This window comes from Homalodisca vitripennis, chromosome X (genome assembly GCF_021130785.1).
Source record: "Homalodisca vitripennis isolate AUS2020 chromosome X, UT_GWSS_2.1, whole genome shotgun sequence".
Taxonomy (NCBI): domain Eukaryota; kingdom Metazoa; phylum Arthropoda; class Insecta; order Hemiptera; family Cicadellidae; genus Homalodisca; species Homalodisca vitripennis.
In genome coordinates, this window is record NC_060215.1 from 69,184,421 (window position 1) to 69,245,368 (window position 60,948).

Below are 60,948 nucleotides of genomic sequence, written 5' to 3' on the forward strand. Positions count from 1 at the left end.
TTATAAGAAGTAAGTTTAAAAGCCTCTACCCCAAGTTCACATTTGAGTTGAATCCACATGTTGACCTGCAGGAATCAGACTCAAACTTTTAGTCCAAAGCTAGGATGACTTAAATTTACAGAGAATAACAAAATTACACTCTGAATAAAACAGTATAACCGACGAAGCTTAAGTAAAACATTTTCTTTCGACTTAATTTAGTACAATGAAATTAAACAGTGCGATGCCGTACTTGTCTATTTGGAACATACAGTGTGTCTACAAAGATCATGTCACACTTTTAATTGTTTATAGCTACTCTATTATTTAATCACATGACTATGAATCATATGTTAGTTAAAACAGCTGATTATAAAGTTTTATTTTCATTACTTGAGCTAAACTCTTTACGAAAACATCATCAGTCATAATGACAACTTTGTAAAGAAAAGTTCAATGTGTTTTGTGGCTAGCAAAGTTTAATTCTATAATTTCAGAACAACCTTAGGATCATCGAGTGTTTCATGAAAATCCCACTGACAGACGTATTTATCGATGGGATAAGAGGTTTAAGAAAGGACAAAAAGCGGACTAGTAGGAAATCTTAAATAGGAGCATAGGTCAACACGCACATCATTTTAAAGGGCTCATCTAGCAGAGTTTAATGCCGCAAACCGCACTCAAAAAGATTGATCCCGTACAAAATGGCGGCTGTTCAAAGTGTGTGTGTGTGGTGTGTGTGTGTGTGTGTGTGAGTGTGTGTGTGTGTGTGTGTGTGTGTGTGTGTGTGTGTGTGTGTAGTGTGTGTGTGTGTGTGTGTGTGTTGTGTGTGTGTGTGTGTGTGTGTGTGTGTGTGTGTGTGTGTGTGTGTGTGTGTGTGTGTGTGTGTGTGTGTGTGTGTGTGTGTGTGTGTGTGTGTGTGTGTGTGTGTGTGTGTGTGTGTGTGTGTGTGTGTGTGTGTGTGTGTGTGTGTGAGTGTGTGTGTGTGTGTGTGTGTGTGTGTGTGTGTGTGTGTGTGTGTGTGTGTGTGTGTGTGTGTGTGTGTGTGTGTGTGTGTGTGTGTGTGTGTGTGTGTGTGTGTGTGTGTGTGTGTGTGTGTGTGTGTGTGTGTGTGTGTGTGTGTGTGTGTGTGTTGTGTGTGCGTGTGTGCGTGCGTGCGTGCGTGCGTGCGTGCGTGCGTGCGTGCGTGCGTGCGTGCGTGCGTGCGTGCGTGCGTGCGTGCGTGCGTGCGTGCGTGCGTGCGTGCGTGCGTGCGTGCGTGCGTGCGTGCGTGCGTGCGTGCGTGCGTGCGTGCGTGCGTGCGTGCGTGCGTGCGTGCGTGCGTGCGTGCGTGCGTGCGTGCGTGCGTGCGTGCGTGCGTGCGTGCGTGCGTGCGTGCGTGCGTTGCGTGCGTGCGTGCGTGCGTGCCGTGCGTGGCGTGCGTGCGTGCGTGCGTGCGTGCGTGCGTGCGTGCGTGCGTGCGTGCGTGCGTGCGTGCGTGCGTGCGTGCGTGCGTGCGTGCGTGCGTGCGTGCGTGCGTGCGTGCGTGCGTGCGTGCGTGCGTGCGTGCGTGCGTGCGTGCGTGCGTGCGTGCGTGCGTGCGTGCGTGCGTGCGTGCGTGCGTGCGTGCGTGCGTGCGTGCGTGCGTGCGTGCGTGCGTGCGTGCGTGCGTGCGTGCGTGCGTGCGTGCGTGCGTTGCGTGCGTGCGTGCGTGCGTGCGTGCGTGCGTGCGTGCGTGCGTGCGTGCGTGCGTGCGTGCGTGCGTGCGTGCGTGCGTGCGTGCGTGCGTGCGTGCGTGCGTGCGTGCGTGCGTGCGTGCGTGCGTGCGTGCGTGCGTGCGTGCGTGCGTGCGTGCGTGCGTGCGTGGCGTGCGTGCGTGCGTGCGTGCGTGCGTGCGTGCGTGCGTGCGTGCGTGCGTGCGTGCGTGCGTGCGTGCGTGCGTGCGTGCGTGCGTGCGTGCGTGCGTGCGTGCGTGCGTGCGTGCGTGCGTGCGTGCGTGCGTGCGTGCGTGCGTGCGTGCGTGCGTGCGTGCGTGCGTGCGTGCGTGGTGCGTGCGTTGCGTGCGTGCGTGCGTGCGTGCGTGCGTGCGTGCGTGCGTGCGTGCGTGCGTTGCGTGCGTGCGTGCGTGCGTGCGTTGCGTGCGTGCGTGCGTGCGTGCGTGCGTGCGTGCGTTGCGTGCGTGCGTGCGTGCGTGCGTGCGTGCGTGCGTGCGTGCGTGCGTGCGTGCGTGCGTGCGTGCGTGCGTGCGTGCGTGCGTGCGTGCGTGCGTGCGTGCGTGCGTGCGTGCGTGCGAGCGTGCGTGCGTGCGTGCGTGCGTGCGTGCGTGCGTGCGTGCCGTGCGTGCGTGCGTGCGTGCGTGCGTGCGTGCGTGCGTGCGTGCGTGCGTGCGTGCGTGCGTGCGTGCGTGCGTTGCGTGCGTGCGTGCGTGCGGTGCGTGCGTGCGTGCGTGCGTGCGTGCGTGCGTGCGTGCGTGCGTGCGTGCGTGCGTGCGTGCGTGCGTGCGTGCGTGCGTGCGTGCGTGCGTGCGTGCGTGCGTGCGTGCGTGCGTGCGTGCGTGCGTGCGTGCGTGCGTGCGTGCGTGCGTGCGTGCGTGCGTGCGTGCGTGCGTGCGTGCGTGCGTGCGTGCGTGCGTGCGTGCGTGCGTGCGTGCGTGCGTGCGTGCGTGCGTGCGTGCGTGCGTGCGTGCGTGCGTGCGTGCTGTGCGTGCGTGCGTGCGTGCGTGCGTGCGTGCGTGCGTTGCGTGCGTGCGTGCGTGCGTGCGTGCGTGCGTGCGTGCGTGCGTGCGTGCGTGCGTGCGTGCGTGCGTGCGTGCGTGCGTGCGTGCGTGCGTGCGTGCGTGCGTGCGTGCGTGCGTGCGTGCGTGCGTGCGTGCGTGCGTGCGTGCGTGCGTGCGTGCGTGCGTGCGTGCGTGCGTGCGTGCGTGCGTGCGTGCGTGCGTGCGTGCGTGCGTGCGTGCGTGCGTGCGTGCGTGCGTGCGTGCGTGCGTGCGTGCGTGCGTGCGTGCGTGCGTGCGTGTGTGTGTGTGTGTGTGTGTGTGTGTGTGTGTGTGTGTGTGTGTGTGTGTGTGTGTGTGTGTGTGTGTGTGTGTGTGTGTGTGTGTGTGTGTGTGTGTGTGTGTGTGTGTGTGTGTGTGTGTGTGTGTGTGTGTGTGTGTGTGTGGTGTGTGTGTGTGTGTGTGTGTGAAGAGAGAGAGAGAGAGAGAGAGAGATCCCATATTTAAGATCGTTCGCTTCGACGTCTGCAGAGCGAATCATGATGGAGCTCAAATAAATTGATGTAAAACCTTTAAAAGACTCTTTAATGCTATGTTAATCTCGTTCTTGGGGTGTATATACTTTTGTAGATACAAAACATACTATTTGCCAAAACAGCTGACGCCTCTCAACTGATAACAATGTTTGTTGCTCCCGGCTTGTGTAAGCATGCATTTAAAATTGTCGTGCTCGCTTTCGTTAAAAAGATATGTTATATAAATGCAAATAGTTGGTATCTTGTAAGTGTTTTTTATAACTATACTGGTATTTTTGTCATTGGACTTTAAACATTTGTCAATCTTGAAGCAAATAACACATTTATTTTAGTTTCCCTCTTATTTGTTTAAACCTATGTGCCAGTTTTTTATCTGTAGCTTCACTAGATCCACTTTTATTAAAAAATACAAAATGGCAGCTAGCGGCTAAATGACATATATCTCTACCTAAGTTTACAGAATATTATTTGTTTGAAATCACTAGTACTGTCAGCCACATAAGTTTTGATACCCTTTTTTGACATCCTCTATATAGAAGACAATTAAATGGTTTCAATATACTTTAGTTTTATCCAAAAGAAAGAAATAACCTGATGCCTGATTGGTTTAATAATAAATTATTGTAATTAAATTGATTTATTACGGTAGTTATCATTCGTAGATTTACACAACTGTACTACCTTCTAAGGTTTACATGATAACTACACGAGTTATGATATTTGTTGGATTGAAACAAGTAATATGTCTTCTGTGACGAATTCGATACGACATAAATTATTAGATTAATTGTTAATTTTATTGAATGGATATTTTTACTTAATGGTTTTTAATTAAATATTACTTCAGTGAATTACCGTACACCACATTAAATGGTTGTTTGTTGTAGGTACTATTTTTGTACTTGATCTGAACTCGGTCTAAATCAATTGAAATTCATATTCTGCGAATATTCTCATTAATTGTTTTGATACAACTAGTTTTTTTGTGAAACCGGACAGAGGGCACGCAGTTACTGTTCAAGCGACCCAGATGCGAGCTAGTCTTGACTAAACATGTGCCTAACCGCATCTCCTAGATGGGAGGAGCTGGAAACTACGCTGAGCGTAGTAATAGATTAATCTGATTGAACGTGGTTTGGTTTTAAGTTAATCATCAGAGAAAAAGTTGATGCGCAATGTTGAGCCAAGGCGGTGTTGACTTATCCACAAGACTTTCTTTTATAATTCGGTTCTGTTGATCGTGGATGAGTTCATTAACGATCTAGATACAGCCTTAATCTTTGATTCGAATCCCTCCACTGAGCCCTTCACCCCGAATTTACTTTTACCTTACTTCCATTATCATCTTCCTAACGAAATCAAATACTCTAAATGATATAGTGTTTAATTCTAAGTTTGGTCTAGGTATCAATTAGTAAAGAGCACATGCCGATGACGTAAATTAAGAAATTAGTTCGCTGGGAAATGCTAAGCTTTTATGGGCTCTCGAAAAAGAAGGCTCCATAAAAGGATTCTTTTTCATTATCCGACTAAACCTATAATAAATATTACAGACATCGTTGCTAGACACACACTTAATACGATTAGGAATGTTCGACATACCATTCTACTCGTTATAGAATTCTCGTCGAGGCAGCAGCTGAGGACTTGGCTGCGGTGGTATCTGTGACACATGTCGCACACGAAGTGGCTGATCATATGTCCTCTCTTTCGTCGTCCTATTATAATAGAATTCCTCTCTGGGCACAACTTTCCATTAGTCATTCCGATCCATATAGCATCCACCAATGTCAACTGATTGGAGTGCTATGTATAGAATCCTTGATGTACTATCTAGTTTTTCTTTCCATTAGTAGAAGCTATAAGTAGTTGGGACTTTTTCTTCTTGCGTCAACTACTCTGGAATATTCAGCATTTATACATTCGTTTGACGAAGAGAAGAGTGGAAGACTTCGTCCAGTGTGATTTCCTCTCGTTTACACTTGTGTCGGCCAGGGGGTGCGCTATTTTCGTAGCTAACCTCTCTAATAAGGTGCTAAGGATCTGTTTATAAGCCTTTTCCAAACTACAGAGGACAATGGACTGAGAAACTCCACTCTGACTTTAAGCATTCTTGGTTTGATGTGTTGCAGGTTGCAAAACTTGTAAAACTCATCTTTCCGTTATAGCAACTAATGATTGAGAAGTGAACGGTTTGAGCTTTGATTACATTTATTCCAGAGTGAGATTTGCCAGAAAGGTATCCGTCATTTATTACTATTTATTTAATTTTAAAATGTTTAAAATACAACCATGGTCATCTATAATAGTAGAACAAAACATGCAGTTTCCTGTTAGTTACTATTACTGAGCTATAATTTAAAGCGTAACTTTTCAATCTTTTAAACGGATTTATTTATATCCTTTGAAAGTTTTACTGTTTATAAGATATTTCTTTCTTCCTGATATCCCGTCCCTTGGCTACGTCACTGTCCATCGTCTTTGATAGTACATCACTTAAATCAGTCCTTTCCTCCCCCTCCCAAAGCAAGTTCGCCCGTCCCGCGGAGGCGTGGTTGTCCTTTCTGTGGAATCCTATGAACTGTAAGAAGGATTTGGTTCCTAAGAGTCTTCCCCAGTCTGCACTTGCATTTTATGACGTTATCCCTAGGAATACTGTACTGTTCCACAATCTGTTGTAGGCCTTGATGTTACCTTATTTTTGGACTCCATGATCGTCAGGCATATCCAAGAAGATCCATCCATCCTATCCATAAGATCCAAGCTCAGCGCCTTTGAGAGACGAACGTTTGAATCGGCGCAGCGTTACTTTGACAGTGACTGTGCTGAGACCATCGCCGTCTTCCATGTCTCGTTGTAGAATTGTGCTTATGCTTTATACGCTGCCAAGACGTATGACAATTTAAATTACTTACAAACTTTTTGGTTGAACTATGAGTACTTAATTTGTTTGGAGTGTACGTGACAATACTCTTTGTAAGTGGATTTGACTATGCCTAATCCTATGTCTGGGGTACGTGACTAGTGAATAGAGTAAGGCAGGGAGATCCATTATTTTCGATTTCACTTGGTCTTTAGTATGTTTTTGAGTGACATGTCTTATAAGAGTTGAGTTATGATATAAAAAGCTAGCCAGTCAATTCTTTGGGATTGTCTAACGATCTCAACTTTCTGAGAAAATAACGAGTCTTCAGACAACTGTTGATCGGATAAACTGTTGATCGGATAGAACGGGCGATATCAATGCAAGGGCGTGGGCCTGCCACCGCGGCCGGACGTGCATCGTCGCTAAGTTGTCTCACTTTGTACAGTGACTTCTTTGTTTGATATGTATTGATTGATGTGTGTTTTGTTTCATGTTATACACACGTTTTCTGTTAGGACTTCTGGCACCGTTCAATATCATGCTTACTGGTTTTTTACCTTATTTAACCTTTGACTGTATTTATGCCACAATGATTCGCACGAAGAACACAGAAACAAATTCTCGAAGCGACGCATTCTGCTTTCTGTACATTGAAACAATGGCATTCGTTCACGAACCTGTTCAAATCATTCATTTTAACGGAGTATGAATAACTATTTCAAACATGAAATAGGGTTTGAGGGTGAGATTGTGGTTTAGTAATAAGGCAGGAAAACCTTTTAATTCAAGTACCGATGCATAAAATATTCTGCCAATAGATTGTTTAAATCACTTTTTTAATTTTTAAGTACGTATAATAACGAATTGTCAGTTATACTATTTACAACATAATTAATAACGCACGCCTATATAGCATATCACTTTAAATGCAATAGGTTAGTTAAGTAGAACTCTATTTTACGTTTTACGTTTTAGTGCATGAAAATATGAGTAGCCTATTTAAAATGAGGGTATACTTCCTTCTCCTCTATTCTCTATTCCCACACTTATAAATAAATATATATATATATATATATATATATATATATATATATATATTTCCAATAACGATTAGGCTATTTATTAATAGTTTTGTTATTTTGTATATTTAAAACTTTACATATTATTTGAATTAAAAGATGTATGTTTTTAATCACAAGTGTTTTCGATGCACATTTTAAAAACTGTTAGTAAGAACTGTATAAACGAGTGCACTGTTAGCGCATTGCAATTCAACTGTCTAGCTAAGCGAAGTCCTCGATTAATTCTTAGAATTGTGGAAAACCGTTTATAAGAAATGTGTAAGTGGGTGTACTGACACCTGCCTTAGGGAAAGCATTCAAACACAGCTGTCTAGCTTGGCGGAGTCCTCGATGTAATTCTTAGAATTGTGGAAACCGTTTCTATGAAATGTGTAAGTGGGTGTACTGACACCTGCCTTAGGAAAAGCATTCAAACACAGCTGTCTAGCTAAGCGAAGTCCTCGATTAATTCTTAGAATTGTGGAAACCGTTTATAAGAAATGTGTAAGTGGGTGTACTGACACCTGCCTTAGGAAAAGCATTCAAACACAGCTGTCTAGCTAAGCGAAGTCCTCGATTAATTCTTAGAATTGTGGAAACCGTTTCTAAGAAAAGTGTAAGTGGGTGTACTGATACCAGAATTAGGGTAAGCATTCAAACACAGCTGTCTAGCTGGGCGGAGTCCTCGATGTAATTCTTAGAATCGTGGAAACCGTTTATAAGAAATGTGTAAGTGTGTGTACTGATACCTGCGTTAGGGGGAGCATTTAAATACAGCTGTCTAGCTAGGCGGATTTCTCGATGAGATTCTTAGAATTGTGGAAACTGCAAGAACTGTATAAGCGAGTGCACTGATAGCTGGGTGCAATATGCGCATTGAAACAGCTTTGTAATTAAGAGTCCTCGATGAGGAGCTGTGTAATAATGAGGGACTCGTAGGAAGTACGCATTGATGACCGAGTCTAGTGAAGCAACTGAGAGTGGTTCGTTGTGTATAGTCTGAGCGTGTTCGCGTTTGCATCGTCACTTTCTCGGAGGCCTCGGTGACTCATAGTGGCCTTGTGACTACTTTCAAAACCTGCCCAATGTCCGTAGCTCCTATGCCAGCCGTCACTAATTTACACCTTGGACTCACTCCGTAGTTAACAGCAGTGAACAAAGAGTCACAGTGAACCGTTCTGCATTACCCGTTAATTACTTAAGGTTTTCCAGGACTTACGGGTTTTCCATTAGTCACTGATTTAGGACGGCCAGGATTGCATCCAGACGGGAAAACCGAAGGGGTGCTACAATCAGTGAGGGTAGACCACTCAATTTTTATTAAGAAATTAAATTGTTTAGTAATAAATTCTACAAATTTAAAATGGTTTCAATCTTACCTTACTAACAGATTTCAATATAGAAATTCCTACGATATCCTTAAAAAATAAAATCTCGAGAGTATCCTCCAAACTTAAAAAAATAGTTTTTGAAGTTCCGCAACGATCAATTTTAGGACCATTGCTATTCTTGTGTTACTTGAAAGATATGCACCTTAGTTTAAAACACATTCCCCAGGAAAACCTTTGTTTATATGCAGATGATGCAAACCTCAAACTATCATCTAATTCAGTAGATTAGATAGAGAGGCTTTCATATTTGGAATTGAATGACATTAATTCTTTTTCAAATGAGAACAATTTAAAATTAAATATAAATAAAACAAATTATATACCTTTTAAAACACAACAAAAAAGAAAATAATTGAGCCAATGATCATAGTTAATAACCAACGAGTAAGAAAAAATCAGAGTATTAAATTCTTAGGTCTAACTATTGATGAAAATCTCAATTAGTATCAACACGTACAATTGTTGATTACAAAATTAAACTCGGGAATTTATGCTTTGACGAAGATGTCTTTTATCTGTAGCACTGATACATTGAGGACAATCTATTTCTCTTATATACACTCTTATATTGCATATGGCCTCTGTTTGTATGGTGCTACTAAAAAGTCAAATCTTGATGAAATTCTCCGGATACAGAAAAAATCTCTGAGAATTATGTTAGGACTCAAAATAAATGATTCTGTGAAAGAATATTTTAAGGAATTGAAAATTTTAACTGTCTACGGGCAATATATAATGGATACAAAATTATGTGTTCTAAAATTAAAAACTTAAATACTGGTAAATACTGAACGTAATTCATTTGTATAATACACGTAATAAAAATGATATTTTAATACCTCACCATAGGCTAAATTTGTTCTCAAAAAACCAACATACATTGGATGCAAATTTCTTAAATCCATTCCACTTGCTATCAAACAAGAAACAGAACATAAAATATTTAAAAGAAAACTTAAAGCATACTTGATGGACAAGGCTTTATATTCATTAGATGAATATTTTGATTTGCAAATCAGGTAGTTTTACTTTAGTTTTTATTATAGGCTTATTTTATATTAGTTTTTTAACTAGTTTAAACTGACTCTATTCAAATGTTACGTCATTGTAACTAAAATGAATAAAGATTTTTTTGACTTTAATCAACCACTCCTCCTAGTTTATTGTAACAAGGGCTTCTTATCCAACTGGGGATTAAAAGGAGTTGTTAATGATTTTTTAATTATAAAACCATTTTTACATAGAAAACCCAAAATACTTTAGTAGTTACAAATTTTTGTAAGTACTAATTTGTCTATATTATTACCTATAACCACTTTAAATTCAGTTATGTAAGGCTAATGATGTTTCCCTTTATCACAAAATACCTCATGAATATAAAATCTAATCACTGGATGGTTTTTATTTTTAAATTAATGTAGAATGGTATTTGTCTCTACAATCTATTTTCATTTACTATAATTGGATTTATTTATAAACCAACCAAAGTGATTGGAAGATTAGGCTCAGAAACTGTGTACTATTAGACTTCTTATTTGTATAAAAAACTATTGTGTTGAATACGAGTATAACATTAACTTTGCAAAAGAAAGTTCTTTTATGTTTACTTACATTTTAAATTGAAATATAATTTACTGTAAATATTGATTAGAAAGTTAACAATTAAAACTATTGTTCTTTATTCATTGAATTGGATCACAAATATATTGGAATCAGAGTTGGGAAAAGCTTTGCTTCATATGTTAATAACAAAACCCAGCATTCCATTTGTGTTTTGGGTTTTATTTTGTATTGTGCAAAATATTTAAGTGTGGAGAAAAGTTGTTTATCGCTGTTCCTGATTACCTTAGACTTTGTGTCCGTAATCTTTTAAACACATTCAGGATCATTCTACTTTGATTTAAAAGGTTACTTTGATGTAGAAACTATAAAGTGTTTTTATTACTGCCATGTTTGACAATTTGCAATATTCACTTTTTCAGACCTTTAAAGTTAAAGTATTACCGATTATTGGTTTTTACAGATTTATTAGGAGTATACAAGTAGGTACTGAAACTTACATGTATACAGAGTCACATTTAAATATTACATTCTTCCTAAAGTTTATGCATCTCTTCCAATATTTATAGACACCAACCCACTGCCAATCACTCATTATTGGAAAGTAAATATTTTAACATACAGCAGTTGACACTTCTGGCTGACATCTTAGAACTATTTTTGTTACACAGACAAAGTTGTCATCGTTACTTTTATTTATGTTTTTTCTCAAAGTGTTAAAAAATGACACCATGAAAACCTATTTCAAATTACTCTGTCTAAAATGGATATCAATTGGATAGAGATAAAATTATAATTTCCTCCACAATGCTATGTTTAGACTTAGAGTCTTATAGTTTACACCAATCTTCTTCTTTTGCCAAAACCTTTCAAATAAGGTGTGACACAATTGGATTACTATTAAAAAGCTTTATTGGGCATACAATATAGGGGATTGCTGGTGTAATTAAAAGATATTTAACAGAAACTCCATTGTGTGACTTCTTATTATAAAGTTGGTATAACAACTCCATGTGAATATTGAGTTTAGCTCCATTTCACCTTCCGCTTATTGAAGTGTGCGGCACTGGTCCTTGAATGTGGATTCCACGTCTTTCTGACCAATGAGACAATGAGATTACATCTTCACCTAGATTACATTGCATAGCTGCTGGGTAACCAGATAGCTCATTAATCGCCTGGGTGTCTCTGATGTTGAAGTCAGACGTGGACTCCAGGAGTCAATCTGTACCAATGTCAGATTTCGGATGCTGCACTAAGTGGAAGATGAAATGGAGCTAAGTTCAATATTCGCATTGAGTTGATCCTTCCCACTTTATTATGTGTAGAAATTATTAGCTAATATTGGTGAAAATTAGAAGTCTCTAAGTTGACTCGAGCTCACACAGTGTCCTGTTGAAACATTTTATCTTTTTCAAATGATTCCTATTTTTGACAGAGTGGACACACATAGTTGATCTCAGTAAGATTGTAAACTGCCAGAAAATGTAAACTGAAATTAGAGGAACACATGTACATTAAATTAACAGGTCAAAAACAAAGGAAAAAATTGTGACTGCCAGTTAAGACATGGTTAATCGTAAGTGAGTTTAAGTGTTTTGGAAAAATCCACAAATATCTCAGTAAGATTTTCTTCCATGTCAATTAAATCAATTATAAATTTAGGGGATTCTATCAATGCTGTTATTGTAGATTCATTTTTCTAAAACCCATTTTGCTGCTCATAAGAGAAATTTATTGTTTCTAGATAGTTGATTAGCCTATTATGTACTGCTTTTTCAAAGATCTTTAATTATTGATGGCAAGATTTATATTGGATGATAGTTTTTTCTGTTACATTATCTTTTTCTGTAAATTGGAATAATTTTTCTGATTTTTAGTTTTTAAGGAAACATTCCTGTGATGAAGAATTGATTAAATAAAGAAGTGGTTTGAACAGAAAGATTGTTTTTTATTGAATCAATAACTTTAATAATTCATCTTTACTCAAAACTTGGCACTGGAATTTTAACACAGTTTCTGGCTACTGTCAGTGTGTTCTAATTGTGTTGGGGAGAGTTCATTTACTACATTTACAAAATAACTATTATAGTGTAGTGTAGATATCACTAATACAGAATGGATCCTTAAATACTAAGCCCTCCATTTCTAAAAGATTGTCTACTTTTATATTTCAGCTTTTTTATTTCATTATTTGTAATTCGTCACATATTCTTACAGATTTTCACTGTATTTTAAATTTTATTATTGACCTTGTTTTTATATATTTGTGATCTTTTGTCTCTTGCTAATTTGCTACGCTAAATAATTTCACATTCTTCATCTTTTAACTCTTGAGTATTCCAATTACATCTCTTGTTATTGCGACTTATTAATACAAGAGGAAAACATAGATTGAAATAATAATAAAATATATTGCTAATGTAATTCAAAATTTATCGGTGAGCAAAAGACTAAGAACAAGTCCTCCTTTTCTAGTAACAATTTAAATAATATCATATTATCTGGTGAAAAGTTTCTAACAACAACAGTCAGTTTCTTTTACATTAAAATTGTATTTCATAAGATCCGGCATCTGCCCATCATGATCTATCTAGAAATTCTTATGTATAAAACTGTGGTGTCCAATATAGTGTTCCAAATTTTCTGCACACTGAAGGGATCTTGGAGACTACAAGAGATACAGCAAAGATTAAATGAACAAAGTTGTGTAATAACAAGACCAACAAATTAATGTGGTCGAATTAATTATTTTTTTATGTTGTTCACTCGGTGAGCTAAAAAAAACTGTCTTTTATCAACAATTTTCAACTGTCATAGCTTTTTTATTACTATTTATATTGAAACTTTTTTATATAAACTCTGCTTTAAATTTCTTCAAGTTTTTAAACATTATAATAAAAAATTTTTCAAGACCTTAAGCAGGAGGGGTTTGAGTATATTATTTTAAATGTAACGACCCATTTTTGCAAAAGAAAGTAAATGTTTTACAGATTTCAAAAAGACCATATATGTTATATTTTCCATGTGGTTTTCATCAAATAATTCATAAACACCCCTTTTTAATGGATGAGTATTCTAACTAAAACACCATAATATTTCGATGAAAGTTTTGGTACTTTTAAATGTTTTATTTAATTGGGACTATGGGACAGATTGGATACCCAAATTCAGATTTTTATTGCCATTAAGCAACAATGGTGCAATAGACATGGTAAAATTTTTACAATCAGGTTAATTATTACAAAATTATTACTAATACTCATACATCTAACAACATGGATTCAACAAAAACCGTCAACAAGCAGGTATAGTACAACATCATAACAAGATTAAAAGAAAAGATCAACAAATACACAGAAGTAAAATAAGGAATACTTAATACTAATTAAAATCTTAATTCACTAATATTACAGACAACGTACTCATCAATGCTGTAAAAAACACTTTTCTCTTAGCCATTTGCTTAGAATAATTTTAAACCTATTAACCCTTTGACTGATACGCAACGATATATCGTTGTGAGTGAATTTACCGAAAAGTGATACACAACGATATATCGTTGTTGCATCATAAATTTATTATAGTAAGTTTATAACTTATTATTAATAACTATACTATACTATAACTAACTTAATAACTTATTATTATAATATTTATAATAATAAGTTAAATACAACACAAGGCCAACTGAAGAGGGCTGAGTTCATGAAAGAAGTGATAGGAGATCTTTCTTCGGAATGGCTTGCAAGTAAGCAAATTCCGCAAAATCTCCGGGCTGGTGGTGATGGTCCATCAGTTGGTTTCGGACTCAGGAAATTACCTGAGAAGAAGGAAAAACTGTGCCGAACCTGTTCAGGTGACAATCATCCTGAAGGAAAGAAGCGGAGGTCTCGGACAGCGTGTGTAAGGTGTGGTCTTGGTGTACATGCTGAATGCTTCGGCAAGCATGTTTGCCACTAAAATTATAAAAACCAAAAAACTGTAAATATTGTAAATAATAACTTTTTTATTAGTGTTGTGTTTTGACAATAAAGTGTATTTTTAAGACAGGATTCACAAACAAATTTAATTAATATAGAACATTCAATGTGTTTGACTCCAGATTTCCAAACAGATTGCCTCAAATTCACGTAAGTAAATTTTTATTATTTTACCAATAAGTCATGCATTTTTTAACTTATATGCTTCAAATTTTCTGAAATTGGTGACAATAATACGTACTTTTAGAATAAATTACTGTCAATAAGAAATTTCAAAAAATTATTTTAGTTTACTACTGACAAAGTAAGAAAATTTTTTTTTATAAGTAAAAACAAACAAAAATAAAAAAATATTTTAAAGTAATTTTTTGGCTTTTTATATTTTTTCCTAATAGGACATTTAAATGTCTAAAGAACAAAACTACTTTCAAGTTTCTATTATATTACATAATAAAGCTACAAATTATCTAGTCAAACACTACAAAAAACCTAATTTTAGCCTGTCAATTAAGGGGATAACCCTGTTAAAAATCATATCAATTTTGGAAAAAAAATAAAAATTGTTGATCAGTCAAAGGGTTAATAGTAACTTCCCATGAACTTTCAGGCAACTTATTAAATAATATAATTTTCACGTATATATGTGGTTCATTTTTGTTTTCTGTAATGTTACACAAAAATTGGTCAATCATATATCTCTGCCTTATACTATATCTATGTACATCTTGATGGTTTTGATAATTACCTAAATTTTCTTTAACATTCAATACACAGTTATAAATATACATACAGTACATGGTAAGGTCATAATATTAAGTTCTTTAAAAAATGGTAAGCACAAATTCCTATCACTTACATATTTGATAACCCTTACAGCTTTCTTTTCTCGTATAAAAGCTCTTTGTGACTCACTACTGCCTCCCCAAAGTGTTATTCCATAGTTTGTTACTATGAAAAAATACACCCCCTACATAGTAGGCTGCTTGAGACTCTCTAAACTTACACAGTTTCTTAATTTACGGTGCAATAAAACCACTCTTGATAATTTTGTACAAAGCTGGTTGACATGACTTTACCAGCTAAAGGTACTATCCAAATATACACGAAGTAACTTTACTTAACTCAGACTCAGCTAGAGTCGACACTTCAGAAGAAGATGCCATATTGAGGATGACCACCAAAGAAGAGGGAGCAAAAGCTGAAAGGCCATTCCCAGAAATTCCTAAATTGAGTGGAGCCACCAAGAAACGTATGGCATGGTTTCATAAACGAGGGTAATCCCAAGATGAAGCTAGGGACTTGGCCTTAAAACCAATCTAAAAAGACAAAGATAGGGAAAACCAAAAAGACCTCACTCTCAGAAAGAACACAAGAAATGAAGAGGGACAGGGGTCAAGAAGGTGCAATCTGCACCTCCCCACAAACTATCTTACAAACAAGTAGCGAGGGTATAAGGGTAGGAATATTACATTCTGATTTTCCAGAAACACTGCTCTCATCTGAACAGATGGAAGAAATTCAGAACTTCATCCTTGAAGTGATCGTGGAAAAACAGGAGGTACCTAACTCACCAAGCTTGTATGGGATCAACAGGAGACAAGGAGTCCTTATTTTCACTTGTGAAAACAACAAAATTGCTGAATGGTTGAAAGGAAATCAATCAATCAATCAAAATGCTTTATTTACAATTTCATCAAGAAAATGTAATGGCGTCAAAATACAGAATTGTCTTCATGCTTCTTGCTTTACAAAATTAGTAGGTTTGTGTCATGGTGAAGAATTCCTCCAATGTGTATAGCGGTCGTTCCACCAGCCAGTCCTGTAGTTGTCTCTTCAGTTGTTGGGTGTTCAGGTTCTTCAGTGATTCTGGTAGTGCATTATACAGTTTACGTCCGATGTACGACGGCTTCTTGCTGTACTGTGTAGTGTGTGTGGTGTAGTGGTTGAAAGGAAATCAAGATTCCCTTAAGCCTGAGGATTGTTCCAGAGAGAGGAATTCATCGTTCAAGAATCGCAACTGCCTATTTTCCAAATTGCATAAACAAATCCAACAACAAGATAATGAAGTTCTTTAAAGCACAAAATAAAGAGCTATCAGTTGGTGAATGGAACGTTCTGTGCAAAAGCGACGAGGGAAAGCCAGTGCTGCTTACCCTGGCAGTCGACTGCGCCAAGTTTGAGAAAGAGGGTCCACGGATCAGCTAAAAGTTTGGGAAAATTCAGTTAAAACTGAAGAAAAACACCAGGGGAACACTGAGGAACCTAAAAAGGTGGGGGAGACTTCAGAAAAACAGCGTGACGGTGCAAAAAATAAACCAACTTGCTCCCTCTTACTGAAGAAGGGACCTACTCTGAAAGGAGCATGTGTTTCGGCTAGGGGAAGAAAAGGGGGCAATGTCCCCAAACTAAACACTCCAAGAGGATGGACAAGGAGGGAGGTGGAATAATGGCGTAAGTATGCGCCTCATACAGTTAAACCTTCACCATTCCAAGGGCTCAAACGACATCCTGAGTAAAAGGTTTATCACAACTGGCCTAATCCAGGAATCTTGGACCAACAGAGGTTACATCAGAGAATTATCGACTCAGATTGGTAATCTCATTTATGATCATTCAATTGATAATCAAAGAGCATGTGTTTTAACCTCAAAACATATAACTGCTTTCCCTGTTACAGATCTAATTACAAGGGGTATGGTGGCGGTGTCTGTGAACATAGCCTCACAACAAGGGAGTTAAGAGGTTATTATAGCCTCAGCCTACTTCCTCAACCTGTCAACAACACATTGCCCATCAGTTGAAATACACAGGCTACTGCAGCACTGCGGAGAAAGAGTGGTAGCCCTCATCTTCGGCTGTGACTGCAACATTCACCACACCTTCTGGGGAAGCACCAACATCAACCCAAGAGGTGAGGAGCTCCTGCATTTTTGTTCAAATGACTTAGTTCTAGAAAATAGAGGGTCTAGTCCCACATTCATTACTGAGCAAGATAAGAAGTTCTGGGTATAACTGTATCTAAAGGACTCAAAAACATAAACATAGAAAGGTGGAACGTTTCACAGGAAGTCTCACTATCGGATCACTGCCCCATTACGTTCGACATAGAGGCAGGAGTTGAGGTGAATGTGACCCACAGGGTTCCATAATCCACCAACTGGAGGTGATACTGAGTGTCCCTAGCCAAAGAATTGGAGGAAATACAACCCTACCAGAAAAATGAACTTGAATTAGAAAGGTCAGCTCAACTAGTTGAACAAGCTATCATAAAGGCCTATGAGAACAACTGCCCCCTCAAACAAAACAGGCTAAAGAAAGATATGCCTTAGTGCAGAGGTTCTCAAAGTGTGGGGCGTGACCCCCAAGGGAGGCGCAATAAAGGTTTCAGGGGGGCGCAATGGTGGTTCAGGGTTGGCCAATGCGTACTTGAAAAATTAATTTAATTTATTTACAAAAATAATAAAGCAAACATTTTTAAAAATTTCAACAAGTGTACGTATAATTTTTAGCCATCGTCGTAATAGTGCAGAATATTTATGTTTTCAGTACAGCGCTGGAGATGACTCGCGGTAGCGCCTGGTTGTTGTGGTTTCCCAATGCCTCGTGAAGCCCTACCGCTCAGTAGTGTTACTGATGTTTTGTATAAATGAACGATGGCAAGGGTCCAGAAAAATCCTGTTTCCCTTACAATCCATCCATCGTCAAAAACAACTTCAAACAAAGAGGTGTATATATTTACATCGAAATGAAAAGATTTCTTGTAACTGCAACAAGTGGTGGAAGTGGAGACGCATCCGTGAAGGCAGGTAAGAGTAGTATCGTCAGTGACAGTCAAGGTCAAAATGAGTACACGGCCGACACCGCAAGTGTAATCACTCTTTCTCTAAGTCCAAGTGTAGCCAAAGCGCGCAAGTATTACAACAGTTATTTATCACTAGGTTTTACAAAAACAGTCATAAATGGCCAAAAACGATCTGTTTAGCCATCCTGGCCTCTGACAGCATGAAACCTAATAAAATAAAAAGACAACTTTACACCAAACATGGAAATATCGCAAACAAACATAGAGAGTTTTTTTAACGAAATGTTAAATCTACAAAAAATGCTTTCTCCAACATTACCAGTGTACCTTCCAAGGCTTTGTTGGCATCTTATCAGATTTCTCACAGAATCACTCAGAAGAACAAACCGTACACAATTGGAGAAGACATAACATTACCAGCAGCAATTGATATGGTTTCAACTATGTTTAGAGAATCCATAGGTCAACAGTTGAAGGCCATACCAATGTCAAATGATACGGTATAAAGACGTGTAACTGACATTTCGGAAGATATTCACGCTCAATTGATAGTAAAAGTGGAAAATTCTCATTTTGCCATACAAGTTGATGAAGTTACCGGTCTTCATACAGTTCCTTTTTTAATATGTTATGTATGATTCGTCCATGGTGTTGCGATGCGGAATGGGTTGCTATATTGTGAGACTTTTTCAATAATAGATACATTCTACCTCTAGATACATATACATTTTTCAAATGATTGATACATTTATTGACATATCTTGGATCAAAATGTACCGGAATTTGCACATATGGAGCTCGGGCTATGTCAGGAAGGTACACTGGACTTCGAGGGTTGATCAAAATTATGATTGAAGAAATTGATCTCAAAACCATTTCAACAAACCCAAACAAATGCTTTCTTAAACACTTAGAAATCCTCAAATCTCGTTAAAAAAAATTTTTTTATGAGCCTTGGATGAGATTCAAAATCCGATCAAACCGTCTGTTGATGAGTGCTCCCTCAACATGATAGAAAAATAAAATCTTATTGACCTACAGAGTGACACTGAGCTTGAAAGTAAGTTTAACAAATCTTCTTTCACATCCTTCTGGATTTATGTACAAAATGAAGGATCCAATTTTGAGTAAAGAGGCATTAGCAATACTTTCTCCAATCCCCACCACTAATTATTGTGAAACTGGGTTTTCTCCTTTAGCTGCCATGGAGACAAAATATTGCTCAAGACTGGTTTTGACCAAGGAACTCAGAGCAGCGTTATCAGAACTGACACGGCGTTTCGAAAAACTATGCACGAAGAGAAAACAAGCACATCCTTCACATTGAAGCTCTTTTATTATTATTATTTTGAGTTATAAATAACAATTATTTACTGTAGTAGCTGAAATAAATAAATAATAAATTGTAATTTTTGTATATAATTTATTCTTCGATTACGATTCAACCTCTTGCCCCATTTGGCTCTAATGTAGTATGCATAAAATGTTAAAATAAAAGTTGACTGTACAATTTCAAAAGCGACTCACTTATATAGTACGCTTATATGAAGGGGGCCCGGCTACCAGCTGGATTATATGCAGGGGGGCTCGAAGTAAAAAGTTTGAGAACCGCTGCCTTAGTGGACTATGAGGTTAGACAGAAACACTTAAAAACTAAACCCGAAAATACTAAAATAGGCAAAAGGACAGATGACTGAATCCATTACACTGTCCTAAAGGAATATAAAAAAGAAATTAGGAAAATTAAAGAAGAACCTGGAAAACTTTTGCAAAAATATCAATAGCCTACCTGAGGTTACCAGGCTAGATACAATTCTCCAAACAGATTACTCTAACCCTCTGAGCTCACTAGTAAAGGAGGACTTACAGTGAACAAAAAGGAGACTAGAGCTGCTTTTGGATACACACTTTCCGGGCGGTCTTTTGACTCGAAATGAGGATCCTTATTCTCTAGTCAGGGAGAGATCTGATCAGGAGGTAGCTAAATCCAGACAGCAGTAAAAAAGAATTTTTACATCTGAAAGAATGAAATGGGCAATAAGATCCTTTAAGCCATTTAAATCTCCTGGGGCAGATGGAGTTTTTCCACCCCTTCTCCAAGAAGGATTGGACATCTTATTAAATACACTGATTACTTTGTTTAAAGGTAGCTATACCTTACGAAATATTCCAAAGAACTGGAGGACGGCACTTGTGGTGTTTCTGCAGAAAAAAGACAGAGATCCGACTCAACCCAATTCGTACATACCCATAAGCCTCTTTCATGGTAAAAACTATGAAAAAAATTAATAGACACATTAGGGATGAAACCTTACAGGTACACCCACTCAGTCTATTATCAACATGCGTATGTAGAAGGTAAGTCAACTACCACCGCTCTTCACAGCCTAGTAGAAGCGGTGGAGAACACCTTCAATGAAAAGGAAGTCCTAGTCAGTTTATTTATGGATATTGAGCTTTCGACCGTGTAGCATATCAATCCATGGAGGCAGCTCTGGAATGGTTTGGAGTTCCCCGGATGCTGTAAAGTGGATAGTAGTCCTCCTAAAAAGCAGACAAGTTAAAGCAAAGTTAGGGGACGAATCGGTCACTATCACGGCCCGAAAAGGCTGCCCCCAGGGGAGAATTCTGTCTCCCCTCCTGAGCGATGGTGGTCAATGACCTTCTAATTAAAGCAGAAAAGAGGGGAATGTCTACTATGTTATGCTGACGACCTACTGCTTATGGTCAAAGGGAAAAACAAAGGCACGCTGGAACACCTCATTCAAGAAGAAATAAATTTTATAAGCAACTGGTGTCATGGGGAAGGTCTTCGGATTAACCTATGAAAAACAAATATGATAACCTTTACCAGGAAAAATAAGTTCCAGCTAGTACAACCTGTCCTGGAAGGAATCAGGATCAAACATTCAAAAGAGGTCAAGTATCTAGGCGTAGTCCTCGTTACGGTTATGGTTCCAGAAATGGATCAAGCAATCTTCCAACAAGATGGTGCTCCTCCTCATTCCAAACATCCTGTCAAGCAATTACTAAATGACAACCATCATGGCCGTTGGATTGGTCATGGTCCAAGTGATTTTTTAGATTGGCCACCCTGATCCGCAGATTTAACCATGTGTGATTTCTTTCTATGGGGTCACTTAAAGGAACAAGTTTATACTCATAGCTTCAATAATGATGAGGAATTACAACAATCAATTCAAGGGAACTTCTCCGGATACCGCAGAATTTCTTTGTAAGAGCTTAAGATTTATTTGTTGAGCACTTTTATCAATGTGTTGTTGTGGTTGAATTACAGTTTGGATAATTGTGGACTGTAATTGTAGGATTTTAAGAGGCTATGTTCTAATTTTCTGATTGAAATGCTTTATTTCTCTGGAATATGACAATAAATAATTTTACAAAACCAAAAATACTGTTTTTTAGTGTTTTTAAAGTATAGTTTTTCAAAATGCCACCATTTTTTTAAAACCTATTTAATGAACTATGTAGAGTTTGAAAATGTTTGGTGCATAAATGGGCAAGTAATATAAAATCAAACGTTTAAAACTCTTCGTGGAACATCTGGTATATATATAGACACACACAGTCTTCTCACCTGCAGCTGAGATGGCATAGCCTAATCACATTGTGATTAAACAGTATGATACAGCAAGGCCGTACGGGGAGGTAGGCTATTATCTGGCACAGTTTTTGATGGGCCATGGCAGCTTCGAACTTACACTGCTTTGGACAGAAAGACAATCCACTGTGTCCAGTTTGCCAATCGGAACAGGAAGCTGATTCCGGAAACCATCATCGAGGAGATGCTTGAGAGAAGACCTGTCTGTAACTCTGTGGCTGATTTTGCGGCAGCGTTAACTCACAAGCTTAGGGAGGCGAATGGATAAAGTGAGCCCTCCGGGTGGCATGTAGGGAGGCACTCTTTGCGGCAAGAACGAAAGGTTTGTCCAGCAAGAGGAAAAAATGAAGAGACTGTAGCCAGTAGTATGATAGCTCAACGAATAACCGTGACTAAGGGGCGGCAGCCAACCTGAGTTCTATGCCAGTCATCACCTCATGAAGTAATGCTTGACGGAGTTTCCGTGTGGTGACTTTATCTAAAAAAGTGGAATGCTTTTGGTGGATATAGAGTCCCACACTCTGGGGAGTGACGGATCCTACCCCAGGTTTTCCATTAAGGATTTCCCCACCATTTGGCATCGCAAAAAAACACACACATTTCCTTATTATTTATTTATTTTGTTGATATAAAAGTTTATGTTTTGTTATTTCGCTGTTAAGATAATACGCAGCTTTCATTCCGAAATTTCATCCTGCTCTGAGCTGGTGGAATTTTCTGTATTGTTAAAATTATGGCTGTTAGTAATTCTTTCTCTTAAGCTAAGAGTACCTGTGTTACACATATTTGAGATATCTCCTTGTTCTCAATTTTATCATACGTATTTTTATATAATTATCAATTGTATTTCTCAAATCTTGTGTTGCTAATGGTGACATAAAAATCCTTAGCATATTATTTTCTTGGTTCATTTGTTTTGTCATCGGTTTTCTTCTTGTTTTTATGCTGAGGCCAACCCTAAAATATAAATCAAAAGCATTGTGGGCAGGCAACAAATAATGAAAGGAAACCATCTACTGACACAGATTACCGGTTAAACATCAAGCTAAACAGAAAATTAACCAATGACCCACACGAAATAGCAAACTCCTTCAATGTATACTTTGCAACAACACCTGAAAATACCCTCTGAACAATCAATAGCAACACTAATCTAATAATTCAGAAAATTGTCCTTGCAAGTCTTCTAAACCACCTTAAAGCACGACCTACTGACAAGCAAACAACATGGATTCCTTAGTGGTAGGCCAACAACAATGTTGATACAGCTGACAGAACACATTATAGACCAACTAGAGGAAAGCTGCTCAACAACTAGTCTATTTCTCGACTTCAGTAAAGCTTACAACTGCCTCAACTATGTTATATAAATCTAATCTGACAAACATACAATATGCTGTAAAACCGAATAACATGTACAAAACAATAAGAGTGATGACGCCTATCACCATTGATAGTTTTAAAAAACTACTTCTTGAAGTAGACTGGACTAGGCTTCAGTTTTTTTGTACATGTTATTTAAAAGAAGTTATAGTTAAAAATCCAAAAAGGCCAAATATTCAATGGTTTACGCCAAAACTTAAGAATTTTAGAACCTTTGTTATAGTTTGTTATGACAATGTAAAAAATCCATTTCTTCACTTCTTCATAATTAGATAACACACTGATATGGGATGTACATATACAAAATCGTCATATAAAACCATCTAGGATTACCTATTTGTTAATAAAAACAAACTCAGTGATAATGTTGATTAGTGCCTACCATGCCTTCTATCATTCCCAAATTGTATACAGTATTACATTATGGGGAAACAGTGCCTATAATGAACAAGTTTTGAAATGGCAGAAATATGCACTGTGAATTATAAAAAGATTAGGTAATCAGTAATCTTGGTCCCCTGTTTTCAAAGAACCGAAAATAATTACAACCCCAAGTATATATACATATATATATATATATATATATATATATATATATATATATATATATATACACTCACAAGGCAAGGATATCTTTACCACTTACCTCAAGAGTGAGTCTGGTGTTACGACGAGCTCCTGTAGCACACCAGAGCTTCTTACATTGGAGATGTTATGCAGCCTTCCTAGTCACTGCCTTTATGTGGAGGTCTATTGGTTGAAGATCCAACAGATAGTCCAGGGCAGCTTTAGGACTACTGCTAGGACTACCGCTAACAACACCTGTGATTAATAGACATGCAAGTTTTTGCAGACAGGCAAATTCTAAACATACCAGGCTGATCTTCGTTTGGGGCCACCACACTACAGCCCCATACATCACTACAAGTCTGACCACAGAGGTGTACAGCCACAGCAGCAGCTTAGGCCTCAGCTCTTGAAATACTTAACTGTGAACTCCTTCACATGTTCAACTCGACAGAGTCACAGATGGCACAACCTCAAAAATTCTGACACGTCAATTACCACCATTATAATGCAATTACCTGCTTAAAACTACAAAAGTACTTTCTTGTAGGAAAAACTTTCTAACAGGGATGTATTTTAAGATAGTTCCTTTTATATGTGAACAATATTTTTCCACACATGTAGAGGTTTCAAAACTCAAGACATGTTTTCATGTACTGTAAAAGACTTAGTGAAGAAATTACAATGTATTTAGACTGCTTTAGCACTTCATTATTTAGTATTTCACAAAATATTGTTGAAGTTGGGTTTTTATAAGTATCAAGTACACATGAAGTCCTTAAATTGAGAAAAAGTTAGGTTTTATGTCATACCTCTTACACACTATGTCTACATTAAAACCTCAATGTGCACCACCAGTGGAACTCTATAAAAACTTCTTTATATATAAAACCAAATGTGAATGTAAGGTAAGTGTGTAACTCCGGTTGCTCATGTCAAGATTTTAATGAGGAAAAATATTGATTTGTTAATTCCGTACTAGCTAAAATGTGAACTGATGTGACCCATATATTGTGACTCACTTCAGAATCTGTAAACTAACAGATCTAATTAATTACTACATATTTTTCCAGGTTATGTGACTCAGTAACTCCTCAACATACCTCAGTGAAACAGTTTAATTTTTCAGTAGGGGTAGCTATTAACCTATTTTAATTATAATTCTGGTTATTGACACAGATCGCATCCACCCTTTGGAATTTTATTAAAAGTTGATGTGGTTTTGACAAACTTCAGTACAAAAATTACCAAATAAGTTTTTCTTGATAACTAATTATGAACTATTTTTGATAATATTGAAAAAGCTTTCCTGAATAACAGAAGACAAAAAATTGTGAACCATTTGTAAATTTGAAATATTTACTTTAAATGCAATACACATTTGATATGAAATTCACAAGAGTAAATTTTGTATGTTTGAAGTCATGAGCGTCTTTATTAAACAAGAGATTTTGAACCTTTGAACCACTAATATAATTTAGATAACCAATCTGAAATGATAAGGCTTAAGTATCCTTATTTGTTTTGAGTTGGTTATCAATGACCATATTGACTACACAACACTGATTAGGATATTATTAGCAAGCTTAGTAAGAATAAATATCACATGAAATAAAGAACTTCTTTTGAAACTTTATGTTCACATAAGTAATAACCACAAAACCTCATAAAACCTTGTTGATAACATACTGAGTAGTATTTTATAATCATTATATTTCAATTTTATAAATTCACAGCAATTGCAACATGTTTGGGCACAGGACTCACAGCCTTATTAAGTATCATCAATCAAGTTCAATTGACATAAATAAATTTAACATGCCTACAATTTTACTGTAGTACATTACTTACATTTATTGAGTAATTTTATAGTATTAAAAGGTTTTTAATATGACAATTCATTTAATGAATGCTGTAGTATTAAGGAAGTAAAAATAAGGAATGGGCCATATATAAAATGGTATACTCCAGAGTTAAAAAAATTTAAAGAATATGTCACAACTTTTTATGATTGATATAAGAATAGCAAGGGCACGCCAAATGAACTAGTGTTTAAGCAAGATTATAGAGAAGTGAAAAGAAGGTACAAAAATAAAATTAGCTATTGTAAAAAAGTGGCAAATGAACAATATATAATGAATTCTTCTAATCAATGTAATGCCGGGTCCACACCAAACCAACAAAACAAAAACTCCAACAAATCAGCAACACAACAAAACTGCAAGTTTTCGAAAACAGGAACTAATTGTCAACTGCTGTCCACATTATGAAAACAAAAATCAGTCAACTTTGTGATCCCGATAGAAAATGTGGCGAGCTCGAAATTTGGGAATTACAAAGGAACAATGAATTATTTATTATGGCAGCTGGTTTTCTATTCCTAAACCAAAAAAAGAAAAAACGTTTTTTTGGGTTAGGCCGAGCTTGAAGAAGAAACCGACAAAAAAAACTATGTTGAGGAACTATTGGAAGATTTAAGAAAAGACGATAGAGGTATTAGTGGAGAAATGCGATGCAGCTTCAAAAACTTTTTAAGAATGACCAGTACTGATCTTGAAAATCTAATAGAAATCATTGGACCCTCGATACAGAAGAAAAATACAAATTTTCGAAATGCCATTAGTGTAACAGAACGTTTAGTGATTACTTTAAGATTTTTGGCAACTGGGGAGTATTACCAGAGTCTGATGTATCTTTTTCAAAGTATCCAAACAGGCAATATCAGTAATAATTCCAGAAACCTGCGATGCTCTCATAAGTGCCCTAAATACATATGTCAAGGTAAAATTTAACATTATTAATAGGTAGCTGTTAAAAAAAAAATAAACTGATTTTTTTAAAATAACTTTTATTTGGAATGTATCTGAAAATTACATGTATGACTGAGCTGATTCATTTGTTGTTATCCGCGTAGCTGGCCAGGATTCATCAATCTGGGTGGTATGTTGATTCGATGAGCAAGACGGACTAGTCAGTATCTCGTAGGTTTGAACGCTGGGTGGGTTTGAATAAGGTTGTATGCCGCCTGGATTTGAGTAGGTTCCAACGCTAAGGGTACTTGCGCAAGAACCGAATGCTATCTGGACTCATATAATTGTGGTTGTTTGTATCTGTAGAACTAGTGTGAACTGCAATTGGAGATCGAAAATGAAGGAACGGTGTCAATTGCTCTTGAGTTTCTGTGTTTTTTGGTTGGTCATATTCTCCTATTTCTGCTTTGTAGAGAAGATCATTGAATCAAATGCTGCACAGTAGCTTGCGCATAAGGCAGTACGAAGTTTTCGCACTTTTCTAGCAACTAGCTCACCAAATATATCAAAATCATCGGGTTGTACAGATGTTCCTTGCTGATTTTTTTTTATATACTTCTTGTGTAGCATTCCATTAAACTTCTGCATTTTGCTTCTCACTAGTGGTTAGAACTCTTTTCTTTGGGTGTGGTAGATTTTGCTTTTAAGCTTTTGGTTGTTTTTATCAGTAATTTCCTTTTGAGCCTGCAAATCTTCGTAGCTTTCTTGTAATTCTCCCATATTACTTGTACTCTGGCTGACGCTAGCGGTATCATCGTCATTTGTTTCGGATTCTTTTGCCTCTTCATCACTGTCTGAATCATCACTTTCCTGTAAAGTAAAGAATGTATGTTATTAAAAACTGCATAAAAATATATTAAAAAAATGTATATTAAAAAAAATATATATATTAAGAACTTTCAATTAAATTTTAATTTGTATTTTATTTCAGACTCCTAAAAGTGAAGAGGAATGGGAAAAAGTTAGCGATGATTTCAACAAGATTTGGCACTTTCCACATTGCATAGGCGCAATGGACGGAAAGCACATTGTAATCGAGGCACCTACATTCAGTGGCAGTGAATTTTTTAACTATAAAGGAACATTCAGTGTAGTTCTTTTTGCTGTTGTTGACGCAAATTATAATTTTCTGTATGCAAAACGTTGGTTGTCAAGGACGAATCTCTGACGGAGGTGTTTTTAAAAATACGCCATTTTACAAAACTATTGGTTGAAGGAAAAACTAAATTTGCCACACAAAAACGTGTTCTTCTTGGAAGGGACAAAGAAAGTCCTTATGTTTTAGTCGCAGATGATGCTTTCCCCCTTAAACCATGCATTATGAAACCATATAGCGGCATCAAGATAAGGGGTCAATAGAACGTGTCTTCAATTACCGAATTTCACGTGCTCGAAGAATAGTTGAAAATGTGTTTGGCATTTTAGCGTCTGTGTTTCGAGTGTTTCAGCAAAACCAATGCTGTTACAACCAGAAAAAGGTAGAAAAAGTGACTTTGGCATGCATTTGTTTGCATAATTATCTAAGGTGTGTCTTGTCGAAAAAATAAATATAATCCACCAAACAGCTTTGATGTAGAAACATATTGATAGTGGTACACTAGAAGATGGCGCATGGAGAGAAAAGATCAACAAACTTTACAGTCGTTTTTTTAATCTACAACAGACTGCAAGAAAATCATCTGTAGAAGCTATGGAAAATAAGAAAAAGAATTTTGCTGAATATTTTATGTCTGAGCAAGGTCAAGTTCCATGGCAGTTAAAATTTTGTTAATCTATTGGAGCAAAAGTACTGATTTTTTAGGGGAAAAATGATTTTTTTTAATTGATTTAATGATTTATTATTCTAATTATTAATAACTAAATAACAAGTTCCATGGCAGTTAAAATTTTGTTAATCTATTGAGCAAAAGTACTGATTTTTAAGGATAAAATGATAGAATGTATAATGAATAAATATAAGTAAATAAAATAATGCATAAATATATGTAAATTTTATATCTAATAAATAAAAATAAATAAATAATTATCTACCTGTGTATTCGATAATCCGCCTATATTCCCACTTGGTCTTGGCTTGTTTTTATCTTTTAAGAAACTTAATAGTGAATAACCAAACCACTTCGAAACGAAAGTTTTACCAGCTCCGGATTTTTTCAATAACTGATAATTTCTGTATTCTCTTTGGTACTGGGTATTGATGTTTTTTATCTTTCTGTCTACTTCCTCTGAAGAAACATTACACAATATTCCTATTTCCTTTAAGGCGTCTGCCTTTTTATAACGATTTTTTATAATCAGGGTGTCGGGCATCCCATAACAATTTACTTTCTCTATAAAGTTCGATTAATTTACATGTATTTTCAACACTCCATTTTTATTGCTTTTCCCGATGAAGTCATTTTGCACACAGCACGAGACAAACTGAAACCACAAATTTTAAGTTTTGTTTTCTTCCTGTGGAAAGCGTTACACACTAGACCAACAAAGTTGCCAGAAACACAAACAAAAACAGCAACAGTTTGATCTTTACCGCCAGGCGACGGGAAAACAAAAAAGTTGTTGAAAACACGAACAAAACAAAATTGTTGCCGAAATGTTTCGCTTTTGTTTCAAAAATGTTGGGAAACATGAGTTGCTGTTTTGTTTTTCTTTTGTTGGTTTGGTGTGGACCCGGCATAAGGCGGCTTGGAATTTGATCAAAGCTGAGTCAAACTTAAAAACACATAGTCAAGAGGTTTTTATAGACTTCGATACTTTTAATACTTATTATGTTAATGTGGTTAATAACCTAAATATATCTGGGGACAACAATGTGTCTAATAACCAGGCTATAATTAGTCAAGGATTTTGTACTACATAAAAACTCGGAGGGTAAAATGTTAACTTGGGAAAAAATCAGTACTACTGACATAATAAATTGTGTAACTAAGTTAAGTACCTCATGCAGTGAAGATTATTATGGGCTGTCTAACAAGGTTTTAAAGTATATTATTGAGGTAATAGTTAACCCATTATCTTTCCTGTTCAATAAAATGTTGGAACAAGGTATATACCCGAGGGCACTCAAGATAACCAAGGTGATACCAGTTTACAAAAAAGGTGAAAGATTGAGCCCGTCAAGTTATCAACCCATTTCTCTTGTCCCAATTATTAGTAAAATTTTTGAATCATGCATAAAGGGTCAGATTAATTCTTTTTTTATTAGCAATAACTTGTTCTGTGATGAACAGTTTGGTTTTATGTCAGGTAAAAATACAATCAATGCAGTAGAAAATGTGGTCAGAAAAGTTCTGGCAAATTTTGAAAATAAACTGTTGTCATCTGCGTTACTGATTGATCTGTCAAAAGCTTTTGAATGCATTAATCCTGAGATTCTAAAACAAAAGCTTTTTTGCTATGGTATAAGGGACAAGGAGCTCAGTCTATTGATATCATACTTAAGTGACAGGAAACAAGTGGTTGTCCAGGGAGAGGATAAATCTGTTTTTAGAAAAGTAGAGATGGGAGTTCCACAGTGATCAGTCCTTGGGCCTCTACTTTTTATTATCTCTGTAAATGATTTTCCTTTCAATGTTCCTTGCCCTTCAATTCTATATGCGGATGATACAACGCTTGTTAATTGTAATAAAGATTTAGATAAGCTTATTATTCAAGAAAAACATGCCTTAGATATAGCAATAGAATGGTTCCACTCTAACTCTTTGATTGTAAATGACCAAAAAACTGAAACTATTGTATTTTCACTGGACCATTCTATTTATAAAGAATACAAGCCTGTTAAGCTGTTAGGTATCCATATAGATAGTAGGTTAAGCTGGGACTGTCATATGGAACAGTTATGTAAAAAACTATCTAGAGTTATCTTTCTTCTTCGAAAACTAAGAACCTGTGTCACTCTTAATACGCTGATAACTGCATATTATGCTTTTTTCCATTCTCATATGAGGTATGGGATAACTCTATGGGGCAACTCTTGTGGGGCACAAACTGTTTTTAAATGGCAGAAAAAGGCTCTGAGGGTAATTAAAAATGTATCTGCTAGGGAATCTTGTGTGCCATTGTTTAAAGAGTATCAAATAATGACTCTCCCTAATCTTTATATTTACTGTTGCGTGATGGATATCAAGCAATCTTTGAATAATCTTCCTACAAGACGAGAAACACATAAATATCCTACTAGGCAAAACTACCTTCTCGAAACAATACCAGTAAGGTTGGAAAAGACTAAATGTAGTCATGTGTGTATGAAAATAAAATTATTTAATAAATTGCCAAAAGAATTATGGTGTTTGCCCTTGAAGCAGTTTAAAATAAAACTAAAAAAGTTTCTAAAGGAAATTGTATTTTATTCAATCGACGAATATTTGGCCTATGATATTGACATTAGTGTCCAGAGTAGTTTTTAGAGAATACGAAAGGTGTCTGAATCTTGTTGTTTATTTATTTGTTTATTGAGTCCTCGTTGTTAGTAAATAACTGTTGTTGAATAATTTGTTGATTATATTGTTACCATTTAGCTCTACTGTTGTTAAATTTTCTTTTTAGAGCATTACTCATGTAAGTCGGATTTGTTAATATTATTATTATAAGGCTTGACTTTGTTAATCGCACATTGTGTGTTTAAAAACAATAAATGATTCTGATTCTGAAACTCTAAAACATGCACTTAATAAATAACAAAACACAAAACTAATCATTAAAACTGAATAACAGAATCAGGTCACAATAGGTCTGCATTCGACGATCAACCACCTACGACTGACCAGAGGCCAATAGTAAATGGCAATTGTCATGGCAGAAAAAAAACCAAAAAATTGGCACTCATGATTACAAAAACTGTGTTTACAGTACAGGGTGAATACATAACATAACATAATACATGGAGAACCTCATTTCTTTAAAGTGAAATTAATAGAGGCTTCATAAATTAACTTGGCATACCAACCAATCAGTCGAGATTAGACCGCTTTGGTTGGCAATTCTGAAAAATAACCTAAAATTAAACCAAAAGTATCAAACAGAATATATATATATATATATATATATATATATATATATATATATATTTGTAATGAACCAGCAGAGTTACAGTATGGTTTTAAGAAGTGCATCTAGCATATAAACCAACTTTAAAACATAGGGCCCACTCCCGTTCCCTCCTTTTTTGCCGCCATCTTGTTTCTGCTGTCACGATTGGCATTTACTATTGACCTTTGGTCAGTCGTAGATGATTGATCGTTGAATGCAGACCTATTGTGACCTGTATTCTGTTATTCAGTTTTAATGATTGGTTTTGTTTTGTTTTTTTATAAGTGCATGTTTTAAAGTTTGTGAAGTTGACACACAACATGGTGGTTGTGATCACTGACTTATGCATGTCACAATGCTCTGGTATGATTTGTTTATTTTAACCTAGTTTGTAATTATGCGTTGGGTTAGTTATTTACCTGAAGAAGAGATCAGATTGCAGATCTCGAAACGTAGTGTTACTGATTTTGTATCACTGAATTATGGCAAATGTCCGGAAAAATCCTGTTCTCTTCACAATCCTTCCATCGTCAAAAATAAACTTCAAACTAAGAATAAACATTTGTATTTACACCTATATGATTTTTACATAAAAAAATTGTGGAATAAAGAAAAACAGTTGAAATAAAGTACAGTACTGCATTTGGTAGTTTTAAAAGAAATCTTTATTGTTACAAATGTAATTTACAAGTAATAATTTTAATCTATTGCTATGGATGGGTTTGAATTTAAATAAGTTGATTTTATATTGAAATAAGAAATAGATGATAAGTTTATACAAGATATGTTTAAATAACTGAACAACAGCATGGCTTTTAGGTCAAATGCTATACTGTAGAGTCACATTACATCTTCGCCAGCCAGCCACCCGCCGACTACTGTCAGGCTGTGGTCTGGGTTTGTATCAGACCGTGTATCAATTTCTCATCAAAAAATTGTTTGTTTCGAAAAAGAGCAACAAATTAATATGAAGTTTTTAGTGAAACTGGAAAAAAATCCACCACAAAGACACATTATTTGTTAAAACTAATGTATGGTGATGAGTTAACCAGTTCAAAGAGAGATAGGAAGAGGTTGAAGATGACTTGCATCCAGGCTGATCCTCAATATCAATCATGAACAAAAACATTGAAAAACTTGGATATTTAATTCAAAAAGACAATGTATGAGTATTCGTGCAGTTGCTGACATTGTACTTATAGAGAAGAAACCATTTGGCGGATTTTACATGAACATTTTATCATAAGGAGGAGTTTGTTCCAAACCAAGTGTCCATAAGCCCACGCGTCCTTGAGCTATTTTTGGCTAAGCATCGTATCTCTGCAGGTGAAAAATACACCAACTCACCAAACTTTGCTTGCTGTGACTTTTCCTCTTCCTAAGAGTGACATCTATATTGAAAGGAACAAGGTTTGAGACAGTTAAAGCTGTTAGAGAAAAAGGGAAAGAGATCATGAACATTCTATCAGAAGACTTCAAACACTGCTTTAACCAGTGTAAAACTTGTATGAAGTGGTGTATGGATCATAGAGCGAAATGTATTGAAAGGGATACTATTAAGTTGTCAAGAAGTAGAAATACAAACTGTTGCCATTGTGTAGCCATAATCCAATTTGTTTTCTCATGTGCAACATTATGTCTGATAGTAATAACTGTTATAATGCTGAGATCTGTTTTCAAGGATTCCATGTCTTTCACCAAACAAGTGTTACATTGGAAACAGTTACAATGTGGGCTTAACCTAACAACTATCAAATCAATTTTCCTGTAATGGGAGGTATGATTTTTCATTCACGATGAAATGATGGAATTAGAAGCTCCTGTAAAGTTGCTAAGAATGTCTCCATTATGGGATATTTTTGAGACAATGATAGGACATTTATTCCCAGCTGTTGAGCACCCAGACAGGTAGAAAAATTTATGATAGAAAGGTGGTATAGGAGTAGGTTAGCAAGCTAATGGACTAACAATTAATGTTGCCCACGGTACTACTGGCTAGGTAGCCAATTAGGTCTTCTGACTATGACTTTTTAGCTCCCAACATAACTACAAGACTTGTCAAAGAACTACTCACCTAGACAGCAATGAGCTTGTTATTAAATAAGTATGATGTCACTCCAAGTGAATAGAAATAGAACTAGCCAATTAAGTATGTTAAACTCCAGTCTGCCAATAAGTAACAAGCTCCATCTGTATCAAATCACATAATACAACCTGTATTTCTTTAAGCAATCTTAATTTTGATTTTGAAAACTTTACAGTGATAGACAGTTAAGTTTAAACTCACTATGAGGCGATGTATGCTTTTACTATTTACAATCTTTATTGCATAAAACTTGAACCTTTAAGCACAGTTAGATAACGTAATTAAATGTCAGAACTTAGTAAAACAATAAATAACAACTCTGAATAATACAGAATAGGTTTAATACAAAACTTTAAATAAAAGCACTGACCTACAACATTTAACAAACATATACTTGGTAGTGGCAAATGCATAATTTGGTATTATTTCTCATTTCACTAGTCACTCACAGCTCCAACAATTCACACTAAAGCTTAGAGCTTTTATTTAAAGTTTTTTTTATTATTAAAGAAAAACTTAACAATAATTAAACATTTTTTTAAATATTGATCAATTGTTGGTTCTGTAATGATTAAATGTGCTTTGTCATTAAATAGATTTTTCAATATTTTTATATCTTTTAATTTTCTACTTCTATATATAATTAGAAAAATAAAAAAATATGGTTTGTGGACACAACTTAAGTGTCATGTTTGGCAAACTTTTAGTACGTTAGTTCAAGGAAAACTCCAATTATTTAAATGAAATGTTCAAGAAACACTCAAGTTCATACAGTGGAGATTTATAATTAAAATTTAGCAACTACGACAAAAAATTCGAATCATATTACAAAATTAAACAACCATCTTTTTTTAAACAAAATATGTCAGACGGTTTGGAGTACAAAATCAGCCACCAAGAGATCACAATAGGAGCCTGAAAAGCATATTATGAGCATGTGTGCACAAGCATGAAAACAGATACTCCACAGACTCACACAGAGCATATTCCAATTTTCCATTTGGTTACGGAGACTTAGAACCATGTAACATATTGTGTTTTTAAATATAATTATTAATTTTATCATAAACAACTGCTTAGTACGAAGTAGACATTGTTTATTATAATTGCTAAATGATATAGCACTCAAATGTATGAACTTTAATGGACACCTCCTAAAAATTCAGTTAATAATTGAAATTGTTTTTGAGCTAATTACCTAAAAGTATACACAAGGTTGACACTTGAGATGCGTCAGAACACATGCACATTTTTTTATTTATGAAGAAATGTTTAGTAACAGGAAGTCAAAATAGAGGTTTTACAGTTAATAAATGTATTTAGTGACAAAATGGGGATGTGGTACCATACCCACCTTTATTGGTACTATTATTTCCCCTAATAAGTTATCTACTTTTCCAGATCTCTGAAATAAATGTTAAGCTAGTTATATTTATCCAGTTCCTTTAATGCTTGATAAAAGTAATAAAAAAACGAGCAATGAAAAGAACAAGAAATTAAAAGGGATGTTTCGTCCTTCAGTTATATATCTAATTTTAGAATATGTAAAATTAAGTTCCAGCCTTATAACAAACTGATATTATTCTATCACCTAATACCAAATAATCAGCTAAAAACTAAACCTTTTTACAATTTTTTACAATAAAATTAGAGAAATCTAAATAATTAACTATGGTTGCAATTATTATACATATCCAAATGCAACTGTATATAACTAAAATGTATTAAAATATCTTTTTTGAAATACATTACTCCAAATTTAAAACCAGCTTTAAATAAAGATATATTACATAGTAGTGTAAATTACATTAGTCTCATGAGCTATAATATCACAATGATGAGTCAAAGTTCAATATAGTGAATCACTGCTAACTGGAGCTAGATGGACTAAAACGAAGTCGGTACACTGTGGCTCGGTGTTCGGGATCCAATACAGGTGCGAGAATCTTCTCAGTCCTGGCAACACGACATTTGAAGCGTTCAGAGTCAAGTGCCAGGGTCTCCCAAGGTCCCTTGCGAGCTGACCGGTAAGCAAAATCCCATGTTACCATTGGATGAATTTGTGCCAGATCCTTGCCCTCAGCAAACCGCACCTAAAATATAATTACCAAATATAATTAGACAGTCTAACTACAATTACTACAAAATAAGTATAATGCTAACCATATTATGCTTGTACAAAATTTCATATTCAAATGTAGCACTATTTGAGTAGGTATATTGATAGAGATATTCAAAAGTATCTTAATATGGAGCAATTTCTAATACAAACATCACAAAATTTATTTATTTAACTCAAGTGATAAGACACAATATTTAAGATTATACAGGGTGAGTCAGAAATATGGTAAAATATTTTAAGACGTGATTTTAGAGCTAAAAAATAAGAAAAAAATGTTATATAAAAGGTAGGTCCGGAAACCCCGCCATTACTGAGTAATGGCTGGCGAAAAGATTTTGCTTTGTTTTTCAGTTCACCTGGTGAAGTTAAGTGATTCTGAAAGGTTTTGTTCTTACTTTTTAACTCAAATAAGATGGATATATAAAAGAAAAATCACCTGAAAAATCAAATAAAACCACTCTAGGGGTTGTAGTGTGAACAGTTTTTGAGAAAATGTATAAAATTTGCAAAAAATCTAATAAAAAAAATACCGTCTTAAATGTTTGATCTCGAATAACATTGTTAAATGACCAATAAACAAATTAATTTTCCTAATACTGAGTGTAGAGAAATTTATTTCTGAAAACAACCATAATAGACAAAGTTAACTAAATGTGTAAAAAAGTTATGATATTGACTCCTCACGTGTCACACTACACAGCAAACTTTTGCTGTTTTATAATAAGGAATGAGTAATCTGATTGGTAACAGCTGGTGAAAAATAAACATTTTTAGTTCAAAATTTTATTTTTAAATACAATAAACATCTACAATCGCTTTTAGTCTCACCGGAAGATTAAAAAGGATGTTCTAAATGACCTCCATTGTTTAAAATGCACGCATTTAGGCGTCTTCTCATCAAATTTCGGACCCGTTCAAAAACTCCAGGTGTCTGCTTAATGGTTTCTATTCCATTAGAAACGTTTAATCGGAGTTCTTCAATGGTATCTATTGGGGAAGAGTAAACTAATGTTTTTAAATGTCTCCAAAGGTAAAAAATTCTAAAGGCTAGCCATGAAACTGGTTCCACCTCGGCCTATCGATTGATTTGTGAAACTCTCATTTTGGTGTCCACGAACAGCCAGTAGAGAGTAGTGCGAACAGAGAGTAGTGCGCAGGTACCTTGTCATGCATAAACCACATGTTTTGGCACAAATTCAGAGGTACATCATCAAGCAGGTTAGGTAGCTCGTCTCTTAAAAAATTCAAGTACACCACGCCATTATGCCTGGGAGGAAGCACGAATACGACAAAATGATCTGCTAAGATTCCAGTCCAAAACATTTACTGAAAACTGATGTTGTGGGCGATTAGGTTTGATAGCATGAGGATTTCTGTCTGCCCAAATGTGGTTATTATGGAAGTTAATGATAGCTGTTCTTGTAAATTGCGCCTCATTGGTAAACAAAATTGTATTAAAAAAGTTCGGATCAGCACATTTTAACAGAAGCCATCGACAAAAACAACATGGGGAGCGTAGTCTTGTGGCAAAAGAGTTGCTCGAAAATGGAGTTGCTTGGACATGCTGGAAGTGGTATGGGTGTAACTGGTACTCGTGTAGTATTCCTCCGAATACTAGATTGCCTGACATTGAACTGTAGTGACAATTCTCTAGTGCTCTTTTCAGTATAATCAGAAATTTTATTAAGAAACCACTCTTCTAATTCAACAGTCCTACATGATCGGGCAATGCCTGCATCACTATGCTCCGAAGACTTCAAAGAACCTGTTTCAGATAGGCGTTAATGAACAGTGACAAAAATCTTGCGCTTTGACACCTGCGGTTAGGAAAGTTCTCTTGCTAGACAGAACGTCTTGCTAAAGTACTATTGCAGCGTCCCAAACCATACATTAAAATGCATGTCTTCTAAATCAGAGGTTTGAATAGAGATGAATATTACCTTCCATTTGTAATAAAATTAAACACACAACGCAAAATCACTAATAAAATGGATGGAAATAACTGGTTAAAAATACTTAACACAAGCACATAGTATCTTTACAGTTTGCTGTTTCGTTCTAAAAATGAGGTGAAATAATTTATGTCATCTAATAATAAATGCCAAGCTGATTATTTATTATTTAAAAAATGTTTAAACAGTTGTTGTTTAAATAATTAATTATTACCAGCTGTTACCAATCTGATATTCATTCCTTATTATAAAACAGCAAAACATGGCTGTGTAGTGTAATACGTAAGGAGTCAAATTTCATAACTTTTTACAAATTTAGTTAACTTTGTTTATTATGGTTGTTTTCAGAATTAAATTCTCTACAATCTGTATTAGGAAAAACAATGTGTTTATTAGACATTTGACAATGTTATTCAACTTCATACATTGGTATTTTTGTTATTAGATTTTTGGCAAATTTCATACTTTTTCTCAAAAACTGTTCACACTACAACCTCTAGAGTGGTTTTATTTGAATTTTCAGGTGATTTTCCTTATATATCCATCTTATTTGACTTAAAAAGTAAGAACAAAACTTTTCAGAATCACTTATATTCACCAGGTGAACTGAAAACAAAGCAAAATCTTGCGCCAGCCATTACTCAGTAATGGAGCGTTTCCGGACTTACCTTTATATAACATTTTTTTCTTATTTTTAGCTCTACAATCATGTCTTGAAATATTTTACCATATTTCTGACTCACCCTGTATATAATGAATACTAAAATATTACATTTAAAGAAAATAACATGTTTATTGTTTTAAGCTTATAAAAGAAAATAAAATGTTTATTGTTTTAAGCTTACATAATCTAACAGCTACACAAAGGCCCATACTCAGACCGGTTTTATCGGATAAATTTACCGGGGACCGGGGTGAGCCCCTCCACATGTCTATTTGAAGGGACCTTGGTGACAGACGAGATAGCACAATCTAATAACTGTAACCCTATTATACACTAAATTTGTAATATCGTTTTATTACAATTTTAAAGAAACTGTGAGTATTACTTTTAAAATCATTACAATCATGTTCAACCCAAAGTAGTGAATTTCTGTATTCAATTTAATTATTGCCTTTAATCAACCCTATTATTGTCGCAATAACCGTATCAAATCAAATTAGTCTTTTTGAAGACTGTTTCCAAATAAATCACTTCAAGCAAATCAAGATTAAGTATTAAAATTAATAAAGATATGATCATACTTCACGGAACAGGGTGACCGAACATATTTCAACCAAGTGGATAATCTTACTTTTGATTTAACAATCTCAATCCTGTTTATTTACATCATGCATTCAAGTGGAAAAGTCAATAATAGTTCCTGAGATCAAACAACTAATACCTCAACACTTGTAACCGGTCTGACATGATGAATAATAACTGGAATGTCAGTACAAAAGACGAATTATCTTCAGTTCAGAAAAAGACCATTAAAAGCATTAATTTTTAATTACAATGTTAATGATTAATACATATATAGATAATTTCAATCAGGCTAATAGACTATTATACATTTTTGGAGTTCACTAAATTAATGTAAAACAATGGTTAAAATGCTCTGATTGATAAGATTTTTTCTGTGCTTATTTTTAGCAACCGGTTTGATGGGGTGCGGTAGCAGAACGTGATGGGGCCTGGCCAAATATCCTTTCCATGGCCCACCAAAGCTGAGTACAGCCCTACATACAACAAATATTACGAGGGGAACAACACAAAATTCTCAATTGATTTTCATTACAAAACCAGGAATAAACATTCTTTTCATTCAACATCTCAGAAAATAACATTCTTTTTATAATAAAAGTGCAAAATATATTAGTAGTGCAACAAGTAAAATACATTATGTCTTTATTTAATTACTTACATATTTTTCTATATTTTACATTTCTTTTTAAGTATTTCTTATAACATTCTACAAACGTCTGTATGCCTAAGACATAGACGACGTCTTCTACCTGTGAGGATAATAGACTTCAACTGCTTCTTTAACCTCATAATCTCTGATGAAGTCCTTTTAATATAAAGGGCCACACCTCCAACTGATGCTTCAATAAAGCAGTGCTATAAATGCCTATAATGGTTACTACATAGCAACATATATCATGACATCAAGTTGTCAGATGGTATAAAGTCAGTATAAAGTCAGATCTCAGAAATGACAATAGCATGCAAATAAAAGTTGCACAAGAGGGCTCATTTTCTCACAAAAAACTAATATGTAGGGATCCTAAGTACATGTTCAGATGTGCAATTCATAAGGTGCATTTACACTCCATTCCCCTACTTTCCAAAACCCTACAATATTTTAAACTTAGACACAGACCTTCTCTTCACAAACAGTGAACCTAAGCATGTGACGTTCATTTTATTAATATACGGCCAGAAAATGTTACTTAGCACCAATACAATACTGAAGTTGTTGTGCACATGAACTCTAACTAAACATTGATATCATAAAGGCTTTATTGTTAATGTCTTTTACAATCAAAACAATTTATAACGGGATGGATTAATTGGCCCGAGTTGCAAATGTCCCAGTAACAAGAAAAAATACAAAATTTCAAGTTTCGGTTGTCTGAATAGTAAATATCACAAAATGTCAAATGTCCAACAAGACAGGAAGAAACTGCTTTATTGCTCTACGTGCCAAACGTCCGGGTTATGTTTGTCCATTAGAATGGAGCTGTGTGCAACTGTGAATCGACTCAACCGGCCTGACCCCTCTTACTTTTACTAAAGGTGCACAGCACACAGCAGTGGTAGATGGTATCTCTGACTCTGCAGGAACCCCTTCGTTTGAAGGACTTTGATTTATTCCCACTTCTTAACATTGTGATCACCATCAATTAACACACACTCCCTTGAGTAAAAAAGTAGCTGATAAGACTGAAGCCCCTCATTTGTCATGGCAGGTCAAAGCTTGCTAGAAATATGTGTCCTCTCCTTAGGATGTGCAAGTGGATACATCCAGTCTTAGACAATCCTACATTATATTCTTTTTGATTGCCCTCTTCTTGAGTATGCCTATCGGCAAAAAAGTTATATTTTTTATGTAATTTATTCACATTACTTTGTCAAATTTGTATAGTAGTTATGGGAAATATAACTAGAGGGATGGACATATTTTTTATTATAAAAAACACGAGTTTTGTTCAACTATGCATAAAATGTTATGAAAGAATATTAATTTTGTACATTTTGGAATTAAAAATAACTCAATCCCTATCAGAGAACGATATATAAAATTTGGCATTTTATAAATTGTAAAAACGTGTGTGGAACTACTAGCAGAGGCACACTCACTTTTCTTCCTCTGTAGACAATCCCCTTGCCCGGTCTTACCCCCTCCTACCCTCTATCAGTTCCTTCCTTCATTCGCATAATACACATTGCACATAATGTGTCCGTTCTCTTTTCTATCATACCAAACAAATAGTTTTACAACATGGGTAGCTTCAATAAGTCTTTGCTCATGTTAAGTTGAGCACAGTTATTGATCAAATGCTGAATGAAGATATATGTATATAATGTTATATGAATAAGTTTTAAATAAATAAACTATTCAAAACATCGTTGGATGTAAAAATTACAATTGATTGAATGTACTTCAGCACTAGACAACAAGGGCACTTTACGTAACCTGGGTTATATATTTTTAAATTTTTCATTTCTTTTAATAACGTGAAAGAATAATGAAAATTGCCATTCTTCTTTGATAACATAAAAAAATAACGAAAACACACTACCCTAATTGAAATCATCAGTTTCAAATAAATAGCCTAACTGTCTAATTAATAAATTAGACATCTATAAATGTTAAAATAGGAAAAATAGAAAATCCATAAAAATTGATCAATCTGCAATTTAAAGCAAAATTCAGGATAATCTTATAATTAGGCACAAAATAAAATGGTTGAAAGTAATTTGATCAGATTTTTTATGGAGCTTATATGAAAGATACATTCAGACGAGGAATTGACATGTGTTTTACTATAAAATAATTCGTTTCTTAAAGAATAACTTTATTAGCAAATAGCCAATTTTCTAAAATTATGTTTACAACAAATTCAAAACAGTAACACAAAAATTGTTGTCCTGTCTATTGAAATAGTTATATGTATAAGGTAATTATATTCATATCTCCTACCGTTATAACGTATAATTGAAACTAGGACATCTTCTGCTATAATTATTTGGCTTTTATGATCTAAATATGACTTAAAATATATACGGTTTAGAAATAAATATTCCTTTTGGTTTTCTTGAAAAAGGTAGATTTCACATGGGACTGCCATCTCTGAAATTTCAGACTAAAAACTTTTAAGACTTATAAATCACCTTAAAACTTATAAAGATTAAAATAAGTTTATACATCGTTTGTTTCAAATTGATTATTGAGTATGGTCTATGAAGGATTTAATAGGATAACAGGATTTCAATTCTTTTGACTTGTCATTTTTCTAAATCCTAATTTATACTTAAATTTTATAGAATGCATGTTCATAAACATAGCACTATGTAGTGATTTTGCACATATGCGGGTAAGTCATAATCTTGAAACTTTTTATTGGTTGAGAGACTAGACTTTATTGGTGGAAAACTTATCTTAGTAATGTGTAAGTATTGTCTTAGTACCAGGTTTAGTTTAATTGCATAGAAATCATGGTAGTTACCACTATTTCCATAATGTTTCTATATACTATTCAATACTGCTCCATTATAACTCTACTATTTACCAGTATAGACGCAATAATATACCTTTTTTAATATTAAGTAATTATGGACAATTTTTAATATGCATACACTTCTTTGATATCTTCTAAGATTTTAAGATGATGGCTGTTCAAATTTTGGAAAACGAATAGTTATATCTCAGTTTTTAGTGTTTTGTATTGTAAAGTTGTAAAACTCAATATTTTTATATCTCATATTTTTTTTCCAAACTTGAAGTTTTTGTTTACAAATTTTACAGCTGTTTGTTCAACCTCATAAAATTAATATATATATCAAGACATGTATGTATATTTATTGGTATAAAAATAAACTTCAGAGTGTTATGAAGACAGCGATACCAAATAGTTAATGAATGGAGTATAACAAATATTTTAAAAGCTATGAATTTCTAAAAGAACACTTGCAAAATATGACAATGTCTTGCTACTATAGAATTTGCCAAATTGGTTGAGGAGGATTAGGAGAGCAGGTGGGAAAAATATAACTAATTCCTAGTACTCTGAGTGGAGGGGGAATGGGCCAGCAGTCTGTTATCGCAGGAATGGTAGAAAACAGGAAACAAGCATTCTCATGCGACCTAGTGGTCAGAGTGTGTGATACTGACATATGGATTACCTTAACAGTTTTTTCAACCATTGTTGGCTGAGTTATATCTCGTTTGCATGCATATCCTAATCCAAAGTTACCGCTGTTTGAAACATTTGGTATTTATTGATTATTTATTTGTAATTACCAATTTAATTACAAATAAATATTACCATTGAAAGAGAAACAAGTTTTTTATTATAAGTCAGTTTTTCTCAAACCGATCAAACAATTCTAAAACTAGGTCTACTATGAAAAATAATGATCAGGGTTATTATCTAAAATTTATAAACTAAGGTTATGAAAATTTAGGATATATATACATTCATTAAATTTGTATAAGTGGCAATAGCCTAATTTAATTTCAATACACATTGAATCACAAAAAGTACTTGCTCCGAGTAATGCATCTGTTACGATCACAAATAATTCCTCCAGAAATAGTTATATGAAACCCGTGATAAATAGCAGGCGGAGTGCATTTCTGATATGTTACTAGTTTCCCTGTCACACTGATACAAATTACCCAGAATTAAGTGCACATTTTTTAACAGACATTTCAGAAGAATGAATTGTTTTACTTTGACCAGTTTTAGCAGCAAGCATATCTATCTAGTCATCAGACCAGCCACATTATTAGTAATACTTCTGGTTGAAATGTGATGTTTTAAAGAAAAATTTTGGACAATTATTATGTTAACAGTGTTTGGTAATAGTCACGTAGACTTTTCTGCATAATATAAGGGACGAATGCAACACTACAGATTTAAAGAGCCACAACAGATAAAACATACAGTAGACTTAGGGAAACAACCCACAACACCATAGAATATGTGATAAATGCATCTCAATCTGGAATACATCCACGAACCATTACAATTATTATAGGAGGAATTATTTGTGATCGTAACAGATGCATTACTGACTGTTCCACACACGTTTTTACAATTTATAAAATGCCAAATTTTATATATCGCTCTCTGATAGGGATTGACTTATTTTTAATTCCAAAATGTACAAAATTAATATTCTTTCATAACATTTTATGCATAGTTGAACAAAACTCGTGTTTTTTATAATAAAAAATATGTCCATCCCTCTAGTTATATTTCCCATAACTACTATACAAATTTGAAACATTTATTTATATTCAGCCATTTTCCATTGGGCCTGAACATAAAATGCCCCAAAATGACTACTTCAAATTTCTACAATTTGATATTTAGATTTTTTTGATGTTTTGGGTATTCATTTGAATCATCTAAGAGAGAATTACTTCTATTAGAAGAGTCAACCTCTTTCTTTGGAGAGGGAAATATTTAGAAAATATTTGACAATATCGGAAAAACAGTAGGCAGATTTTCAATTTAGATGAAACATTCTTAAATGTAGGAGATACTTTTCTTAAAATTAGGATATTTTTTGGCATGATACCCTTCCTCTACATAAATTTATCTCAACATAATTTTTTGGAAGACAAGACAGTACGATACCAAAAAAAGGAGGTTGAATTATAATCACTCACGTTTGAAATGTACATGAATTAAGGTTTGTAACAACCATTCTGGCAATCCAAAATATTTGACAAATTTTTCTAGTAATAAATTGATGGAAGTGATTACCATGTGTAGGATAAGTGCAGCATGATTTGAGTAGTTTTCTCAGTGTGTTGGCAATGCTTCTCCAGAACAGTATGATCATTATGTCCAGAGCACTTAAGGAAAGAAGAAATTTCCCACAACAAATATGAAAAAATGTAACATTTAAGCTTATTTCACACAAAAAGGAATGCAGTGAGTCCCTAGCTAAAATTAAAGCCAGATTACTGAAACTCTTAAAAGCTCAGCTAAAAACACCATGTTGACAAAATGCCTACTGATTTCAGATTCATACTGCCTGCCGCTCTACCATTGTGATTTTCATGCCATTTAATTAATTAACTTGAGGATACATTAAAAACAGTATATCATATAACATACTGGAGGTGATGTCTCATCTGAATAATAACATTCTAAGAAGAAAATCACAGTTATTGTGTAACAGGTCAAATTACGACATTTGAATATTCGCGGGGAATTGGCAAACTGTGACGTCAATGAATCGGCAGACTGTGACGTCAGTGAATCACATGTTGTCGGAATTGAGATTTATTTAATAACGAAGAAATTTATTGAACTTTATTTGGGAAAAGATTTGATTAATTAAAATGAAGTAAACATAACCAAAATTCGTGTTTTACAAAAACATTAAATAGAATTACGCAGAAAAGCCAATTGTGGTATGAATGACTTGTATATTGATGACGTCATAAAGCACATGTTGCTAAAAATTTAAATAAAAAGCTTTGAAAAAATAATAAAAAGAAAATAGAAATACTTAAATTGATTAATTATAGTAAACGTAATAAATTTCGACAATTATAAAAAAAGAATCAAATTATATTTATTCGTGAAGACGCTGATTTGAACGAGAGAGGGGAAGAGTATTGTTTTGAGTCGGTATCCGTCGTTTTATACGGAGATTCCTTCTTCTTTCACCAGACTCGAAACAAGGAGGTTGTGTTAGTTCTCCTGGGATAGTAATGATCAGTTGTATAGTATATTGAAATTTAATCAAGGATGGGATATTGTTTAGACTTTTAAAATTATCAAAGCACTGCAAGGTGAGTGAAGTTATAATATGTGTTGAGAGTGTGACATTTAATAAATTAATCTCGTGGTCACTTGCTTTGACTTTCTTTAAATATCCCTTTTATAAAAAGTGTGGAGTGATGTTAAATTTTGTAATCATTACTTACCATATTTTGGAACCCTGACATACACACAGACTTGTCTCTGGTGATAACACCAGAGACGTTCAAATCTAATAATTTTTGAGTAATACCAAGGGAATACAGCTAGCATTGGGCAAGATGGCGACCGATACCATGATGAGCAACATGGTGCAACAACGTGCCACTGGTGACAAGGGACGTACAACTACATGGTGAGTCAATAACTCTAAAGAACTGACTTTCAGCAAATTATCGCAACCAACGTGGGGGTGACACACAGCAAATTGGCGTCATAACCTGGGACTCTCATCAAATTGACATCACTTCAAATTTACATTCATCAATAGAAAAAAGTTTGTTGAATATGTTAAGAAAGAAGAAAAGATGTCACAGATTAATAATACTGTTAACCCACAATCAACCCGCTGTTAGGTATTATGTAACAATTTTAATGTTGTTAAAGTAAAAATTATATGTTAAAAGATATATTAGGGAAGCAGCTATTGCCATTGGTCACTGACCTGACTGCCTGAGAGTACACACAGACATGGAAGGGAGTTACTAGATTCGTTCTCCCCAGGAGCAATCATGTGTGTTTCTGAGTTTGATTTAGAGAAGACTGTTAACAGAATACAGTTTATCCTCAAGGCTCAGCTTTGTGTTAGCCAAGCCTCTCCTCTCTCTCTCTCTCACAAACACACATGCGCACACACAAATTTCTAGTCACACATATATTTATATGTATAGACTAAATATTCAACACAATAAATAGTTATTTTAAATATGGAGATGTATATAACTTAAGTGATTATTCCAAAACTACGAGGGTAATTCGGAAAGTAAGGTCCGATTCGCGTTAACCAGACAAACAGTAAGCGAGCAGCGAAATGTGCATGCGCCCTGACTCCCGGCATGCATTAAGCGCACAACGATGCCATTTTCAGTGAAATCGTTGTAGTCTGCTGTTGTCTGTGCCTTTTTAAAATGTTTAAAACTATTGAACGTCCCACCGACTGTGAAATACGGTCTGTGATATGGTTTTTGACAGCAAGGAACGTTTCAGCAGCAGATATTCATCGACAGATAAGTGAAGTGTACGGTCCAAATGCAATGAGTGATAGCAAAGTGCAGAAGTGGGTGAGAGCTTTTAAACATGGACGGGGAAATGTCCATAAAGAAATGTTTTGGCCATCAGTGATCACTGAAGATTTGGTGAAAGCCGTCGATGAAAAAATTCGTGAATATCGGCGATTCACTGTTTCTTCATTAGCAATAGAATTTCCAAACGTGAGTAGAACCACATTGTTTAAAATTGTTTGAAATTTTTGATTTTCGCAAATTGTGCTCACGTTGGGTTCCCAGGCTACTTACTGAGGAACACAAAAAAAGAAGAATGGGTATTGCTCTTGAATTTTTGATCCAATATCATCAGGAAGGTGATGACCTTTTAGACCACATTGTGACGGGTGAGAAGACATGGGTTTCCCACATAACCCCAGAAACGAAACACCAGTCGATGGAGTGGCGTCACTCGACGTCACCGGTTAAAGTGAAAGCAAAACAAACATTGTCCACACGCAAGGTTATGGCGACAGTGTTTTGGGATAGACGTGGGATATTGTTAGTCAAGTTCATGGAGTGAGGAACAACAATAAATACGGCCACTTATTGCAACACTCTGACTAACCTTAGACGAGCAATACAGATCAAGTGACGTGGCCTATTGGCAGCTAGAGTTTCGTTGCTGCATGACAATGCCAGATCCCACTCTGCCAACCAAACCCAAAATCTCATCAAATCGTTTGGTTGGAAACAGCTAGAACACCCGCCATACAGCCCAGACTTGGCGCAGAGCGACTTCCACTTGTTTCGCTACCTAAAAGAGTTCCTAGGCGGGAAGCGCTTCGACACTGATGACAAGGTGAAACAAGCCTGGTCAAGACTGGTTATCGTCGCAGGCGGCCGAATTCTATGACACCAGCATTCAAAAACTTATAGATCGTGATGACAAGTGTTTAAACAAAAGTGGAAATTATGTAGAAAAATAGTGATTGATGTCAGGAATCAAATAAAACAAGTTTTTTGAAAAAATCTGTTGTGGTTTTTTTTTAAATAAAAAAACGGACCTTACTTTCCGAATTACCCTCGTATATATGCAATCTCTAGCAATCTCCGGCTAATTAAAATGCAGAGATTTATTAGTCTTGATTTTTCTATTTCAACCACTGTGTAAACTATTATTTTTAAGTAGAGCTCAGAATAGTTCAATCAGATTGATTAAAAAAAACTGTATAAAAATGGTTCTCTTTCAATTGTAATATCCGTCTTTAATTACAGAGGTAATGAAATTTCAAAATGTTCAACTTTGGACTAGGATGCACATTCAATCATGACTATCTTGTTAATGACAGAGGCATTATAAGGGTTAAGTGGCCGATCAGTCATTAGATTCTCAGCTGCCTCAATTTAGCTTATGGATAGATTTCACCTACCTTTTTTGTCCCTGGATTACAGCACTGGTTAAAACTGAACTTTCTTGATGGCACACTGCCAAAATTTGAAGATGACTCCTGTAAAATTTTAAACAAATATATAAAATTTGAACCAAACGTAATATATAACATAATGGTTTAGAGAAAGAGAAATAAAGAAAAACGTAATTGGGAGGAGAGGAAGAAGTGGACTTAAACATGTAACCATAAAGTAATTGTTATTTTTATTAAAAAAAAAACAAGCAAGATAAATAAACACACTTTTTAATGATGTCCTGGGACTATTAATGGATGTATTCATGTAAGCTGAAAACATTTCTTAGTAAGCACTATATAATCGTTTATGAGATAATCAATCCGTGCAAATTCATGCCTTTGTATCCTTACTCTGTGTCAAATTACATGAAAACACAAGGTGAATATAGGAAAAATCAAATAAAAAAAGAAGAGGATAAGGAGGAAAAAGTATCAGAGATAAAGTAGTGAGTGTGATATGTAGTGGAAATAAAGTGATCTTTAATAATGAAAATAAAATTAATACTTTGTTTTGAATTTTTTACACCTCTCCTTCCCCATCAAGAAAGAGTTCCTATATATTCAATATCCAATATATTGGTGCAACATATCTTATTCTGTCAATGATTCTTATTAACAAATTTGTGGGTTCTGTAGTTTTGATTGAACTAACTGAACCATAACTAACATCAAAGTCTTCCAGCTCACACTGTATTGAAACATTGCTTATGCAACTAACTTTTAATGCAACTGGTTTTAACCAGAGTTTTGGTTTAACGTTTGATGACTGAAGATGGCTCTCCACAGCGAGGTTGGAATAATTCAAGAAGTTAATTGTGTAAACAATGTTTCAATGTGGTAAGAACTGGAAGGCTTTGATGTTAGTTAAATGACACAGGCAGCGTATGCCTAAGATCTATAATCCAACCATCATAGGGCCTTGACATCAAACGATTACCAACATAAGTGGTTGTTGACTTATATAAAAAAACTTTGCACAAACACATGTCTGTAGTGAATGGATGTATGAAACTGAACTGAGTGACGCACACAATTAAACTTACACTGTCTTTCACCGGATGTAAGTCCAAATTTAAACATTCAGGTATTCATTATAAGTAAGTTTCTAAATATAGTTAGGTTCATTTTTTCATATTAGTGTTTTCTTGTATTTAGTATGGGAGATAATCTTGTATGTAAAGTTTTTAAAGAAACTGTATTTTCCTCAATTATTTTCTTCAATTATTGTTTTACTCTACAGAAATGTATTGAAGAATTTTCAAATGATTCTCTGAAATTTATTGTCATTCTTACTATTATGTTTATTATAATAATATTCATCAGTTTATTATGAAATTGCCTTTTTATCCATTGGGCTATTTGTTTAAATTTTCTATTTTTTCTTTATAGCCTTCCAGATCTGTTATAAATGAACAAATAAAAATATTATAAACTGCTATTTTATTGGAAAAACGGATGATGTAATTTGTTATGGATAGTCATAGTAACGATACTCGATTTATATTTATCTTAAAATTAAATTCTGGTTAGGATTCTAGTTATTGCAACACTAAGTTTAATGATCAATCTGTTTACAATACAATTAATTGTAATTTTTGTATATGTTAATGAGGTTAATTTTAATTTTGGAAACTGGATTAATTTGGTTGATTCTGGGTCCCCTTCTTCTTTCATTGATTATAGTTTGATAGTACTATATCAGGTATTAGATTGAACTTATTTTCATTAATAACATTAGATTGCGTATTTTAATAATCTCATAGATCTCGAACTCTTTGTGTGTACATACGAGTATTTCTTCTTTTTTATTATACAAATGGATGATTTTGTTTATTCATAGTTCAATTCAGATTCAATCAACTCGTTAGATTATGTCAAAGTCGATTTATGTTAACACTTATTCAGAGGATGTACTTTATAATTTATATTAGAATAACTAGATGTCTGATCAATAAAGAAATAACGGTATTCATTGTATTTAGTTTGTAACTACCAGTTATGTTAATTTTGTCAAGTAAAATTTTCCTTTTTTAAATGAAATTATCTGAAATATTTAAAAATATTGTTATATAATATTTTGTGAATTTGTTCTTAGCAAATGGTTAAAAGTGAATTATTCTTTCTTGTATTCCTAATCTTGTGAAATTGTCAAGAGGCTAAATATGAAATATGCTAAAAGACAAATATAAGGGTGTGATAAATAAGTAGTGAGGGCAACGTTAAGATGCCATCCGATCGGAAACACTCCCGATGATTGTCCCTCCTGCCCAGGCCCCAGACAATCCTAAGAGCCCTCCTCTGCAGAATAAAGACTCTATTAAAATCACGCTGGCAACAAAAATTCCAGAATATTAAACAGTACAACACTCTCGATTCAAAAATTCCAAAGTAGGCCTATGCAGTATTGAGAATTTTTCCAGAGACAAAATAGGACAGCCATGGCTTAGTCTCACGGCGAGGAATCCCACAGCAAGTCGTATAATAGCTCAGTGCGTCACAAGGCGCCTAGTTGAGGGAATATTTGCTGTTCAATTCTTCGTTGTGAGATTCCTTGATGTGGCACAGAGCAGTAAAATCGCGAAACAGTCCCATAACGTTGAATATTAAATTGTATCACAACAAGGAATCTTTTAACAAGGAATCTCATAGTGAAGAATGTTTTAACAAAGAGTCCCACAGTGAGGCATTGGAGGGGAAGGCCTGGTTCGCATAGGGAACTTTGGTCATAGTTAATACTTTGTTGTTTCTTCTTAATTCTGGAAATGCACCATTCTAGATTTTAATACTTTCAATTATTTGCTTAGATTGACATTAGTACAATATTTCATGAAGTGTGTGTGTTTCTTTGTGTGGGCGTGCGCGCGACGAGCGCACCACGTAGTTCGCATGATTTATATTTAATAAAGACAACAAATTACAATCCGTCCACGATTTCATGGCAGCAACTCAAGCCTAAGCACAGGCTTTCTACAGGCCCATTTAGGCTTATTTCCTAGGTCACTAATATTTTGTATTAACACCTAATGAGTTCAACTTCTTAAAATAAATTAACTGCTACTACTAACGAATGTACAACTAGTTATATAAATGGATTCCTTAATTGTATGTTATTGTTTGTACTTATAATTACTGCTTAATTTTTACATTGTTACCCTTTGTTTATGTTTTAAGGAGTTTGAATTTTAGTTTGTACACTATTTCATGTACCAAAATTGGAAATAAATTATGATTCAATTCAATTGGTGTCAAAGAGGGAAATTCTCTATGTCACATCGGGATTAAATAGTGTCACAAGTGCACGCATATTTCAAAACTTTTGGTGAGGTTAGCTTATTCAGTATTTTGTAGAAAGTTGTGTTGACGAGTGTTTTAGATGTTTTATGATTTGTTAGGAATTTTATTGTTGACCGTTATGGAAATTATCAGCCTACACTTTTACAATGAAGGGAAGATTTATTTTGCTCTGATCTCTTTTAAGGTTATTTTGACCGGTCTAAAGTTAGCAGTTAGAAGCTATTTTATTTGACCCTTTTTTGTTGCATCGTGCAGTCTTACTGTCGAAATAAAAGTAGTCTGGTCAAAACAAAAATGTCCAGCTATGTCGTAAGCCACTCAATTATTATCTCAGGTGTCATCCAACAGATTTCGTTAAAAAATAGTAGTCTATAGTTGGACAAAATGTAACACAATAAATTCACTATCACAAAAAGTTTTTTTTTGCACTTTAATTTTAACAAGAATAAAACTCAATTTTCCAAAAAGTACTTAACTTGAATTATTTTATAACATGGGAGACAATTGACTAAAACCTTCATACAGAATCCACTATATTTGGAAGGATTTAAGTCCAAATAATGAGTATATTTAAAGAAATTCTACATAGGCCTATCAATACATGACCCAATATATCCTCATGATCTTATTCACTGTGAACTATAAAACCGGCTGAAATAAGTGTACTTTAATAATATACTTGGCAAATTTGGTATCAAGTACTTTACTTCAATAATTATAAAAAATACGAGAGTATCTACTGCAATCAATAAATAGCATTATGCTAATATGTGAACCGCTATATCTCATGACCCGATTGACAAAGTTTTTTCATGAGACACTAAAATACAGCGTTTTATGTCTACTTTATTAATATACTTCACAAATTTTGGTAGCAAGTACTTGGTAGGAACTACAAAATACTAAAAACTGCATTATTTATGAATAAACCCTCTAAATATATATTGTCATTTGCACCCTGACCCTATATAGCCTAGTTTAGTTTAGGAGGATGAGCGGAATGAGTTAATAACGTTGAAATTTTTACCTGAAAACTCCGGCTGTTGTCCTCACTGATACCGTAAATTTTAATATATTTTAGAAAGCGAGCCTGTTAACTTTATTAAACACTGTGTACACCTTAAAATTTTTTGTAAACGCTCCTAACATGCAATAAAAAGAACATTAGGGCCTAGTTTGTTTTTTTGTTGTTTGACTTTAGTTTTAAATGCTTAGAATGCAATCTAGGATAAATTAAAATGGTGCAAATTTTGAGGCAATAGGAAAACATCAAGCAACTGCACAACTTAAAAAATACATTTTCTAAATTTAGCCCATAATATAATATAACCCCAATAATTTGTCCATTTTAATTGGATAACTGAGTGGTGTATGGAGTGAAAATTAGCCTAAGCTTAGGTCATTGGCTTATTCATAACTGAATCAATGTACAATTGTAAGTTTTAAATACAAAGAACATAAAAAATAGTAAAACTTAACATACCTCATTTGAGTGAGAATCTTGAGTGAGTTCATCATCACTGTAGCTACTATCACCATCAACACTAAGATCATCATCACAGTATTCAAAAACAATAAAACTGTCTTCACTATCAGCAGAACAATCTGATGCAAATCTGTTCCTATTAGAATTATTTTCAGGTAATAATTGTACAGGTTCAATCATGTGATTTGTCATACTGCAATCTTTTGATTGGTTACTATTACCATGATTATCAGATGGATCAAATGTAGTAGATTTAGTAGGCGTTTCTCTTACTTTACAAGACTTTGCTTTAGCAACATCAGCATAAGACTGCCTGTTACAATTCTCCACTTTTGTTTGATCTTGACTGGGCTCATGTTTCAGTGAACAGTTATCAGAACTACTTGTTGAATAATGTTGTGTTTCATTGGCCTTCCACATATTGCAACGGTTTTCTTCAATAACATCAGTTTTTTTTATATTCTCAATTGAAGAAGTCTTTGGTGGATGGCCAATTAATAACAATTCTCTAATGATATCCCACATTTTGAGTCTAAATCCATGAGCAGGTTTCCTTCCAATCTGACTTTTACTTCCAACAAACCCCCCAACAAGTTGTGATGACAACATAGGCATTGTAGCCATTTTGCTATACTGTGTTATCAAGCTTAAATCTTTACAATTACTTTTGACCCTCTCACTATGATTAGGTATTGTTGTAACAGTACTTCTAGACTTAGAAGTGTCTCTGAAACTATACATAAAGTCCATTATATTTGTACTTGGTACAATATTTTCTTGACTCCGATCCTCACAAACAGTTTTATAATCAACACTCACGTTCCTTGAAGTATCTTCAAATTGAATAAATGGCTTGGTAGTTATTTTTTTAATAAATTCTAAATGATGAGGAATAGAACCACTAAGACCAAATGTGGACTGTTTTTTATTTGGCAAATAGTTCAAATTCTGGGTGTACATTTTGAAGTTGTTACTAAACACAATGGAACTTAGGAATTCTCAGCGAACTTAAAATTACCTAGATAAATGTCAAATTTCTACTAATTAGTTATAGAGCCCAATACCACTAGGTGCTAGTCCACATATACTTTCGACATTCTTCTTAGGCCTTGATGATTGCATTAAATGAATTTCTCGATGACAACAATCAAACTTACGTGTGCCAACAGAACTCCAAACTTTAAAACTTAGACCATAAAATTCAAAAAACAAAATTATATGATTGTTGAAAATCATTTTCAATACACGAATTCCACAATAGCTCGTAAGAAAAGACATTATCGCACTAAAGTAAAATTGCCATTTTCCATACACTCATAGTCACATAACCATTTAACCACGAAACAGAAGAAATAGGATGATGACACCCAGGTGCAGCAACGTAACAAAAAAGAAAACAAAATACTGTAAAACAGCACGGGTATTTTGTTGTACCGTTTGTTTTCATATGTATTATAATTCATGCAATACTAGATATCATTTCGTATTTATATGCGCTACTAATCATAAATGAACTTCATATATAATAACTTTATTTTCACAACTGGCTATATGATTCCTTCCACATAGTATTATATATTAAGTAACTCTTAGGTTTACGTTTTGCACTGATATACTAACAATAAGCAATAAGTTCACATTGTACAATATTTTCTTACCAGTTCCGTAACCATTCAGCATTGCTGTGCGCAGTAGTATAAATTCAAAAAATCCTGGCATACGCTAAAATTAAATAAACATTTGTTTTCATGTTCTGAGAGCCTATTGTCATAAATTTAGGTCCAGGCGTATTTGTTTAAATACACAAGACATCTTTAAAACTTGGCATTACAGGCGGGGAAATTATTAGAACTTAAAGGTATGCTACTTATACAGGATGTCCTACGATTAACCCAACCAAATTCTCATGTAGTTTCCTCTCATCAAAATAATAAAAAAAGTTCATATAAACATATGTCCAGAAACGCTTTGTTAATGAACCTTATGGGTGGTCTTACAGCTCTTTAAAGTATTTTATTCAATTTTTCAGGTCATTTAACATAAGATCCAATAAGTTTAAAAACTATCTTTACGCAATACAAATATCAGTTACGCTTTATTTCCGTCCATTCCTAGAAAATTGGGCGAAATCTTTCTCTAGCCGTAGCTCGCTAACAAAACGTTTGTGGACCTTGTGTTTATATGAACTATTTTCATTATTTGGATAAGAGGAATCCACCTAAGAAGTTTGACGGAGTACTCGTGGGACCCCTGCAAATCGACGCGCTCCACGACACGTAGACATGAATTCATTCGTGCGCCTGTGATCTTACAGTAATATTATTAAAATCATTTTATCATGGATATGTTACCTGACACTTATTTACTGTATTATGATATTGGTCGAATACTTATTTTAGTTTTCAGAAACGCAGTACTTATATAATATTGATCCGTTTTACAAATTATAATATTCATTTATTAATATTTATGGATTAAAAGAGCTACAAAATGAAATGAACTAAGTATTTTATTCCTTGTAGGGAGTTTTATAAAATATTATGCTAGCATATTACAATTCAATTGGTTTACAATCGTTGCTAATATGATATTCAGTGGACAGTTTTGTACAGCAGCCAAAGAATATTATCATCTGCATATTGCAAGATTGAGCTATTAAATGTCATACTAGCTAGATATTAAATAATGTACGTGATATTATTCCCTGTATAACTACCACTAATATACTGTCCTATGACTACTGCTAGTTTTTATTTTCAAATTACTTAGAAAATGACCTTAACAATTTATTTCTTACTATAATATCCTTCAAATACTGTATCATCTCTTTATAATTAAGTAGATCAAAAGCCTTTAACTGGTCTATTGCCACAGCCATAACAAGTGTTTTCTTATGCAAAAGTTTATTTTAGCATAAAAATATTTTCATTATTATGGAAATAGAGCCCGCTAGCCTATAGCAAAAAACCTCATTTTTATTTCCGATTTTATAAATAGGCCTTAGATGTCATTTTTATTTTTTTTCTGGTATATTACCAAAGTCTACAGTTCTATTAACTAAGTAAACCAGCACATTCTTTAGGTAAAATATATAATTTTTTATATCCTTAGGAATAATTAATTATACCAGGGCCTGCCGAAGAGTTACCATTAAATTTACTTAATGACCTTAAAATCAAAATATCATTACATTTAAATAATTTTATGCTAATTTCTTTTCCTAATAAATAATTCCCAGTGTTTCTGTTCTCTGTTAAACAAACTATTCCCATACCATCTCTTTACTAATATCTTCTACTGATATTTTAAAGCTCTCTTTGAAACCTTCTGCTGTGACTTCAAGGTTGGTAGAGGGACCCTCTACCAACCTTGCTGTGACTTGTCCTTCATTATCCTCTTTAATTTGAAAATTCGATTTGATATTATCCAAAATAATTGATATTTTAAAGAAAGTGATTGACTGTATTCCAAGTTTCTCTTGTGTTTATACTATTATCAGCAAATCAAAAAAAATACTTGCTTTGTCTCTCTGATCTTAAAAGTAATTTCTTGCACTTCGAAATATTTCTTTTAACCTTATTATATGTATCCAAATTTCCAAATTGAATTGTTATAATCTGATTTTCTTTATTTCTGCATTGTACCAAAAGTTTCCTCATTTCATACCTTTAATGTAGATAGTTGTTTTTCGATTGACTACACTTGTTCGAAGGACTCAACAATACACTTATAAATGTCTAACGGGTCTTGAATGCCTAGTATAGGCCACCAATTATACTTCTGTATACCTGCGTTTACTTTGTTTGTATCTATAGGCTCTTGACTAATTTGGCACTTGATTTAACATCTTTAACATTAAAATTAACTACCGAACCTGTCCAAAAATGGTCAGCAATTTTCTCTTCTACTGTAAAAGATGTGTAAGTACCTTCCAAACTAGGTTTATCTAGTCTAATATTAATATGGTCCAAACATGTGCATACCCATCTATTATTACACAATCCAGCCCTAGTTGGCTCTTCAACTGTTTTTACTAATCTATAATTGTATTAAATATTTAAATACAAGTCAGATCCGTAAACTCGTGGAAGATGACACAAATTTATGTCTCCTGCTATAAACAGATGTTTTCCTCTTTTATCCTATCTATCTGTAAAAAATTTTCCAGCTCAATATTAAAAGTAATAATATTTTGGGATGGAGGCCTATAAATAGAGAGTAAAGTTAAGTGCTCGTTATTAAAGGAAGTCCTGGAATCTGTACATTCACAAGCATTACATCCATAATTTAAATTTAAACCGAGGAATTTAAAATGTTTTCTATGAAAAGAGAATTCCGCATCCTCTATTATTATTTCGGCTCTTGTGTGTAGTATTGAAGTTTTCGATATTGTAAAAGCTACGCTCTTCTTTAATCTTCAATCTTTAATATTGATTTCAGTCAAAACAATAACATCTCAGAATGTCAAAACTAAGTGTATATTTCCCAAAAAGGTACTCCAACATTTCTTGATGCTACTAACATTTGTAATTGCTTCACAATAACTAAATTCTTCGTTATCGAATAATAAACAGTGAAAGGAATTAATACATCCAGTGCAACCTGTCACTGAGAAAAAGAACGATCAATTCCATCTAAATTCAAGGCTATATCTTATAATTCTATTGCTAATGGATTTATTAACAACGGACTAAATTATATTAGGCTTGTTAGTGAGTTGGACGAATTTGACCTCAGCTAGACTTTTATTCGTAACAAATGTTTTTGAAAATCACTGTACTTTTCCATTTCGAACGCTTTACTTGTATGGTCTTTCCTCATCATGACTCGATTTTCGTTCAACCATAAGTAATTGAAACCATTTCAACTTTTAATCTTTTAACCTCAATCATCAAATAAGCAAAATAGGGTGTTAAATAATCATTGAAGTAGATAGCTTTATCTTGATCTATTTTGCCAAGCATTGATAATCTAGGCGTAACCTTTCTAGCTATCCCAACTATATTGTCTCTGGTACCCCTTATAGAGCATTGAAGCATGATTGGAGCCTGACCGTTCTTTCCTGGAATGCGATGAACTGTGAATTCCTCTCTCCTGATTTCAAAGTTTAGTTTTTCAGCAGCTTAACGATGATTTATCCAACATCTTCCCTCTCCGTCTGTGGTATACTTGTGATGTTGATGACAATTTTACTTTTGTTATATTGTCTTCCTCATTCCAAGGACGCCCTTAGGTCATCGATTTCTCTCTGCATAGCAACTGTATTCTCTTCTAACTTTTCCAAATTCTCAAAAAAGTGTTTGAATTTTTGTTAAACTCTGCAATCACAGCCATGATCCTATCAACCCTTTCAGTAATAATCTTCTCTTGTTTTTCGAAAACCTTAATGAATTCCCCGAGAGCAAGAAGCGCAGATTTTCAGAGGTCTCCTCACCTAGGCCTAGGCACGTTATACCAGTTGTACTTGCTCTAAATTTCTCACATTCCCATTCCTGCTTCTCTTTAACTTTTTTATTTTTCCAAGTGGTCTACGATATCCCATCACATCGAAAATGAATATCAGTCTTATACTTTTCACACGCTGCAAAGTCGGCAACGTAAATTCCAAAATATGTTTGTGAAAATCTCTTAGATATAGCTTACAGATTGTTCCCGTAATTGAATAATGCTTATTTCACCTGGTTTTATGTCTGTTTTATTTGAGTACCTAACCTTAAATTGAATGACCAACGAAATTTATCTTATACGCTATTTTAGCAATGAATTTACAATGTATTGCTATCTATAACTTACAAAAAGGGCTAGATTTCGTCGTATTGTACACTTCAAAACATTTTAAATGAACGAAAAAAACAATATAATTTAAAAATCACTATGCATAAACAATTGCATGAGATTGTTACCACTGCTACCTTCATTGTGGCATATAAATAAGAATACATTGCAAAACAATGCTAAGTGGAAACAAAAACTATTCTATTCTTTTTATAAAACAATCAACGTTATTTAAAGTAGATAAAAAAGTTTAAAGCTCTTTTTGAAAACTCGAAATCGTACTTTGTTGATTTATTTTAAGGGAAATTAAGTTAAAAACAGTGGCGCATTAAAACTGTAAATATGTTTAAGAGTATAAAACTTAGTGTTTGAACTTGTACAAATAAGTTTATAAAAAGAACCTTCCATTTTCCCCATGAACATTTATTGTACTTCTTATATAAAATATATGTACTACTTTGTAAATATACAAATTTCTTAACAGAAGAATATTATGGTTAACAAAAAGAGGCCTCGCAAGCTCAGTTCAATGGAAGTTGTGGAGAATAAGGACTTTTGCAGGATAGTAAGTGTTTACAACTCTGTGACATATGCACCACCACAACATGCAAGACTATAGTTCAACCTTGATTCAACTAATGTATATTACACTATAATCAAAACTTTAGAAGGGCATAAAGTTCGTAACAGGTAAAAAGATCTGGCACTTCTGTATAATTCTCCTTTGAGCTTCTTAAGGGGAGCATGTACCTTTTTCGGGTCCCATGTTATTTAAATGGGAGTACACTGCAACATGTCGGTACCATTATCTCCTAAACTATTAGACATATTGACTTTAAACTTTAGGGTTTTGTTCTACATTAACAGCTTTATATTTTCATGCCTTTTTTTAATATCTCAATAAACAAAAAAATTATCGTGGTAGCAATTTAACAAAAAATTTAACAGTAATCATCTTCTTCATTTTTACTCTTTTTTCCTATCCTTCTTTTTATCCTCTTCTTTTTATTTTCTTCTTGGACTTCTTTGTCAGCTTTTTTAACCCTATTGGAATCGATTTGTTGAAGGCCTTCAACCATAAAGCGTCCTGGTTGGATGCATAATCGTTCCAAAACATTCACTTTGGCCATTGCTCCTTCATTAAAACTAAGAACTGCATCACAAACCCCTAATTTTAATGTCTGAATGCCAACAAATGTGGTCTTGGGTAGCCTATTCCAAATTACGCTATTGATGCTTTCATTAGGGTTCTGTGTTTTACCGTGCAGACACCTCTTTAGTAGGGCTGGGGCTGATAAATCCTTATAGATTGGTTTTATTTCTTCCATAATAGATTCAGGCAATGAGTTTGTATGTTTGAAATCATCTAGCTTATTATTTGCCTGAGCTTGTCTGTATTTGCACCAAGACTCAATCCCAGGCGGGCATAGATCGTGCTGAGGTTTTGCGTCAGTCGATAATTTGTGATAGAACGTAGCCCATATTGCTCTCTTCATTTTTTCAACATCTTCCAAATTATTCCTTATTGCCATCCCATAAAAACGTTGTAAGTGATCTATCTCTACATCAGTCAACCTACCTTGTCCTCCAAGTCCTTTACCATCCTTCAATTTGATTCCTTTTTTATCCCTCTTCTATCGCCGCAGTCTTGTTCCTAGTCGCTTCTGAATATGGCCTACACATTCAAGTTTTTCTAACAAAACATCATCACCATAGGGATTGTTTGCCACAACATGAGTAAACCCCTTAGAGTCCCCATCTCCAAGGTATTTTGTGTATCGCACATTGAGTTTAGCCTCAGAGCGGCGACAAAGAGTCAGAGCTCCCGCCACCTCCATTCCACCACTTGTACCTGAAAAATTTGCCAAACAAGTACCATAATTTTTGTGCTGTTTCAATAGGGTTTTGTCATGGCTTAGAGGTTTTCTGACACATTTATTACAATATTTGCTGAAACACTCAAAGTCCATAACCTTTCCTGTATCGAAGGATGTTGCTGTCATTACGCCGTTCACAGAGGTGAAGCCTCGCTTCTGCCAGGTAACGTCAAAAGCGGCTGCTATATCACGACAATCATCATTTAGGCTACGAACTTCATCAGCTGCCTGTCTAAGTGAACATTCACTTACCTCTGATACAGCAGTAAGCAGTTTTTTATTATACTTTTCAATTCGGCTGTTTGGTGGAGCGATATTCATCACAGCAGAAAATACCCTACCAGAATCTAGGCCTTTGCCGATTGAACGTAGAGCATAAACATATCTTAGATTCAACTCATACATATTTCTAA

General features: G+C 34.8%; 1 protein-coding gene across 1 annotated transcript; it reads right to left on the bottom strand.

The window, feature by feature from the left end:
• Positions 1-33,690: 33,690 nt before the first annotated feature.
• On the bottom strand, positions 33,691-54,237 carry LOC124369148. Its single transcript, XM_046826928.1, has 3 exons — positions 52,881-54,237; positions 48,068-48,145; positions 33,691-35,459 (listed from the first exon to the last, which is right to left on the bottom strand). The coding sequence occupies exons 1-3, from the start codon at positions 53,841-53,843 to the stop codon at positions 35,235-35,237; spliced, it is 1,266 nt and encodes a 421-aa protein (XP_046682884.1). The 5' UTR covers positions 53,844-54,237; the 3' UTR covers positions 33,691-35,234.
• Between the last annotated feature and the right edge of the window lie 6,711 nt (positions 54,238-60,948).

What these genes read in the sequence shown, in the direction of transcription:
- LOC124369148 (XM_046826928.1), bottom strand. Translation starts at nt 53,843, where the DNA reads ATGTACACCCAGAATTTGAACTATTTGCCAAATAAAAAACAGTCCACA. An exon ending in AAGATTCTCACTCAAATGAG is followed by an intron (nt 48,146 to 52,880) that starts GTATGTTAAGTT and finishes AAAATTTTACAG; the next exon opens with GAGTCATCTTCAAATTTTGG. An exon ending in GTAATCCAGGGACAAAAAAG is followed by an intron (nt 35,460 to 48,067) that starts GTAGGTGAAATC and finishes ATTATATTTTAG; the next exon opens with GTGCGGTTTGCTGAGGGCAA.